Source organism: Pantherophis guttatus, chromosome 8, assembly GCF_059756535.1.
Source record: "Pantherophis guttatus breed Tessera chromosome 8, ASM5975653v1, whole genome shotgun sequence".
NCBI classification, from domain to species: domain Eukaryota; kingdom Metazoa; phylum Chordata; class Lepidosauria; order Squamata; family Colubridae; genus Pantherophis; species Pantherophis guttatus.
Window position 1 is genome coordinate 63,324,555 of NC_142070.1, and position 72,089 is coordinate 63,396,643.

Below are 72,089 nucleotides of genomic sequence, written 5' to 3' on the forward strand. Positions count from 1 at the left end.
GTACATCCATAAAAAAAGGGGCAGGATTTCACCTGTCTGATTGTAGCTGTCTTTTTTTAAACCACTGTCACTGCAAGCACCCTAGGTTTACATGTAGTATTTCCACAGTGTTTGTATACTCTCTGAGAAATGGGAAAACCTATTGTATAGTCAATGGAAGTTTGAAAGTGGAGAATCCCAATATCTTAAATTCCTTCGGAAGTCTTAAGATACCACCCCCCTCCCCCGAAACAAAACCTCAAGATAGACTTGACCTTAATGTGAAAACTAGTTGTGATGTAGAAATATAAATTGAATAAACCCCTGGATTATCTAAGTATTGTCATAATGTAAATTGGGACTTGGAAGGTACTCTGGTTATAGAAAACCTGCAATAATATTTTATTTACCTCAAAAAATAAAACAAACTGAATTATGCAAGAATGTTGAAGTGGAAAATTCAATTTTTTTCCAATATGAAGCTCATTCCAAGTAAGGAGACAGGTTGGCAATTACAATGTGAGGCAGTGGGAAAACAGGATATGCTATAAAGTGCACAGTCTCTATCTACACTCCCATCCTTTGCCTGTCTCTTTCTCTGAATGTTTTTCTTGTTCTGGATACATCACTTCTTTTTAGTCTGCTTATTTCTGATTTCTATTAATCCATAAAATATGATCTAGATATTTTCTTTTTTTTAATAGACCAACATCTCAGTGGTGTCTATATGAAATGAACTATGTCCTTTTGTAGGCAGAAGATCAACAAGCTTCCTATCTTTTCTACCATATTATTTCTAAGTTTTTGATAAATAGAAATCCTATTTAACAAAATAGATCTTTAGATTGTATCCATCATTTCAGAAATATGGGTCAATACACATGCAATGACCTAAAGTACTCAGTTCTGGGAAATGCACGTTTTTCTCCCAATGCTTCCCCCTCTTATGTGAATTCTGACACTATTCATTTATCTTTGTCTCTTCTCAGATTTATGAATCCTTGTTATGTATAACAGATGTCCACAGCTATGCAAGAAAAAATTAGATCTGATGAATTACGGCTGAACAAGCATTCTTTATATGGAATGTTATAAAAAAATAGTGTTCCATAATGTTATGGGATAAGGAATGTGGTCTCTGTGTGAAAATGGGTTGCATTTGTATAAATGCACTTCTTGTGCATGGAATTATGGCAGCACAGTCCATTTTATATGCCTAATGCTAAAGAAGAAAAAAGTGACAGCCTTCAAATGCCTGACAAAAATAAAAAATAAAAACAACTGTGTGATACACACACACACACACACACACACACACACACACACACACACACATATACACACACACACCACGATGGCTCAGCAGTTAAAGACACTGACCTTGTCAGCTGGAGAGGAAACAGTCCAGGTTTGAGACCTGAGCTCTGTGCAACAGGATGAGCTCTCAGTGGAATAGCTTGCCTTCAGAAGTTGTGGGTTCCCCATCACTGGAGGCTTTCAAGAAGAGACTGAACAGCCATTTGTCTGAAGTGGCATAGATTCTCTTGATCAAGCAGGAAGTCGGATTAGATGACCTTCAAGGTTCCCTCCAACACTGTTATTCTATGTTCTACTTGCCTCAGCTTCTGCCCACCTAGCAGTTTGAAATCATGCAAATATAAGTAGATTAATAGGGATCACTTCAGTGGGAAGGTAACAGCAATCTGTGCACCTTTGCCATATAGCCATGCTGGCCACATGACCACAAAAATTGTCTTCAGACAACACTGGCTCCCTCGGCCAAGAAACTGAGATGAGCACCATGCCCTAGAGTCAGACACGATTGACAGGGCAACCTTTACCTTTTTATACCCAGAGACACGCACACACACATAGCATATATATTTATACATGTGTGTGTGCTGCTTTGGTGCAATAGTCAAGGCAGTAGGCAGGACTGGTGCAACAGTAAGGCAGTAGGTTAGAAACTGGGAGACTGTGAGTTCTAGTTCCACTTAAGGATATAGCCAATTGGGTGACCTTGTGCCAGCTACTCTCTATCAGTTCTAGGAAGCAGGCAATGGCAGACCACTTCTGAAGTCTTGCCAAGAAAACTGCAGGCAGTCCGCAGTCACCAAGAGTCAACACTGACTCAAAATCACACATTGTACTTTTTATTGCTTATCTATTTGACTCAATGACAGTTTTATGTCAGCTGATATTTTCACAAAATGTGGATGAAAAGCATCATTGTATCATTTACAAAATATATTCAACTGTATTGAGGAAAACTGTGGACAAAAATAGGTATCACAGAAAATTGGAAACAAGATCAACTGAAATCTGTTGCTAAATAATTTATTATATTGGAAATATATGTATTTACATAAATAATGTATGCCACCTTATTGGGTTTTGTTTTTTCTTTACTGTAAGTGTAAGCACAGGGTGAAAAAAAGTCATTAGTCAATATGACTAAAAAACCAGAACAATGGCCAACAGTATCCAGATTTTCCTTCCTGCCTTGTCTTGTACATATTTTTCTGGTATGCTGTTAGGTTCTTCACAAAATATTTCCATCATCCTATTTCAAATAAGGCAGTACAGTTTGTTCTGTGCTGTGTTAAGAGATGTAGGGTTTGCTCAATTCCCCCATAGACCTGAAAAAAACATTAGGGTTTATTTCTTCAGCAATAAACACAGAAAAATTTGTAGCTGTTCAGAATATAAAATATGCTCTGCAAGAAATTTCAAAAACATAAAATACCAGTAATGTAAAAAGTATACTGATCCTTTAAAGTTGCCCAGGAAATGAAATTAAAACGGGCATATCTTATCAGGTTGTATCTTGATTTTAATTCCAAGACAGCATATTCCTTCAAAGCTGCTCCTATCGCTAGGTAATCAGATGCTAGGAGGTAGTAATGATATCTACTCTAAATTTTATCCTAAACTTTTTTATATTTTGTTGTTGTTGTTGTTGTTGTTTTTAGTGCATAGTCCAGGAACAGCAACACTGACTTGGTGTTGATCTTGTCTAGTTGTCTGTCTTGCATAATTACTTTTTGTGCACATATCAGGACCACTTATAGAGGTAGATAGGATAGAAAAGTTGACTGAGCAGAAGGCAGCCCAAATTATAATTTGAATACGCATCATGTGTCCTTGTGTAGTTTTTGACTAAGTTGCCACAAAACACTGAAGAATAGAGTTGTTTCAATCCAGAAACCCTTTTCTAAGCTATGAAATTTTCTAGGTCACTTAATATAAGAGGGGGGGGGGGAGATTCTTATTCCCAATTGTGGGAATACCTCCCCCCCCCTCATCTAGAGAATGAAATATTTTGGGAAATATTAAAAGAGGCAGAATGTTATATTTCTCCTAAAGGAGGAGAGGAGAAATATGTTCTTAAAAGGCAGAAAGCAGCTCAAGTCTTCCTGCTACAGGAAAACAGCCTCAGAAGCCTGAAGTCTTTAGGAATGGAGATTTGTACCCATTCAGAAAGATTGGGCAACTCTATTCATAAGCAAAGAGCAAACAGAGACTCCAGATAAGCAACACAATTAGGTAAGCCAAAAGTTGACAATATTAATTCAGACAAACACCTAGGATTTGCATTTCTCCTTTTGCCTGTAGAGCCAGCCGTGACTCCATAGGAATCTTGGAAGAGCCATTAGAATATTAAAGGACATGTTCTTGCACAGGATCAGGCATCTCAATCACCAGGCCCCAAAGAATGTATAAAAGCCCACCTATCTCAAGTTCTCAACCCCATTTTGTCAGCCACCCCAAAAACATGCTGCTGTCACTAAATTTCTGGCATCCAAATAAACAGGGGCCTCCTTTCCTGCAGCCAGCCTCCATTTTATTTACAGCGCCTTTCTCATGGCTTGGAACCAGATTGGATTTTTCTTCCAACACTATTCTGGGGCTTAATCCTATTCATGAGCTGGTGAATGCTAGCATAGAAGTACAAAATATGAATCAGGGCACAGAGTTAGAGAATATGCACTATTGTCTGTTTCACGTATGACGCATTTCATATAGATAAATGATACCACATTAATATAAAGTACTTGTTCCATATTAGCAACTGAAATGCTCATAATAAGCCATTTGCAGTTTCCTTCTGAAAGCCCCATAAACTTTTGTGTCCCTTGTTTCAGCTTTTGCTTCTCACTCAGGAGAACAACTAGAAGTAATTGCTTTCTTACTGAAATTAGTTAGGCTCATTCCATGCTGAGCTGTTTATTCCCTTGCAGTTCAATATCAGGGAAATAACCAGCAGTAGTTTTGCAAGAACAAAAATAGCTGATTGGAAATAATGTACTGTACAACATGTACAGGAAATTCATGAGACAGTGGAAAATTAATGTAAGAAATAAGAAGTAGAACTATGTTGCTCTCAAAATTCATCAGATAAACTACTTTTTGAATATAGGCCAAAAAAGCAATCTTTACAATTTCATTATTACCAAATTCAATTAATGCACCTCATCCTGCTGTGAATATAGAAATATAACTATGCCTTCTCTTGCAAAAGACTAAAATCTATCATTTTCAGGGCAGAAGTGGTTTAGCAAATTAATCAGCATGAATGGGACTTTTGGTGAGGACATGGTGAAACAAAGACATCCCTGAAGAAATAGAGATGACATTACAGCTGAAATTGTTCACCAGAAGTGAAATCCAAGCCACTGAAATATCTATGGATAAAGGGCAAATAGTGAGATCATCCACATATACTCCAAACAGTGGCTCCTTGTGAATAGGTGGCTAAAGCTGATGTTTTTGCAATCTGCTTGTTAGTTGAGTATCTGGGAGTCAGGGATTCCTTCAAAGCTCATAGCATAATGAGAGCATAAAGTTTGTCTGATCCTCATTTCTTCCCCCCCCCCTTTTTTTTATTAATATAGATAAAAAGAGCAACATGTTCAAAATCCATATAAACAGTGTGTTGTCTAGTTACAATTCTTTTGAGTAACAATATCAATATCATCATAGTAACAATAATAGCATTTTCCAATAGTAATCTCATAATAACAGTGCTTTTCCCTCATAATAATACATATTAGTTGTTAATACTAATCAAAATTAATTAAAATTAATAAGTTACAGTAAACAACCCTAATAATAAAATTAATCTTTCTCTTGAAATTTTCGAAGTTCTAACTCCTCTTTCTCTCATCCAACCATCGATAAAACAGATCCCATACCTCAAAATATTCAGTGTCTTCCTTTTCTTTAATTTCAAAAGTTAGTTTATTCATTTCTGCACATTCTAAACTTTTTGTTATTATCTTTTCTTCTGTGGGGATTTCCTCGCCCTTCCAAAGTTGTGCGAACACGATTCTGGCCACTGTTAACACATGCATTATTAAGTATGCATTTCTATTACTGTATTTGTCTGGTATAATGCCCAACAGAAATGTTTCTGGTTTTAGAGCTATATGTTCCTTTATCATCTTTTCTAGCCAGGTGTGTATTCTGGTCCAGTATTTTTTTTGTTTTCGGACATGTCCACCACATGTGATAATACAGGATTTGGTTGCACTTCCAACACTTGGCAGACATATTTTTAAACATTCTAGCTAATTGTGCTAGGGGGAAGTGCCATCTATAAAATATTTTGTATAAGTTTTCTTTATATGCAGTGGACGTTGTCAATTTATAATTTCTGTCCCACAACTTTTGCCATTTGTCCAATTCTATGGAATACCCAAAAATTTTAGCCCACACTATCATAGTTTCTTTTACTTGCTCCTCTTCCATTCTAATAGTTAATAAATAATTACAGAGTGGGGGAAAGAGCATTACTGGTTAATATTAAAAAGGGCACAAAGAGAGAGTGGAGAATCTGGGAATAATTTGAAGGGTGGTGAGGCACCTTATCTAAAGTTGCTGATATATTGATAAAGTTCAAAATGTCAAATTCAAACCTATCTAAATTAGGGGGAAAAACTGGATCAGCACCCATCATCTGCCCCATCATCCGCCCCATCATCAGCAACATCAAGCCCTTCAAGTCAAAGTTCAATAGAAAGCTTAATTTAACAGGAAAAAATGAATACAATTCAAAAAGATATGCAAACATTGTTCCAATCGCTACAAGTGGCCATAACCAAGAACCATAATGAAATAAAGACGGAGATAGGTGAGATGAGAACTGAGATGGGAGAGATTAAGGGGAAAATGCAAAGTATGGATGAAAAACAGGGAACTGGGAAAAATGAAGAAAAGATTAAAATAATTGAAGAAAAGTCAGAACAAGTAGGGAAAAAAATGGAGGAAATGAATCAGAGACTAATACAGGCCAATAAAGAACTCGAAGGAACTGTAATCCAGTTGCAAATGTAAAAGGCTGAACACTTCTTGAGGTTTCAGAATATCAAGGAAGGGAAAGAAGAAAACATAGCTGAGTTGATGGTAGATCTATTGGCTCAAATATTACAGATAACAACACATGAGATGAGGGCAGAGATAGACAAAGTGTTCAGAATTCACACTAACTTAAAAAAACTAAAAAGAACAAAAAGAACAAAAGAACAAGGGAGGTACATGTAAGATTCATGAAAAAAACAATAAGAGGAGAAATCCTTAAAAAAATAAAAGAGGAAATCCTGAAAGATAAAGGAAGAGAGATTGTTGTTCTAAAACAAGTACCCAGAAGAGTTAGAGACCTGCGGAAGCAGTATCAATTTCTGACAGGACAGTTGATCAAACACCAAATAAATTTTAGATGGCTGATACCAGAGAGAATTTTGGTTATCTGGAATAATAGAAGACACAAACTGGACTCTCTAGATAGTGCATATGAATTCTATAATTATTACTTTAAGCCACAGGAGCAACAAGCAAGAAGAGAGGAAGTAGAAAATAGAGGACAAGAGGAATTAATGACAGATGAAATTATGGCTAAGCAACAAGAAGGAAGTGAAGTTCAACAAAAGAGACGAGCAGAACGAGAAGGAACAAGAACAAAGGGGCAGAGAGAAACAAGAGGAACTAGAACGACAAAACCCACTTATAAGTGACACAATGAAAGAAGAAACAAACCTACTATCAATTAACATTAATGGATTAAATTCTCCCATGAAAAGGAGAAGACTCTTTACAAAACTGCAAAAAATGGACTTAGACATAATTTGCTTATAAGAAGTACATATCAAAAGACAATATAATAAACTCGTAGAATACCCCAAATTTGGGAAACTTATTTTTCGTTGGCACAACAAAAGAAAAGCGGGGTGGTCTTATACATCAAAGAAACAATACAAGCCAAATCTATATACGCAGACAAAGAAGGGAGAATATTAATGGTGGAAGTAACAATAAACCACAAACAGGTACTCTTGACAGTAATATATGCACCAAACAATAAGCAAGAAGATTTTTCTTCTGGGAAACTCCAGGAGAAAATTGCAGAACTGGACTATGAAAATATTTGTCTAATAGGAGATTTTAATGCAATCACAGATGTAAAGCTAGATCACAGAAGCAGTAAAATAAATAAAAATGCAAGGAAAACCCTACCAAAGTCTTTCTTTAAGCTGGTGGAGGAAATGAACATCCAAGATATATGGACAGAAAGAAATCCGGAGAAAAACCAATATAAATATTACTCAAATAGCCATCAATCCTGGTCAAGGATAGACATGGCATGGATGACATCAGAACTAAGTACTAATGTACAGGAAATAGAAATAGAACCAAATATATGGACAGACCACAACTTAGTCAGGATTAAATGGAAAGGATATAAGAAAAAAGTGAGATGGATGTTGAATCAATCCATATTAAAAGACAAGAAATTCATACAAACAATAGAAAAAGAAATGACATTCTTCTTCAAAGAAAATAGAAAGGAAGAGACCTCATTACAAAATGTATGGGACACAGCGAAGGCATACTTCCAATGACTAGCTATTTCTTATATAGGAAGGAAAACTGAAGAAAAGAAGCAACATCAAAAAAATACTGGAGGGAGAGTACAGCAGATTAGAACTGGAATCGCAGAAAAACCCACAAGAAAAGAAGCTAAAAAATCAAATGGAAATAATAAAACACAAACTGAGCTTACTCGAAAAAGAAGAACTATCACGTAAAATTAAGAGTATAAAACAAAACTTTTTTGAAAATGCTAATAAACCAGGAAGATAGTTGGCATATAACTAAAAAAAGAAAAAGAAAAAAAAACAGATACAAAGCTTGATAGACGAGAAAGGTATACTACAGCATCAAAATGACAGCAAAAAAAAATAATAATCCAGAACTACTATGAAAATCTGTATGACCAAGAGGAACTATCAGAGGATAAAATAAAACGATACCTAGAAGAGGCCAGGTTGCCTAAAGTTCTTGAAGAAATAAGATTTACACTAAATGAAAGGATAACAATGTTTGAATTAACAGAGGCAATTAAGAGACAGAAGAAGAATAAACCTCCAGGACCAGATGGCCTACCGGCAGAATTCTATAAACAACTACCAGATTCCCTGGGACTATTACTCCTGGAAGTTTACAATAAAGTCTTACTAAAAGTTAAAATATCAAAATCCTGGATGGAAGCAAATATCACCCTCATACCAAAAGAAGATGGAGACTTATCACAGATTAAAAACTGATCCTCATTTCTTAATCATTTTGGAATTAATAGTTTATTGCTTTTTAAATATTGAGAATCTCCAGAACAACAGGTTTCATGATATTCACTGGATAAGTTTTTTTTTAATCCTTTTCAGAAGAATTTTTAAGTACAAGTTTAAAAATTCAGAATTAAAACAAAACAAAGTGTTGATTTTAGAAAGTTATAAGTGGATTAAGGGTCCACATGGTTTTAATAACACTTTGAAATTAAATATAAGAATTCTTCCCATGAGAAAACTAACCATGTTTTTGCATTCAGAATTAAAACAATGTGATAAGAGCCTTGATAGTACAGTGGTCTAAGCACCCTGTTATTAACACAGCTGCCTGCAATTACTGCTGGTTCGAATCTCTCCAAGGCTCAAGGTTGACTCAGCCTTCCATCCTTTCTAAGGTAGGTGAAATGAGGACCCAGTTTGTGGGGGCAATAAGCTGACTTTGTATAAATATACAAAAGTATGAAGGCTATTGCTTAATGCATTGTAAGCCGCCCTGAGTCTCCGGAGAAGGGCGGCATATAAATCAAATTAAAAAAAAAAAAGTTGGGATTTTGAAGGTTGGAAACTACAAATCATCGGAAACAAATATTTACAAAATAAATATTTACAAAATAAACTTGTAAATGTTATTAGCAACTTTGTGAGAAGATATTAAATAAATAAATAAATTACGGACCGGGGCACCAGATGATGGGAGATTACCGAGTTGCTTGCTGCAAAGGAACTGGATGCCAATGCCGGGTGGTGGTTGAGTGGGTGGGGCTGAGGGGATGTGGTCCCGCTGACTTTACAACAGACTGCTACTGTTACGTACTCAATTTGTGCCAGGGCTCTGGCCTGAATAAACCCTAATTCTACGGTTCCAGAACATGTTTGCTTCTGTGTTAGCCAGGCCTGGGGATTTGGACAGTTGAGAGTATTTTAATAAACAGTAGGTTAAATATCCTTTAGTTGTTTTTGAGTATGATCAAAGATTTGACTTTATTTCCTATTTTCCAGTCTCATGGGCATCACAGTGTTTTTATTCACTAACAAACAAAACAATCCTTTTTATAAAGTGCAAGAACGAAGAAAAGTTTGGGAACCGAAATTCATTCTCCATGCAAAAAACACTGACATGACAAATAAGATCAATATGCCATACCAGACGTGGGTTTCAGCAGGTTCTGACCAGTTCTGGAGAACCAGTAGCGGAAACCTTGAGTAGTTTGGAGAACCGGTAAATACCACCTCTGACTGACCCCCCTCCCCTCTATTCTCTGCCTCCCAAGTCCCAGCTGATCAGGAGGAAATGGGGATTTTGTACTTCCCCTGGAGTGGGGAGGGAATGGAGTCAGTTTTCATAAACAAGAAATGTTGGGTCAATGATAACTGAAAGTCCTACTGTTTCTTAGGTCCTTTTAAGCTCTTTCTCTGTAGAAAAAGAAAGGATTGTATATTGTTGAGTAATTTTAATATAAATACAATCGTTATAATAGAAATTCCTTTGAAAGGCTTTTCTGGAAGGCCTAAAAGAGCCATTCATATTGTTAAAAAATCCTTTAGCTTAGAAGAAATGAACTGTCTGTATAAAAAATTATGAGCTTAAATAGCCATAACAACAAGTCAGCCAATGGGAACTATTTGGTGACTTAAGAAACAGGATCTGTTATGAGCCATGGGAGACGGCTCAGAGCCTGAGCGTGGCTTAGTTTAACTGGTCTGTATATAAGAGTTAGTTTGTCCTTGGATTATAGATTCTGTGATTCTGTGCTTCTGGATACTGAGTTCTGGTTCTGGTTTCTGCTGCATGGATATTGTATACATGCATCATGCTTTATATTATTGTATATAAAGAAGTTTCTTCTATAAATGAATCCTGCTGAATTATTTACTTGTGTGCTGGTTGGATTTTGCAAACTCTAACATGAACATTGTTCCAACTCCTGGGAATATGGCTATGGTGGTCTCCTAATTAGACTATGAACATTTCATAAGCCATCATTGGTTTAAATTTATACTGGGATAAAATGCAAATGAATGTTTCAGGTTATGGATTCATAAATTTCAGCATGCAATTAACTTTCCTATGAATACAGTAATTTTTGAAAATCTTAGACTATGATTGCTTTAATAACCACAATGGTTGGAATAATAAATACAGTTAATATAAACAATTTACTCAGCAACAGCAAGGATTAACAATGCTTTATGAACTTGTTTTTTGCTATTTCTGTATTATCATACCCATACTTCAAGAGGTGAATATATTGTATATATTCTCTGCCTCTTTAGCAAGATGTTTTACCTGATTGCCATAACAGAAGTAGTTACTATTCTGCAGCTTGACCTAATAATACTTTTGTCTGGATAAAAAAATTTATAGGACAGAATAAAGGATGTAATTCCTTCTTACATCAGACTTGATCCATAAAGATTGGGAGATGATTTTAAGGGTTTGCATGCAGAAGGCTCCTGGTTTCAATTTCTGGCATTTCCAGAGAAGACTTTCAGGCAACTTGTGCCTGAAATTCTGGCATGCTACTATCTCTGTGAGAAATACTTGTCAAATTGATCAATGATCTGAATCAGTGTAAGGCAGCTTCCCATGTTTCTAAATGTATCATTTACTCTTTTCACGTGGCTTGTTCCCTTCCAAAAATACCCAGATGTTTAGAGTAGTTCAGAGGAAAGCAGCCTCCAGCAATTTTAAACAGTAAACTGCCAAACATCTTTGAGTCTTTTGTATGTCTGCCATGCACTCACACTTAACTGATTCTGAAGTCTGAGCTTTTTTCAGAATTGTTTTAAGATCTTTGAGGAATACAGAACAAAACCCAACAAAATAGCTGGGCTACAAATATATAATTTGATAATTTCCTCTGTATTTGAGGGCTTTGGGGGGGGGTGTAAGTGTTTCTTAGTTAAAACTGCTAGGATTTTATAAAATAAAAATTTAAATAATAATGCATCCCTCAAGATGGATTAATTCATCACACTTTAGTGCTTTCTAATGAAAGTAAATTACTACAGCTTGTATAGAAGACATTGCCTTGTCACAACACAAACTCCTCCCTTATGTATTTGTGTGTAATGTTGCAATAAAAGATCTTTCATATTTTGATGTCATCAAGGCTAACTGTTGATGCCTGTGTAATCATGCCAGCTGTGTTTGGCTCAGTGAAATCAAATTTGTCTTAATTTGTATGTATTCAGAAGACCCAGTTTAGTGTGTTTGGGGAGTTGAATGCAGAGACTCAGCTTCTTCCAATAAAATACTTCCCAAATTATTGCAGTGTAAGGAAACATTCATGAGATTAACCATTCCATTTTATTATATTGCTAAATTTATTTCAGGATTGTCAGCTTTAATCTTGGGTATGAAGGTGTCTATTCCAAAACCCCAAACCAAATAATAAGACTGTTGAATTAACAAATAGTTGAGCTTCATAGTAATAACGCTGCCTAATTTTCTTCCTTGCAAGTGGAACTTTAATAAATGCATGTGTATTAATATTTAGAAATATGATGAAGATGTCTTGGAACTATATTGGTTTCTTATTTTTCCTTCAGCATATGAATTACAAAATGTTACTTCATTAAAAATGACAGTTGATCTTGAGAAAGAAGGAATAGATATAGATACAAGAGAGAGGGAGAGAAGGAGGGAGGGAGAGAGAGAGAGATTAATATAAATACAAATCAATATACTTCCTCACAAAGTATATGTTGGCTAAAGAAGAGTGAAAAGCATGAATATGTGAATACAAATAACTCATTTATAATGAGTAATCTAAGAATGTAAATATCTATGTTTGTACATTTTGAAAGCTAAACATATCCAAAAACTTAGGGAGAAAGAACATGCAGCATTCATTTTGTTTGTTACATCTCTTTTTTCTATCACAATTAAATTCCCTAATATGTATATTTTGTAAGCAGCTCTTATTCCTCAAGAAAAACTGTTTCACAGTGTTCATCTAATGATAGTGAAGAAGAATCTGTGAATCTAGAAGCAGATTGCATAGCTACCATGAAGAACAGGGAGGAAAAGATAATACATCTACAGGCATTTTTGGTACAACATTTATCTAAATGAGTGGGTAGACAAGCCCTTCTTCATATTCACTGACTTCACAGCCAACTAATAAGACAGATGGTTCAATTAACATCAATCCTAAAATGAACTGCACTTTGTCAAATAAAGAAGCAAATTCCCCCAAGGTCTATGGAGGTTCTCAATCATCCAGATCATGATTTTCCTAAAGATGTTTTTTTCAAAAGACTGGACTTTGAAAATGTTTTGCTTCTCATTCAAGAAGCTTCTTTAGTTCTCAGAACATTCACATTTATTGGGTTCCAACCTAATTTAACACAACCTTGGGGCCAGTTCTTTGTTGCTAGAAAGGTAAGGATTAGCTGGATTTCAGGAGTGGGTATCCCACAATAGGGGCAGCTACAGAGAAGGCACACTTCCTAGATGACAACATTTAAGGGAAAGGACATCTGAAGTAACCCTACTTTATCTGAGCTAGTGGCCAAATATATACCCTCAAAGGGAGAAAATCTTCCATATAATCTCTCCCCATACCATAGGGTTTTAAAGATGATAACCAGAATTTTAAACATGCTACCACATTTTAGAGAATTATAACTACTAGTTATTAAGGGCAGCCCATGTAGCCCATGTTGCAATAATCAAACCTTGGAAAGTGACCAAGGCATAAGTGACAGTAAACAGAGCTTCATAGTTCAGGAATGGGTACAAGTGGTTCATAAAATGAATTAGTGCAGTGCCTCTCTAGCCACAGCTGCCACCTGTTCCTTGAACTGCATCCGTGAGTCCAGAAGGCCCCCAAATTCTGTGCCAGTTCTGTTCAAAGGAAGTGCTACCCTCTCAAGAATCAAAGATGACACCTCACCAGATCCAGGGGTGGTCAAAAATCCAGTTGCTCTATCTTGCTAACCAGCCTCTTACAGACTCCAGGTACAAAAGCACTAAAATTGTATTGTCTGATCAGCCTGGTGGTATCATAATATACTGGGGATATTGCACCCATGTCATCGAATAACCTCTTCCAGAAATTTCATGTAGATATTAAAACACAATATTGAGACATCAACTCCCTGAAGCACCAATATTGCAGGGTACTAGGGTTTTGTTTTTGTTTTTTTAATTTTGATTTATATGCCACCCTTTTCCAGAGACTCAGGGCGGCTTACAATGCGTTAAGCAATAGCCTTCATACTTTTGTATATTTTATACAAAATCAGCTTATTGCCCCCACAAACCAGGTCCTCATTTTACCTACCTTAGAAAGGATGGAAGGCTGAGTCAACCTTGAGCCTGGTGAGAATTGAACTCGCAGTAATTGCAGGCAGCTGGAAGCTAAATACTACCTTTAACAGTAGCATTAGTCTGCTGTGCCACTCAGGCTCTTTTACTAGTTAATCTTTCCCTCTCCTTCCCCCTGCCACAAGCAACTGCTGAGGAAAGAGGAACAACATTACAAACAGTGCCTCCCACTCCAAACCCAAAGCTGGTCCAGAAGGATATTGTAGTTGATCATACTGAAAGCTGACGAGTGATCCAGAAGGGACAAGATAGATACATCATGCCGTGACCCGCAGACTTCTGCCAAGAAGCTCTACACCAGGCCAATCACCAATCTGGTTCTGCTACTAAGGAAGACCAAACTTGGAGATTGAACCTCAAGCTTTGCATGCTTTGTGTCTACCTCATTGTTTGCATTGTTTGATGCTATGCCTTTGTTTACCTTAGTCAATTAGATAGTTAAGTTTGCATTGCTTTATGCTATGCTTTTGTTTACCTCAGTTAATTAGTTAGTTAATAATGGAATTTTATAATTACAGGGTGGGAGTGTGCTGACTAGAGGGATATTTAGCTTGGATTAAGAACGTATCTCCTTAAGAGATTGATCTCTGGGAAATGTAGTCTTAATATCATGTGGTCACATCTGCATTATTGATTGGCCACTGAGTTATAGCTCTGCTGGGTAAATGTTCCATGCAGACCAGCGGTCATTTTGAATTCTAACAAAGGAACCTAATGACAGCCTCTCAGCATAAGGAAAGATGCACCTCTTTTCACCTAGGTTTAATGGGATCAGATTATGAATTGAGCCTCAGATGAATCTCAGCAGTATTGTAAATTATTGAGAATGCCTAAAGAATAAACTTAATCTGCATGACTTTCCCGTTTTGTGTGGAGTTTATCAGCATGCCTACCATCCCTGTCCTAATGTTCCCTTTATTTGTATTCATTTTATGTATTCAATTCATGCTTATACTAATTAGATATATATTATCTAATACGTACTTGACAAATAAATAAATAAAATAAATAAATAAACTATCATCCCAGCTTATTCAGAAGTCATCTACAAGCATGACCACTGCCATCTTGGTAAGATAGCCCTGCTTGAACTTTGACTGAAAACTGTCCAGTACCGAGACCTTGTGGGTGTTGAGAGTTGCGGGTTCCCTTTTGAAGCTGTGCCCATTTGGGATTGGGTGTGGCATCAACCAAGAGCCCAGGACAGTGATAGTGGAATTGCTATGGTCACTTGGGATATCCTGGTGACATTCAGAGGCTCTTTCTCACAAGTAACTGATGTAAGATTCTATTTGTAAAGTTGGACTCTAGGGGATTCTGGGGACAATTGGGACTGTTGTGCAGTGTCAGCATCCTTACTGCATAGCACCTTCTTTAACTCATCTCCTTGACTTTATTGCTAGTTTGACAATACAATAGAATCTTGACTTCAAAAGGAATCATGATCTTGGCACAATGTTAGAAGGTCACATAATAACTTTCTAAGTATGCTTATGTTTGGTTCTTTGTTTTTATTTTAAATCTTGGATTCCATTGAGAAAAAGAAGGCAAAATGTACACACACAATGTACACACACTGGAACATCACATCATAATGTAATTTAGGCAAAGAAAAAACTTCCTAATAACTTATCAATATGCTGTTCTTATTGGGATATATTAGGCTGAGAAAGAGTGATTAGCACAGTCACCCAGCGGCTGAGAATGGACTTGAATCTCAATTTCTTATTCCTAGTCAAACAGCTTAATCAATCCACTATACTGGCTTTTAAAGGCAATCGTTTTAGACAGAATATTCTGGGCCTTTATTGAGGAGAAAAGGTAGATGTGGTAGATCTACCTCTAATGCTAATTGATTGTTCAACAATGGGTAACAAGCAACTTTTAAGGTAGCAGGAAAATATTTTATTTGCTGCTCTAGTTCATATTTTATAATGCTTTTCCTTCTACATATTAGTAGATTTTTAGGACAAGTGTAATGAACAATTATAACCTATAACCTATAATACAGAATCACAATTGTGCAAATAATTTTAAATCTTCTCTTCGTTTTTTATCTTGAATTGTGATGGACCATTTTTTTTAGATAGGCTAAACGAAGAAGTTAAGATTGTCTATGCTTTAAAATAAATTCAAGTTGTTACTAAGCATGAAAACATACAGTAATGCTGTAGTTCTAAGCCTGCTCCAACTTCATTCTTGCCCACCAAAATGGGTGTTGAGATCTAAATAGGAAATTTAATAACTGGATGGTCCATCAATTTGATTGTGCTATTAAACAGATGATGCAGTTCCCACTGGCAGAAAATTGCTCATAATAAAAATTCTAATCAAGACGTTTCACTCAGCAAAGAACATAAGATAAGCACTCTTATCTTATTCTAGAATCAAATGTAAGTTCTTTTTATGTCATCATGAATACGTAGGAATATTCTTTTTAGTGGAAGTCAGTGTTATTATTGTTTTCAAATAATGGGAGTTAATATAGTATAGTATTTTTGTCCATCCAAAAATTCATGGAAAAGGAGAAGAAATAAATATACAAATAAATATAAATAGAGACACTATTCTGGTTCAGCAACTGCTCAGAATATAGTTGAAACACAGACTTCCATTTATAGATGAGGGGACAAAACATTTTATTTCAGAAAGAAAGAGCATACTTTTTACATGAGTTATTTAGTATTTACATTCAGTGTAACTTTTCTGACGGTGTATGATTAAAGATAGCAATTGGTATACTTTAACATACTAAAAGGACAAGACAAATGAAGATACTCAGAATGTTATGATAAAGCAGTATAAAAAGGTTGGTTTTATGCTGTCTTGTTGATTCAATCAATTTCTTTTCTGTGTAGGTGTTCCCACTCATTCCAGCTGATTCATCAAATCAGTGAAATTCCATGCATAGTTAAAAGGGATCAACCATTTGCAAACATATATGACTACATTACCATATTAAGTCATGAGGACTACTGTTTCTCTATAAGATGGGCATCTATAATAGAAAATTCTACTGCTAATCAGTCAATATATTTCAAAATTTCTTTGGTAGCCACTTTTATTTTGTAAAAGTGTTTAACTAATATAAACACTTTTTAAAATTCATTTAACATAATGAATTTAAAAAGCCAAGGCAAAAATCTGCTGGCAGGGGCTCAGGATGATTTGTCTCCAACTTTTTAATGGAATAACACTAACATTTGGCATAAAACCTCCATGCAAATAATAATATTTTGAACCCTTATAGGTTTGTTTTTTTCAAAAAAAGTTTTTGTTTTTATTTCTGTACTGTACTGTACATGTAAATATGTTTATGAGAAATAAAAATAAAAACTTTTTTGGAAAAAAGGTTTGTTTTTCATTAATGTTCTTGGAATATATTAGTGGAAAGAATAATTATACTATTTCAGAATGCAAGGGGGCAAGTTAAATAGTCTAAAGTTACAATGGTCTTTGTTTTGCACACTGAAAACTTTATTTCATTGGTGAAATTTCTGGTCATGTTTGATCTAAAAACACAACTTTCAAAATATATTCAAGAAACAATTGTTTGTTCTTTTATCATTCTCATTCAATTTGATGCAAAAATATTTCAAAATTTATATCAAAACGAACAAAATGCTGGTCAAAATGTGAGTATATATGATTTTGGATGACTACAAATGTGTGAAGATCTTTCCAGAGGTCTGCAGCTTTGCTTCTAAAATCTTAGTTAAAGGAACTTAGTTATGGAAAGATATGCAGAATGTTCTTTTATGGCACTTTTTCCTATTTTAATAATAATATCAGTTTAAAAAAAGAAATTGAAACCACCAGAGAACAAGGTAAGAAAGCGCAGAGGAAGATTTTTTTAAAAAAATTTTTATTTTGCTTGCACAGGACTCAAGAATAGTCTAAATGATGTCAGGGGAATTCTGCCAGTAATTCTATTGGCACTGCAATGTTCTAACAGCTGTAATGCAAAGATGCCTTTTTTTTGGCTTGGTAATTTTTCTATTATATGCCTATAACGGGAAAATGTGAGCCCAGAAGGAATGTATGGTAGCAGTGGAGCTATATTTCATATATCAGTTTGAACCAACTAATGAACATTGTGGATACCTGCTATGATCACATACTAATCCAAACATTCAAACAAAGAAATATTTTAACATTTGCATTAGATATATATTTAGTTTATGACATATATGTTTATAAATTTAATAACATTTTTCTAATTACAAGAAAGAATTTAGTGAATTTACTAAACAATATTAGAGCTTAATTTAAATGTCACCATAAATTGAGGACAATTATTTTCATTGGGAAAAAGCAAAACCCCTTCTATATTTGCATTTTAATTAAGCAAGTATTTGCAACTATCATAAAAACAGTTTCAGTGAAATTAATAGAAAGTTGCAATATTTGTTATTAATGTTCTCTCCAATTGTTTTATTTTATTCCCAATAAAATCAAACAAACAGAGGAAAATCTTCAAGGACTTTTAGGAATTATCCGTGTTCCTCTATTAAAACTCATTCTATTCAGCAGGATCCTGCAATGTCGATGTATCATTTTCAGGTAACTGGAGATTAGGGAAGAATAGGCAAAACTAGTCTTCTTTGCTGAATACAATATCCGAATACAATTATCTGAATATATACAACCCTGGAGATAAGGATGCTTTTATAAAACAAAAACACCTTAGGATTCCATTAGCAATGTGTGTGTGTGTGTGTGTGTGCGTGCGTGTGTGTGTGTGTATATATATATATATATATTAAGAGCAACATGTATTTTTTAAATGTGAAATCTGATAATTAATTCCCAACATAATTTGATGTTTGTCAGAATAAATCTATAAATAAGCTCATAAACTTCATTGAATTTGTATTCAGCCAAGTATATAGAATTACAACATAAATATATCAAGAACTTTTTCATCAGTGTGTGTTTGTCTTTAATGATTTCTGACTCATTCATTCATTGGATATATTTTTGCTCCGTGAGCATTAATGTAGGTGAGAAGTATTTTGGCTCTCTGCTCTATAACATCAATCAACTTTTCAATGCCTTGACGCCCTCCTTGGCTATCCCAAAAAATTCTGTCCAGGAACAATGACTGAAGCAGTTTTTCCCGCAAATGGTGACTTTTCAGCACAGAAATAGCAGATTCGGGGAATCTGGAATTGAATAAACCCATGAAATTTAATTTAAGCACCGCATTGCTATTTCATTTGTAATAGTGAAATTATGATAAATGAGGCAAGTTTATGGCAGTCTATATAAAGCAGGTAAATCTAATGGAGAATGAGAAGCCAGTAGTAAAATAGTAAAATCGGTGAAAGAGTTCCTGATTTTTAAAAAATAAAGTAAAATGAATATAGGCTCAAGGTTAAGAAGCACTTTGTAGAAAAGTTTACCATCAGAAGGTTAACAAAGACAGCAAAGAGCAGTGACTAAACAGAATACAGAGAGACACCTCAGGGAAAAGATCTGGCAAGGGTAACCATGTCTTCTTATATCTGTGAATTTTCCAGACACTCAATCTCTCTTCAGGCATTAAATGCTACACAGATCTTTGATTTTATATCCTGGTTCCCATATATTTAAAAACTCTTGAAGTTTTCATGAAAGCTGGAATATTAATTATCCTGAATATCTGATATTTGAATAGATATTGGGAATCAAGCAGGTCCATATCACAGTCAGGATTAATGGCATGGTGTACTATCCCTGCTACAGGAACAGTGGTTTCCCCTCCCCCCATTGTAAAGCAATTGTGAAAGAGCCATGGCAGTGCAGTGGTCAGAATGCAGTATTGCAGGCTGACTCTGACATTGCCAGGAGTTCAATCCTGACTCAGCCCTCCATCTTTCTGAGATTAGTAAAATGAGGACCCAGATTGTTAGGAAAAATATGCTGACATTTGTAAACCATTCAGAGAGTGCTGTAAAGCACTATTAAGCAGCATATAAGTCTAAATGCTATTGCTATTGTGTGAAACATATTTTAAATCTGAAATGCCTTTACTAGAAAATGAACTTACTCATTAATGCCTTGTAATATTTTGAAATCCAGATTATCTTCACTTCTGTCAAAGAAACCTTTATTATGTATAAAGACCAAATGCCTTGGGTCATCCTTTCTCTGAATAATGTGTGTCAACGCTATGTTGTCTTGGTCATCACATTGCCGATTTAGCCTTTTCTGTACACAGGAATCCTCTTTGCGTGGTTTGAATCCACAACAGTTCTTATCCAAGCGATGATAGATCTGAAATTGAATAAAGTTTCATTACCATCATGAATCATAGGCTCATATAAATAGTTCCTTTTTAGGTTTATGGGGCACCACAAAAAATGTATATAGACATGGACCATCACAACTGCAGATCTATGAAAAAATATTAAGGTGAAACTCTTAATCATAATGGCCACAGCAGAGGGAGCATAAATCTATATTAATCTCTCCCAGTTTTATTTATCTCTTTTCCCGACACTTCTTTTCCTCATGGACACAGTCTATAATGCTAGCACAACAATATGAATACAGATACCCCTCAACTTAATGACTCCAATTGAGCCCCAAATTTCTGCTGCTAAGAGAGACATTTGTTAAGTGAATTATGCCCCATTTTACAACCTTTCTTGTCACAGTTGTTATGTGAATCCCTGCAGTTTTTTAGTAACATGGTTGTTAAGTGAATCTGGCTTCTCAATTGGCTTTGCTTGTCAAAAGGCCGCATAAGGTAACCCCATGACACGGGATAAATATGAGTCAGTTGCTAAGCATATGAATTTTGATCACATGACCATGGAGATGCTGCAATGGTCGTAAGTGTGAAAAATGGTCATGTCACTTTTTTCAGTGCCGCTGTAACTTCGAACGGTCACTAAATGAACTGTTGTAAATTGAGGACTATCTGTAATCTATATTCAGAATTAATGCTATGACAAGTACCACTTAATCTGTCTCATTATAGCCAAATGAATATGTTGTAGACTCTTTTCACACCTAACCCTTCTCCATTTGGCCAGTTCACAACTTTATATTAGTGGATCCATATCAACACTGCCCAGATAAGAGCCAGTGTGATGTAGTGTGTAGTATTGGATTGGCATCAGGAAGGTTGCCAGTAGATCGAGGACTACCTGTAAAGAGATCAGAGGTGATATTCAGCAGATTCTGACCAGTTCTGGAGAACCGGTAGAGGAAAATTTGAGTAGTTCGGAGAACCGGTAAATACCACCTCTGACTGGCCCTGCCCCCATCTATTCTCTGCCTCCCGAGTTCCCGCTGATCGGGAGGAAATGGAGATTTTGCAGTAACCTTCCCCTGGAGTAGGGTGGGAATGGAGATTTTACAGTATCCTTTCCCTGCCACGCCCACCAAGCCACGCCCACAGAACCGATAGTAAAAAAATTTGAATCCTACCACTGAATGATATGCTCAAAAGCTGAGGTCTGCCCAAATATTATTGGCCTCTTCAGGCCACTGAGAGACATGCCCTATACTCCGGTCACTTCTACACCTTTTGACTTCGTAAAGGATCAGTCAGGCATTACATAAATTACCTTATACTGCATATATCAATTTAGATTTTTTTTTTAAAAAATAGTAGTAGACCAGTTTTTAAACACAAGCACTTTTTCTAAGCTACACAGAAGATCAGTTTAAACTGGGGAAAAGAAGCAGTTTCTTCCAGCTACATGTTTCTGCTTATTTTTCAAATGAATGCAGTATGGATTTTCTATTAGATTTTATGTAGCCATGCTATTTTCCGTACTCCATGGACTACTTCTTAACACCGCAGGCCATAAGGACAGAACTGGACTCGTTGGCATGTGTCTCCACTATTGCCACTTGCCACTATTGCCACAAATCACAAAAGAGACAGTCTATTGATCTGTTCAATTACACTTATAGGTATAAGTTCCACCTGGAACTTATTCCAGTTGGAGATAGCCTAATTAACAAATCACATGACAGAAGGGTATTAGTAAAGCTGAATAGAATAATTTGACCTATTACTTAGACAACTTGAATAATGGCTAAAATGTTCATCCCAGATACCTCCTACAATTTTTGAATAAGAAATAGCTCCATCAAATGTCAGAAGTGCAATTAGAGGTAGATGTGTGGTACCATAAAATAAAGGTTCGTAGGTCAATGGAACTTTAGGCCACAGATTGTTCACCATTTTAACATCTCTTCTAAAACTTAATCTTACATCTCATTACCATTTCTCTTGTAATAACCACAAGTGTTTTGAATTACTGTGAGTTGGTCACATAAATAAAAAAAAATGATTTGCTCCTTTAAAAATGTGTTGCTGAACAATTGACATACTCTCAACAAGTGGTGGGTTGCCCCCAGTTCGGACCGGTTTGCAAGAACCGATAGTAAAACCGGCAGGAGGCTCTGCCCACCAACCCCGACATCATCAGGGAGCTTCTGCACGCGGCCCCGTTGCGAACCGGTAGTAAAGGTAAGTACAACCCACCCCTGCTCCCAACACATCTCTTTGGATATAATTTTCTCACCTGTAAAAGAAAATCAAGAAGTGCCATCTTGGACCATTCATGGTAATGGATATCGGTACATCCCCGTTCTGCTTTGGGTACTTTACCATTTTGCCAGCACTTTTCCTTTAGTTGCTTCCTGTAGTCTCCCCAGGTGAGTCTCAGTGAAGAATGAGTCTCGTTGTCTGTCTGAGTCAAGGAGGGATCCCAAAGAATGACAGGGCGTGGTCCATCATCTCAAGTAAAAACATTTAGAATACCAACGTGAACTGTCAGTGAAATTTAGACTTATAATCCTTGACTATTCTTTAGATATTGTCTCAAATCGATATAGTTAAAAATAGATGTTAGTAAAGGGACATACTACAGATGTGGTAAGATGAAAACCAACTGGAAATGATTTTATTTTCCTTAATTAATATGGTTATATTCCACATCTAAAGAAGCTAGTTCAGTCAAGGAAGAAGCCCAGACTTTAATTGTTTCCCATACCAGCTGGCTTCTACCTACAATTGTGCTCTGCTTAAAAAGAGCTCTGATGCTTGAGAAGATTTATTGAAATTAGAAATAGTTTGGACGATTTGCTCCTGATACAAATCTCGGTAGCTTATTCAAATATTGCAAAACAATATTTATTTATTTATGAGAATGTAACTATGAATGACCAAGCAGGGAATATCAACCTATAAGAAATAAGTTTACATTAGTGTCTTGCATGTTTAGTTTTTAAATGGATAGAATTCTAGCAAAAAGATATGCATAAAATATGTAGCTCTACTACTTTCAAAGAGGAGAACCAACAGTGAGAATGCAAAAAATTAAAACTGTTCAAATCTGCCTAATTAGTGTGCAGAATGATCGTGCATAATTTCAGTCACATTATTTTAAAGATGTTGCTTGAAGTAGCATCGGTGTAAAGCAGCTATGCCTTCTCCTGGTATCAAAATTCTTTTACATTCCTGCACAACTCAAAGCACTCTTTGGATAGCAGATCCAAAGTATTGCAAAGCCCTATCTCTGTATGACATGTTCAGGTCAATATGATGAACATCTGCATCCATCTGCATCCATTGCTGAATATGATAAATAATATTTGCAAGAAATAGCATTTACCTGCAGGCTAGAGAATTGGGACCACACAATAGAAAACTAATAAAAAATGAAGAATTTATTTTTTAATTTTGGGACTTTAGAATTCAAACAGATAAGCATCTGCCACATAAGACCAGAGACTTAACAATTATTAAAAAGACAAAAAACCTGGAAACTGTAGCAGAGAATACAAAATAAAAAGAGCTACAATAGAATTAGAAAGACTGTGGCAATAAGAAAGCAAAAATTGTACCAATAGTAAACAGATTTAACAGAGTTGGAAGGGACCTTACAGGTCATCTAGTCCATCCCCTTTGCCCAAGCAGGAGACCCTACATCTGCCTTTACCTAGGATCAAACTCACAACCTCCTGATTGTGAGGCAAGAGCTCCACCTCTGGCCCACCGGGTCTTGTTTGCAATAGGCACCTTGGATGTAAACTCAAAACACCTGGAACACCACTTGGCATTGACAATTTAATTGACAATTGACAGTTTAAGACAAACACCTTACATCCTGGAACAATTTATTTCACACCACCACACAACATATTGCATTTTTGTATTCAATATATAAACTAGAAATTCAATTACTCTACAGTATATTGTCAATTTTTCTGAGTTCATAGTGTACAAATACATACATTTAAAAAGAGGAAGTATCTCACATTTGGATGGGAATGGGACAACCAAATTTATAAATTGAAATATAGTAAGCCATACTGACAAATTCCCAAACAAAAGAAACTGAGAAGAATAAAAATGGCTGGATTTGCTCATCTCTTATGGCAAGAGGAGATGCAAGTTTTGCTCTATTCTCATATTTCAGAAGCTAAATAAATAGAAACCTCTGGTTTCTGCTTTATTTAGTGATCACATATTCACACACCTTCACCCTTTTCCCTCCTCCAAATCAAACATAAATGGCTTTCTCAGCACATATATCCATTTTTGCTTTACAAAAGCTGATTTATCCAGCCCTTCCTGTTTTCCTATTTTTTTCTCCTTCCACCCATGCATTCTAGATAAAAGGAAAGGGGAGGAAGAATGGATAATTAACGTGTTATTTTTATCCCTTAAAAATGTCATTTGAAAAATGGAGTGAAGGTGAAGTACAGGAAATGAGTGTTATTCATGGGAAACAGACTGCAAATTTAGTCTACCATAACAATGAGTATTTCAAAATCTTCAAAAAGCCTAAAACAGGCTTCCCATTGCTACTATGGACTCCTCCTTCCCCCATCCAACCATATTATTTAACATACTTAGAAAGGACCTAAAAAGAACCAGTTCCAACCCTCTGCTCTAATGCCATTTAGTTTCAAATGAAATTATGTGTATATCTCACATTAAATACCAAATGATTTCTAAATTGCTGTGAATGAACAGCTGGAGGGAACAAAGTGAACTTAGAACTAAAAGAATTAACACATACAAAACTACTGGCTAATTGCCCATCATGCTTCGTGATGTTTTTTCCTTTTGCAGAGCTGGAGTAGGTATGACCTGCGTATGACGCATCTGGCCCACGGGCCGTCAGTTTAACATCCCTGCTCTAGTACAGTCTTCTCATTGGGTAGCACTCACAATTGTCAGCCATGCTATAAGAAAGTCAAGAAATCTGTTGTTTGAGAGTCCCTGGACCTAAGAAGAAAAGGTGTTTTTATTACATTGATGGAAACAGTAAAAGTCTATCTTATCCTAAACATCTTCAACTTTTCAATATATAAAATACATCTTTTTTATCCTACGGAAGCCTGGTCCTAGGTTTTATCTTCTAAATTGCTGAGCAGGAATGGTATCTTACATGACTTTTAAATTCAGAAGTAGCCAACAATGGAGCCAAAAAGACTTTACTCAGGCTTTGAAAAACTGGCGGGGACAGGGAAGGTGATAATGCAAAGTTAGCAGCAAATGCTCTGGAGTGACTAGTTGGGAGATAAATACCACATTGATGAAATACCAGCTATTTTTGCTTTTGAAGGTTTCTGTCTCCATAGCAACTTAGTGCCTTGCCTACACTTTCTAATATTAGAACTGCAAATTTGGTATATTCTGGTACACAGTTATAGTTTGTTGGAGAATGGCTTTCAGAGGACTCCCATCTGTTTTTTATTGAAGTGCCATAAAGATTCCCCAAACTGTCTTTTGCTTTATTGGTTTAATAGTTCATTATATATAGATCTCATTTAAACATGATTAGGAAATTACAAAAGAAAAAAATGAAATTTATGCAAATCCAAAATGTACATCAACAAATAGCAATGTTGGACAAAACAAGTTGCTTTGTTCCCCACAACTTCAACCTTTTGGAAGGATGTCTTAGGGTTTGTTTTGATAAACAATCCATATATATTTTTATATGCAGTTTTTCCTAGTAATGTATTTTGTATGTAGTTTAGGTATGTAGTTTTGTATGCAGTTTAGGTATAAAATATGAGGGGAAAAAAACAAATGTATCTTTTATTCTAACAGAATAACACAGAATTAGAGATTTTGGTAGCAACATAAGTAAAATAAAAATGCAAAATGAATCAAAAGCAATTGCCGAATTCCTGACCCAGATGAATAAGAAATTGTAAATGTGAGATAGGCAGGCCAATTTCTCTGAAATTGAAAGAGAATGTGTTATGATCTTCAAAAAAATATTAACATTCCAGATTATATTATTATAATAATAAAAGACAAATTTCATCGAATGGATTATTTGACTTTTTCTAAAACTGGAAAGAGAGAGTAGGGATTTCTTTGAAGTCAAGTACTATATTCTGATGAAGTCCCTCTCATTTTTGGCAGAGTGAATATAGTCTCAGGTGAGCTCCAGTCAAGCTTATCCCATGGCTCCTTCCATGCTACCAGAAGAAATGAATGAAGTCAGAACAACTGAAGTGGAGAGAAAGCGCCTTTTGCAACAGGGAACCAAGCGGAGCAGGAGGCTGAATATGACCATGGATCAAAGACCTGTCCCTTTGACCCAAAGGGCTGGGACTTTAATCAGATGGCCTTCTTGCCCTTGCCCATTGTAGATGCCCCTCATTCTGGTATGATTCTAAGAGGCATTGGTGTGGGCATGCCAGTGCATTAAACCAAATAAGTGAAAAATTATAGAGAAAACTAATCTATATAAATAAAAATGTAAATGTCCGTTTGTACATAACCGCACATCTCTGAAAGTTCTTCACCGATTGCTTTCAAATTTTGACACAACCTTGCACTCAACTACGGGCGTGTTTATATATACCTATATTATATACATGTCACACCTGTGACAGGTAAAAACATGAAAAACATTGGAAAACATTGAAAGACATTGAAAAACATTGAAAAACAGTGAAAAACATTGAAAAACAGCGCCATCTGCTGAACATAAAACCAACATGGCAGCCTCCCAGCCCTGATTATGGTCAACAGATTTCTGCTCCTTATATTTAAACTCTCCATATTGCTTCCAAGAAGCTGCGCATTTGGAAGGCAGAGACGCCCCAGGGCCATATCCTGCCACCAGGCTCGGCAGGTAGGCAGCCAGCTCCCTGCCGGGAAGCCCTCGAGCCGGCACTTCTAGGGCTGGGTGGGGCCCGCCCGAGCCTGGCTCTGACCTCCCCCTCCCCCGGCCACCCTGCAAACTAGCCTCACCCGCCGCTGCTGCCCATCCCCCTCGCCAGCCGCTCTCAGGGCTCCTTCCAAAGAACACCTGGCAACGAGGCTGCCTGGGTCCGCCAAGTGGGAACCCTCCGTCCCTCGCCTGGCCCGAATTGTGCCTGGCCCAGTGCTACCACGGGCCCCGAGGTCAGAAAGACCAGCCGCTAACCGGCGCTATGTGAATCCGGTCGGTGAGTGGGAGATGGAGGCAACTGGAGCCTCGGGGTTGCCTTTGACAAGCACCACCTTTGATTCCCAGGTGGGCGCTCTGGCATTTCACAGAGCCTACACGAAAATTTCGGCCTCTGGAAGAAAAAGGGCTCTGGGGAGCTTTCGGGGGGGCGGAAACGGGCATGAGGAAGGATAGCCGGCCCTCCTGTGTTTCGCCTGGAAGAGCAGGGGATTTAATCATTCCCCTGCCCTTGGCAGGCGGGGGAGAACTGCACAGCAGGGATCCAGGGGGTGTGCGTGGCTCCTGGCTTTGCCGCTTTCTTCCTTTGGGCAGGAAGCCCCAAACCAGCCTCAAACCCCCGCCACACCCCCTCCCCCCTCCCTCCCCTTCCCTGCTATGCGTCTCCCCGTCGAGCCTCCAGAAAACATCTGTGTAGGGAGGACAGAGGGAGCCCCCAAGTTTCTGCTGTGGTGCAGAGAGCTTGTTGTGACTCCGACCCCTGAGCCCGTTTTATCAGAGGGAGAAGACTCTGAAAGTGAAGGAGAGGAGTTGGCAAGGCCTCCCTCTCCAGGACCCTCCTCTCTGGCAATGCCTCAGGTGTCTTCCAAAGGAGAAGAGATAGGCCAGGAGCCAGGCACTTCCGAGCAGCCGCAGTTAGACAGCGACGGAGATAAGTCTTGGCTGGATCCCCGACAGCGTCGGAAAGACAAGCGCACGCAGCAGAGAAGGAGGCGTGCCAGAGATTAAGCTGAGTCACTGGACCACACCCCACAGGGGATAAAAGGGGGTGTGGTGGCCATTCAGGCTTTGTGACGGACAAAACAGAAAGCTAGCAAGTCATTCTGCATTTCTGGAACTTTGTTATATGCTCTGCTTGGATTGATTTTTTGGACTGGACTTGATTATTCTTTGGCTTTTGTGGACTTTGATGTTTTCGGTCGGAGGAGATAAACCTCCCTTTGTAAGTAAAGACTGTTGGCAAGCAGCCACTGGGTTGCTGCCAATTCTGTTATCAAAGGAAATTCTTGTCTGTTGGTTTATTTTAACTCTTGGTCGACCGCTGGTGAGACAGGGGACAGAACATCCAAGCAAAGGCCTGGCCTGAAAAGCTAAGGGCGATGGCAGGGGATACAGAAGAGGCCGGGCCAGAGACAGAGATAAACAGAGAGAGAGGGAGAGAGAGACATAGAGAAATACAGAGAGACGGGAGGGGGAGAGAGACACATACAGAGATACAGAGAGAGAGAGTGGGAGAGAGAGAGAGACAGAGAGAGATACAGAGAGAGGGGGGAGAGAGACATAGAGATACAGAGAGAGGGGGAGAGAGACACACATAGAGAGATACAGAGGGGGGAGAGAGAGACAGAGAGATACAGAGGGGGGAGAGAGACAGAGAGAGATACAGAGGGGGAGAGAGAGAGAGACAGAGAGAGATACAGAGGGGGAGAGAGAGAGAGACATAGAGAGATACAGATGGGCGAGAGAGAGAGACATAGAGAGATACAAAGAGGTGGCACAGCAGACTAAAGCACTGTTAAGTAACACCAGCTGCCTGCAATTACTGCAAGTTCAAATCTCACCAGGCTCAAGGTTGACTCAGCCTTCCATCCTTTCGAGGTAGGTAAAATAAGGACCCGGTTTGTGGGGGCAATAAGCTGACTTTGTATAAAAAAAAACACCGCTGGGGGGGGGGCGAAAGCCCTACTAAGCTGGTATATACAAAAGTATGAAGGCTATTGCTTAACGCATTGTAAGCTGCCCTGAGTCTCCGGAAAAGGGCAGCATATAAATCGAACCAATAAATAAGAGAAAGGATGCCTGTAAATATTCTCACCTAAGATTAAACCAGAAAAACAAAAACTTCTTTCACAGAGGAAGAACTTTTGCGAAAAATTGCAAGGCGGGTTTTGATATAGCTTTAGAACACCATGGCAATATTGTAAACTAGGCCTGAAGAATGATATTCATCAAACAAAACTCTTGTTTATCATCACTGAACTAAGCAATTACATTAGAGCTGTGGCTACGCAAATGATACTTCACCAACATTAACACAGGTGAGAAGAAAAGGCTTGCACTAACTTATAACAAATAAAAAGGCTTTTCAAATACATTTATCAATACTAGCATTTCTTTGGCCTTTGGACAGGAGAGCAACTGAACAAAATTACTGGATCTAATGAATAGCACAAAATAATATTGGAGACATAATAAAGTTTTTTTTTTCATTATCCCTTACATTAATTAACCTGATGCATCCTTTCAAGGGTGCAGGCTGGAACACCATAAACATGTGTCTTGTTCTTGCTGCTGCTTACACTGCACACAGGGAACACGATAAATGGAATTAGTTCATTTCTTTTATTAAATTTTTATACCGCCCCTCTCCCAAAGGACTCGGGGCGGTGAACAGCCAGGATTAAAAAACATACAATATAAACATTAAAATACTTTAAAACATAATTAAATCTATATTGGCTTCCCCCAATTTAAAACCCCTTACTCATAAAATTAACCAATTAAAAATTTTAAGCCAGCCCAGCTTGCTGAAATAAAAAAGTCTTCAGAGCCCGGCGAAAGGGCCGGAGGTCCGGGATCAGTCGTATCCCTGGGGGTAGCTCATTCCAGAGGGCGGGTGCCCCCACAGAGAAGGCTCTTCCCCTGGGGGTCGCCAACCAACATTGCCTGACCGACGGCACCCTGAGGAGACCCTCTCTGTGGGAGCGTATTGGCCGGTGGGAGGTTATCGGTGGCAGAAGGTGGTCTCGTAAGTAACCGGGCCCTAAGCCATGGAGCGCTTTGAAGATGAGAACCAATACCTTGAAGCGCACCTGGAAGACCACCGGAAGCCAATGCAGCTCGCGCAGGAGAGGTGTTGCGTGGGAGCGCCATGTCACCCCCATAAGTACCCGCACGGCTGCATTCTGCACCAGCTGGAGCCTCCGGGTGCTCCTCAAGGGAAGCCCCATGTAGAGAGCATTGCAGTAGTTCAGTTTCTACTTCTGTCTATGTCACGTTTTCATACTCCATGGTATAAGGCCAATTACGGAGAAAACAAATACAATGAAAATTAGAGTCAGATGGTATATTTTCACTATTTCAAAAGAAGGTTGTTCTGAATATGAGTTCATTAAATAGCAATAGCAATACCACTTAGATTTACACAGACACACACACACACACACACATGTGCATGTATGGATGCATGCATGTAGTTGCCTAAATACATTGCTTCAGAAGACCTGCTCACAGGAAGGGAAGTGATTGCCAATTATAGAAAGGTAAGAAGACTCTATACAAAGGATTTGATAATCTGTAGAGTTCAGAATACTTAGCATATTCTTGGCATTCCCTGATTTAGAGTTATATAATCTGCCACAAACAAAGGATGGGAGCATCTTAAAGGTTAAGTGTGGATATGCCTTATGCCTCATCTAAAATACTGAAACTAGATTTCAGCATTCTTGTCAAACATCTCTATATAAACAACAGAAATATTGCGAGATTTAATGATTTCACAACACTTTGTTTTTAAGAGTTGACTTTTAATTAAATTGGGATGGTCACGCTTATAACCAGAACCCCAACAACCATGTTCTCTGTTCCCATTGTGCTTGCTACAAGTGGTTTATTAAAGCTCGATTTGTTCTGTTGGGCCCAGTAGTGGGTTTCAAACCCTGTCGCTACCGGTTCGCTCGTGGGTGCATGTGTGCTCACGCATGCAACGCTTCTGCGCATGCACAGAAGCTTCTGCACACGCGCAGAGACGTCCGGGTGGGTGGTCGGGGCCTCCCACCGCCGCTACCGGTTCACCCAATCTGGGGTGAACCAGTAGCAACTCACCACTAGTTGGGCCTCTTTTGAAAAGAAAAATCTTTATTTAGCCAATATCACATGTGAGCCTAAGGACACAATTCTCAAGTTTGAAATAATTAATAATAAATAGCTTTGACAGTCAGAACTGCAAAATACTTTCTTCCCTTCTCATCTCCAAGCCTTTATAAATTTTGATCTGTCAACAATAATGAATCTTAGAAAAAAACATTGTCACGACTTATCTTTGTGATAAAGCAGCTATGTCAGAAGACAAAGTAAAATAATTTGGTGATTTAATAGGTTAACTATTCATTTAGTCAGTGACAAACCAAAACATTTTATTAGCAAGTCAGACATGATGAGAAATTCAGACAAGAAACAAGAGATGTAAGTTCAAGTTATCTTAAGGGAGGCTTCCACAAAATGAGTGATATCTGTAAGATGCTTACTGTGTGAAAGAGTAATTTCAAGCAGCACATTTATCTTTTCGTATCCTTTCTATATAGAGATAGGTTAATAGCACATTGAGATGTTAGTTACAAGCTTTATCATGGTTGACTCAGCTTTCCATCCTATTGAGGTCAGTAAAATGAGGACCCAAATTCTTGGGGGCAATATGCCGACTCTGTAAACCATTTAGAGAGGGCTGTAAAACACTATGAAGCGGTGTATAAGTCTAAGTGCTATTGCTATTCATTTGTATTGGCTACTGCTGATTTTAAAGATGCTGCATTTTAATATGGCTTCCATGTTTATTACTTTATATAATGCTAATTGTTTTATTTTGATTTTTGTCATTTTGAATTTGATACTCTGAATAAGAGAGGTTTATAAAGTAAATTAATAAACCACATTTATTCTGATACAGAAAATTTACAACATTTTAAGGAAAAATAAAAGACACAAAAGAGATCCATAGAACATTAGGCAATTATGAATTCATTTATTATAGCAACTAATATTCTCATTCAGTCTGACTTTCTGAATCAATTATCTTAAAGCTATATAAGTAGAACTATCTAGATAAATATAATAGCATAATCATATATAAAAGTATACAAAATTAATTCTATTAATAGATTTCTCTCTAACTTGTCACATCAGTAACCACATTAAGAGTGACAAATTAGAGATAGACTATATAACCCAAAACATATTGGGAGATTTGTCCATGCTTATTATAAGAAATAAAATCTTCCAAGAGTTGCCATTAATTTGTGCTGATATATTTTGCCATTATTTTTCCCAGCTCCTGCCCACCTAGCAGTTGGAAAGTGTGCAAATGCAAGTAGATAAATAAAGACCACTTCGTGGGAAGGTAACAGCGTTCTGTGCACCTTGGTGTATAGTCATGCTGACCACATGACCTCAGAAGGATCTTCTGACAACGCTGGCAGAAACAGGAATGAAGACGGCCTCCAAGAGTCAGACACGACTGGACGCAGGAAACCTTTACCTTTATTTTTCATAGCATAACTACCAATAGCTCAGATTGGAATTTAAGATCCAAAACAGTAAAGAGGGTTTCCCATTTTAATGTTATTTATAGTTAAGAAGCATCGTAACAAGAAGTGTACAAATTTTTATATGTAAATCGCCCAAAGTCACTTTAAGTAAGATGGACGATATAGAAATTTGATAAATATATAAATAATAAATGAAATGACAAAAAGGAAAACTGCTACTTTTCCTCTTGCACATCATCACCTAGCAACCGTTCTCTATCTTTATAGAGAATGAAAAAGGCTGAATTGGCCTTTTTACTTCTTGACAATCACAAATGATTATGCAGTTTAAAAACAACTGCTACAATTTACAGAAGGCCTCAGACCATGATTCTCTATCCTGGACCCTGAAATCCGAACTACCTCATTTTCTTCACCAGCTTTGCACTAGTAAAACCCTTCCCTAAAAATAACAGATGAATAGTGTGACTTCTGTACTTTTAGAGTCTGAATATTTCTTAGAAGCTATTAAGTAGTCACTCAGACTATTGATGTTTTCAGTTCAGAGACCCAAAAAGTGACATTAAAACATAGACTATTTTTAAATCTGCTTATAGCAATGTTTTCCTAGTCAATTTCTCCTAGTTTTCTTTGCCTTTAATAAAACATACACTGATTAGAAATTTTACATAAAATAGCATTGTGACCACATTAGGAAAGAATCGGTACAGAAATGGAGAACTATTTTAGGACTCTTTCATTCAAATGTACTTCAGTCTTCTCTGCCTATAATTATATTATGACTATTGCTTCAGTTGAAGTCATAGTTCAGCAATACAGTGGAATTAAAAAGGGGCATTCATTTTGAGATTTAAAAACTGAATGTGCACAAGTTAGGTCACTTATAAGTTTAGTGCTTATTAGGCAATTCATGTTGTATTATCTTAGTGATACATTAGTTTAAAAGGTGAGATACAAAGTCATAATTACATGATAAAATCTTATTGAAACTATTTTTTCTAGAAGTAAATTCATTGGTGCAGATAGCAAGAATCTATGCAAAAAATGATGGTTCGTAGTATTCAGTCTGGCTATCATAGAAAATTCCAACATTGTACATTCATGGTTGCTTTTTACAATAAAAAATAAAAGTATAAAGGCAGTGAAAAAGAACAAGTGTTTCATTATATTCTTGACTTTGTCAAATCACCTTGGACTGTTTGAAGTAGAATTGCAATGTATTATTACAATTAAACTTAGCACACAAATCACTAGGTAAAGTTATTTGGCAATCTCTGTAAAGAGCACTGATTTATTCTGCACTTTTGCAAAAATCTCACAAGTGATAGAGACTACACAGCTAAAATATTAGATGATATATATGCCCTGGCAGCAATATCTGGCCCATACAGTACTTTTCTATCTAAAGAAATTAAACTCAAACCAAGTTTTGCATCCAGAATCTTAATGTAATCTAATAACTCCATGTTCTCCTGACCAAGTTTACTTTCTTATAATACATGAATTTTTATATTTGATATGGATAAAATAGATCACCCACCCACTCAACATTGTAATCATAGTGTGACATTTGATAAATTAAGAAAATTAATTTAGTTGAATATCTGAAATTTTGGTTATTCAAGCAATTTATATTGTGACTTGACTGGGCAGTAGATACAGGCAATCTGAATCCTTCCAGATGTTTTGGACAGTAACTCCCACAGCCTCTTGCCATATGATATGCTCACTGAGGTTGAATAGAATCAGCCAAAAAAATCTGGAAGGCATCAGATTTACATCAACTTCTGCTGTTGCGTATTTAATAACATTTATTTCTTGATGCTACTGAAGGATAAAAGCTTGCTCTAAGAGAGAATGTTCTATTTTTCCAATGAAGTGAGTAAATTAATTACCTTGTACAAATTCCAATTTTCTGCTTATGGTAGGCAAAGTCCGATTCAGCCTTAGGATCCTATCCAAATGGAAAGCAAACACTTCACTCATTTCAAGTGGTCTCCCGATGATGCCACAGTGACCTTGACTGCATATGTCTTCTTTGGCTGACTTATTATCAAACTGTGTTCTCCCAAATACTAGAAGTACTCCATGTTGGGTAAGCACTTCTTGGATACTATTTATTTTGGAATCTGCCATAAAACGCATACTTAGGATGTCCTCTTTACTCAACCAAGAAGGTGGACTCTCACTGTACATCCTGATATTGCTCTCCTGAACATTAGTTTGAACATTTAGGCCTCTTATAGTCATTTCAGGTCTCCAATGCTTTATATTTTGAATCATTTGTTTTTCTTTCTGCTGTTGTTTCTGCCTAGCTTTCTCTGGAACTGCTCCTCCTTTTCTCTTGTTCATAGATTTACCATAAAATGGCTTACGTTGGATTATGCCATCTAGTGAATTCTCATTCCCATACTGCAAAGGTAATACTTGCTTCTTTCTTTGCTTGGGCCTCACAGTGCCCCGAATCTTGGCAGGTTTCCTTCTCTTGGATCGCAAAGTGATGTATACCACATTAGGCAACATTGATGTGTTATCTGTCCCCATTTTAGATTTTTCAAGGTCAGAAAATGACCAGGTGCTATCCATTGGGATTTCAGAAAAATGAGGTTGAGCAACATCTTGAAGATTCCAAGTGTTTGCTTTTGATAGTCCTTTTCTGTGTTGTGGTACAACACGACCTACTTGACTGACAAGGAAGCCCAAATATATCACAAAAGCAGTGCCCAAAAGCAAATTCCTTCTGGTCCTTGAGCACTTGCCACTCCAAAAAAATCGAGGTGAACACAGAGAACAAAAGAGCCTGTTGATAATTTGGCATGTCTGAACCAGGAAGCTCATTTCTCCAGTGAATCAACATGATGGAAGTAGTTTAAGAATCCACTGGTCGCCAGCTAGGATGATGCTGCATGCCTTCTAAATGACCAGATGTCTCCACCTCTTTTTCCAGCTGTTGTGTGTGCATGTCTCTATGCATATACACATTGAAAATGCCAAACAATTGTAAATGTTCAGTTCTAATGAATCTGACAGCGTACCCTGACAAGCTGTTAAAATCTTTCAGCCACCTCAAAGGGTGTGATTGAGTTCAGTGAATGAATGGAGTTGGCTGTATAAACAGAGTTAACTGAGTCACAGTATGAAAAGTCTGGGAGTCCCTTCTGGACTGCTGAACTGTTAGAAGGAAAAGAATGATAAATATCATTTTACAGTCATCATTACCCACATGGTTATTTTTAAATCATGTATATCTCTTCATTTAAAGACTACAGCTAGTAATTACATTGCTAAAAGGAAGAAAAGGTTGGAACTTTATGTTATAAATGTCAAATTAACACAAAACTATAAAAGTAATCCCGAAACACAATCTGAAATGAATTTATTTTTCAAAATTTCTGTTCATATTAGTTCATATCACTAACAACATTCAGAAAAGGGCATTTTTTTTTAAAAAAAAGATAGTTGGTATATCTTTTTCCCATGCTAGTGGCAAGGAAGATATATAGAAATCACTCAACCTATTGCTTCTAGTTAACATGGAACTATATTTCATTAATCAGTGAAGGACTATGCAGGAAAATTAACTTTATTTAGCTAAAGGAAAACATACTAGTTAGGTAGAAAGATGTACCTTCACGGGTTTACATCCATTTAGGCATTCATTTTTTTATAAAGCAAAAATTCTTCCTTTTTTCAATGGCTAGATTTTTTCAATACAACACTATTACACTGCAAACACAAATATAAACAATTGCATGAGTAAATTATCTACATGTGCATATTCTATTATAAATGCATTCTCCTAAGTCTAAAAATACTATTATACTGATGTGTTCACATAGTATATCTGTTAAAAAAAATTATAATTCTTACAAATGAACATAATTTTCTGATGCTACAAAAACTTAGCATGTGAGACAACAAATCTTTCACTTATAGTAACTGTATTATTAAAATAAAGTTTAGAATAATCTTACCGACACAGTTGGCCCAAACCTTAGCTCAAAAATTTCTAGCAGTAATGAATACTAGCAAAACCTTTAGGAAAGAAGTCCATTTCTTCCAAGGAAAAAATATCCACCAACTGGTCAATACTTTTATTAAAATTGAATAAAATATTACAAAATAATAAACAAGTTTTTGATGTTTTCGACCTGTTTTTTTCCCCCCCTGATGTATGCAGTTCATTTATCAAGGCAGTTCTGTTTGAGGAAGATCATTCCAGATCCATATTCCTTCTGCATGTTCTGATTATCCCAGATGGGTGTTCCTAGTTGACTGCCACAAAGTTATATGAACTTTTCATTTCTTTTAAGCTATTTTAATTTCTGGAATGGGAAAGCCCAGCCTGATGTCTTGCTTCTAAAACAGAACGCTAGATCTATGTAAGTTTTGAGGGCCCCCTAGTGAACAAACCCCAGAACCATCATCTTTACTACCAAAACAAAAACAAAAAACTAATATATTATTACAATTTGTGGCTGCAAAATTAAGCATATTTCTTGAGACACATAAGATTCTTTAATGAGTTTATTGTACAACAATGTCCCAAAATACTTAGTTTTGAAATTGTCAATAGAGGGAAGCAGTAGAGGAGAGGAACAGAACAAGAAAACAATGTTGTGTTTAATTAAATTATAAATAATTGGGGAAAGCAATAGGTAAATGGGAATTTTGAAAGGAGAAGAATGCCAGGGGAAATTTTACCTGACCATAAATGTCTACTCTGCCTAATGTAGCTATTCACAAGGCAGCCACTTACAAAAATGAAAACTGATGAGAGTGTTCAAGATCATCTGCTTGTCCACCACCTAATAAACTGTCTCTTTTCCTTTTTCCTGGACAGGTAGATATTTTTAACAAGATTTAACAAATATCTTTGGACTGTAGCCATGTATCATTCCCTCTCCCCCCAACTTTTTCTTGTAAACAAAATTGATGCTGAAAGCACAAATCCCAGTAAATTCCCATGGAATATCAAGGCATGCCAATGGGCAAACTTTGCGGGATAACGGCATTCCAAGAATAATGGTGAACAGAGACATATAGTAGAGTTTTGATAAGAGTTTCCTATATTGCCTAGAAAATGGAGAAAGTGTATATAACTTCTATATTGAGAGTGTCTGTGGACCATATGCTATAACTTTAGTACCAAAAATCATATTTAGAATTTATTGGTCTCCACTACATATAAATTTAAAAAGTCTGTCTAAGACATCCTTTTGTTAGAGATGTATTAAGGCTAATACTTCTTCAAAGCACGTTTTTACAATTTCCTTACTTACTTTTACTTACTAAATTTTGCAAGAAAGCAATAATTATATAAATATGACTGTACAATAAAAATTAAAATTTTCAGAGGATAATATTCTCTTGAATTACATAGCTATTACATATTTGACATATCTGGACACCCTAAGTGGATTCTCTGTGCCCTTACAACGTATTGTCAAAAGACTAATACTGCAGCATTAGAAAGATAGATGTATGGCTCTGTTCACTGAATAGATTGATGACCTGATTTCACTTGCCACCTATGAGCGGATTGCATATAGATGTAGATTTTGGACAAGAATAATGAAATATGGAATTCATTTATACAAAATATAGTAAGTTGAAAATGAATGATAGTTATACAAAGGTATTCGAAATATATATGTATTTGAATAATATTTACGTTAAGAGGGAGGGAGCGAAGGAGGCACATTTTCCAGACCACTCTATCCCCATCCCCTGCATGCTCCCCTGATCTATACTGACCTCCCATACACCTTCCTCAATCATGTCACCCCCTTCATGCTCCTTCTGACTTGCAAAGCACATCCCATGCACCCACAGGTATCTTCTCAAACTACATTGCCCACCCATACAGCTGCAAGACATCTCTGGCATACACCCACCACCTTTCCCAACCTACATATTATATATAACTGAGCTCATACAACTACTATAATACAGAAAAGATTTGATTTTAAGAAGGGTAGAGAGAAGATGGTCATGCTAGATCCAAACACCTCTATTCAATTTGTATCAAAATAATACATACTACCGGTTCCCAATACTTAAGTGAAACCGAATCACAGACTCATTGTTCTTGTGCAATATATGCCAATGCTAATAGTTAGCATCAGCAGATTGTCAAATTAACCCTACTAGATATGCATGTAATCTTACATTTAATTTTTATACACTCATGGATTAGTGTAGCTGTTTAGAGATCTCAGAAATATACATAGGTTTTTGAAGTAACTGGATTAACAATGAATAGCTAATGAGGCATATTAGTAGTATTACACCAATGTTCTTAGCTTAATATTCTTCCTTGTGTGAAAAATAGTTTTGTTTTTAATTTAGGGCTGCTGCAGTAGACAAAGCGTTATGTAATTCAGAAGCATAAGCTGTTTTCTGGTTCACTCATCTATGGAGAAGAATTTAACTTTTCTGATGTGTGAAGTTAAAATTGGTTACTTGGACTTGGCTTTCAGACTCAAGGATATCGACCTATCTCTCAACCTATGTCTCATGTGTTAGTATGATGGTAAAATAAACCTAACAGAAAAAAGATTATACTGTATATCTGGTCTGCAAAAATTCAGATGTTGGCAGTAAACAAGAGGGTGAAAAAATGAACTTTTTCCTTTCCCGTGTCCAGTTTTGCACCACAAATCTAGTAATCTAGTACAGGCTAGCTAGACTAGAGCATCTCCCAACAATGTTGTTCAGTGACTTACTGGGACATATCCTTATGTCCTGCATATCCTTATGTCCTGCTAACCATGGCTTGAAGACACCTCAATAACTGGTTTAAGAGGACATTTTGTCTCGGTCACAGCTGATCAGAGACGAAACGGTTATCTTCATTTTTGCGCATTGCCCTGCAGATTTTGTTCAGCGCTAAAAAGATGTAGCAAATACAAAGCGGCCAATGTCTTCATTTCAATGGCTGCTGGTCATTTAAAACCCAGAACACAATCCTAGTGTTAGCAAGCGGGCACATTTCACACGACGCATCGGACTAAAATGCGACCAGCTGGACTGTGCCATGATGCGCGTTGCGAACATACAAACTGACAAAAATCTATAAAGTCTTTTAAATGTTTTAATCTTTAAATCTTTAAAAAAAATAGCACAGGATTTCTTCTTTTTCTTCCTGCAGCTGTCTAACAAAGCCACGTAATTATTCTACCTTGGTAGCCTAAATTTAATACTACTCCCTTTCACCAAGCAATAATATATATATATATATATATATTCTACTCTAATCTCGCGGGATCCTAGCTTTAAGAATTGACGCGAGAGTTTGTCTTTGGGTGCGCCGCTGGGAGGGTGGAAGTCTTTTGCGCGCCGGGTCTCCTTCCCGCATATTATTTATGCTTTGGACAAAATCCTTTGCAGGCAACGAGACCCACGCCAAGAACGCGCTTTTTTAAAAGTACGCAGTGTTTGGCCACCTGCCTACTAGAGCTGGGCTGCAAAAATCCAAATGACCGCGAAACGGCAGCAAATAGTTACAGCAAAGCCTGAGCCATTTTCTGCTGCCCCGCCCTGTTGGTCTGGACTTCGGCAGCTGGGCTCTGACTGTGGCGAGGCATCATGTGAGAACTGGGCGGAGCTCCTTGTTTCTTACAGCTGTTGGCCCTTGAAATAATCGAAGCAGGAAGCAAGAGCCGGGAGGCTGTCTTGAAAGTAACATCAGTGTACGAAAGGTAACCTTTGCCTTTCTACTAACTGCAAACAAAGGATTGCATTGACGGGTGGTGGTCTCTGCGGCTTAAATTTTGTAATTTGTCAGCAAACAGAAGGGAAGGGAAGATTAAACAAGTAGAGACAATGCAAAGTCGATCGTGATATTATCCAAATACCAAAGCTTTTGGATAGGCTAGTAACTAGTTGGTCCCGACCTTGTGCTTTCCAAATGTGCTGGAATGGTATATACCAGCACTGTCCACAGAGCAAGCTGGCTAAGTATTCTTCACGTTGTACTCTAGTGAGTTATAAGGTTGAGGAAAGGTGGAATAAATTCATCCTGCATTCAGTCACTAAAGTAGTTTTCACCTACCTGCTTCTTCCCAGACCCTGGATTTATAATCCATCATCTGACACAATTCAGTAGTGAGCTGATTAGATGGCAGGAAAAAGAAGCCCACATACAATTACTATCAAATTCACATTAGATCATCTCATTTTTTAAAAAAAAGTTTTGAATTGCTTGACTTCAGAACTAAACCATCTGCTAGAAATGCTTCTACTAATATCATTGCATGGTAGTGTAAACTGAAAACACACAGCTATTTTCAGATATCATAACATACTGTGCTTTTGAGTCTTGTTTGAAAACCCAACCCTCTTTTCCTGAAAATTTATTTACAGAGCCATGTTGAGAGTAGTTATGAAAACTTACAAGACTACTATTGTGTAAAAATCACAGTGCAGAAATTACATTCATCCCTAAGCCTTGTATCTGCATGTTGCCTGCAATGGCATATGTATTTGCTACACTATTTGAAAGGGCAATCTGTGTGTTTATTTTTTCAGTTTATTCTTGCTGTTTTGCTCAAGAGGCACACAAGCTGGGTTACAAGAAATAAAGCAAAAGCTTTGGCTTCTTCATATTCTCTGAGTTTGGTTGTTTTCCTGTAAATGTTTCATTAGCAGGCTAGGTAACATCTTTTGTGCACTAATGCCAAAATAAAAATCCATAAACAGGTAGTGCTTGATTTATGACCTCAATTGATCCCAAAATTTCTGTTGCTAAGCGAAACATTTGTTAAGTGAATTTTGCCCCCTTTTATGACCTTTCTTGCCGTAGTTGTTAAGTGAATCACTGTAGTTGTTAAATTGCTAATGTGGTTGTTAAGTGAATCTGGCTTCCCCATTGACCTTGCTAGTCAGAAGGTCGCAAAAGGTGACCATAAGACATCGGGACAAATATGAGTCTATTGCCAAGCATCTGAATTTTGATCATGTGACCATGGTGATACTGCAACAGTTGTAAGTGTGAAAAACAGTCATAAGTCACTTTTTTCAATGCCATTGTAACTTCGAAACTGAATCTCAAAAAAGCACTTCAATTTACTGTTACAGCTAAATAAGACTGAAATGACCTGGCTGATAATCAGGATGTATTTCAGCATACTGTAGGTATATAATGTGTTCCTGCTTATTGCCCATTGGTAGTCAGTCTGCCACATTTAGCGTCAATTGAAGCTTTCAGATGATGTTTAAGTGATTTATTTATTTATTTATTTATTAGTCCAATTTATATGCCGCCCTTCTCCGTAGACTCAGGGCTGCTTACAATGCATTATAGCAATAGCCTGCATACTTTTTATGTATATACCTGCTTATTAGGGCTTCCCCCCCCCCCAAGCGGTGTTGTTCTATACAAAGCTGGCTTATTGCCCCCACAATCCGGGTCCTCAATTTACCTACCTCGAAAGGATGGAAGGCTGAGTCAACCTTGAGCCTGGTGAGTTTTGAACTCGCACTAATTACAGGCAGCTGGCAGCTAAGTGCTAGCACTTAACGGCACTTAGTCCGCTGCACCACCGAGTGATCACATTAAATTTCAATATATTAGTCAGATTAGGACGTTATCTTCAGTCAAGCCAATCTAGAAATCGTCAAAACTGCAATACTAGATATAAGCCTTGTTGCCGCATCCTGGGGAATCTACAGACAGCTGAGGGTCAAGGAGTGTCTGACACTAGATCTATACTTTCAGAAAAGTGCAGCTGTCTCCCAGAATGAGATGAACATCAATTCCAGAATTTGGTTTCCTATTTAACAGTACCATCACTGTTAACACATAACTGAAGATTTCACATTACTGAAATTTCCAGCCACAGGCAAAGCTTACATATAAACAACTGAACATGGATGAGCATTATTTTGTAATGATAAAACAATGTGTGAACTTCAGTGTGAAGCCACAAAATGAAAAAAAATCATGGCCCTGGTCCCATTTTCCCCTCTCTAACATGACATAGCCTAGGCTTCAAGATTAGTTTTGTATTGCTTTTGTAAGTGTTTTTATTGGTGATGATCCATTTTTTACAGATTATCTTTATTAATTTTACCTTATCTATCTCAACAAAGAATTTTGGCTGGTGGGTCCAGAAGAGAACATTGTGGCCCCTCAAGGTGAAGTCTGCCGCCATCCTCTTGGCCTTCCAAAAGGGCCTGAATATCTGGCTCTACCAATTGGTTTGAGTTCCCAATGGGGGTATCTCACTTTGGCAGTGGTAAATAGATTAGAAGATTGCACCTCTGCACCACTTACGCATTAGTCCCTTTTATCTAATTCTTGGTGAGTTTTAATGTTTTATTCTTAATGTTGAATGTTTTTAGTGTTCTTATTGCTTTATATTATGCTTTTAAATTGCTGTAAGCCATCCAAAGTTGCTTGACAGTGAGATGGGTGCCGTATAAATTTAATAAATAAATAAAATCTTTGTTGTGAATTACTGCTTTAATTTTACCTAAAAGCTAATTGTAACAAATCAGAATAAAGGGGACTATCATATTATAATACTACCATGAGGGCTTTGTAAATATTGTGATGTGTCATTTATTCCATGGTTTTCTCCTTCTAGTGCTGCCTGAAGAAAGGGAATCCAGAGAAGTCAAGTCAGGCACTAAAAGCAGAATGGAGACCTGGGAAGGGATCCCCTACTCTGTCAGCAGTAATACAACAGATCTGACGATTGGCTTTATTTCTTCAGCAGTTGCTGTTGTCTTATTTGGATCAAACTTTGTACCGGTGAAGAAGTTTGACACTGGGGATGGTAAAATGTTCATCTTAAAACAAAATTGCTGTTATCATGATGTGTGCAAGTAGTTGGAAGTTCACTTAAAGAGTCCCTTTAAGCAATTATAGCTAATATCTACCTTTCACTAGATAGGATAGATAAAAGATACTTCTAGGTGGGCTGAAGCATTTCACTAACAGTTCCAAAGTTACTATGAAATACTGTAAAAATCGTATTTTAACATAACATAAAGGAAACTTTATGAAATCTATCTTTGTAAGTGTACAGCTCTTATTGTTTTTGTTTAATTTAAATAAAATTAAATCAGCTCTGGTTTTGTCATGTCCACTAATTTGCCCTAATCTAATAATTTTTTTTAGGGAAGAAATTGAAACAATGATAATTGCCATTTCAACCAAATGAGTAGTTGATATTTCTTGCATATTGTTGCCTAGTGCATAGGAACTAGATAAATGGTCTAGAACACGGATGTCAAACTTGATCACATCACGGGCCTGATTGTGACGTATTGCAACGTTTTTTGCCTTTTTTGCCTTTGCCTTTTTTGCCCCAACTCTCTCTTTGGAGAGTCAGGGTGGGAATGGCTTGCGCGTGACATATCCAGCTCGCAGGCCACCAGTTTGACATGTCTGGTCTAGAAGCTATTTTGTTCCCCTGGGTAAAGGAACAAAGTATCTTCTATTTCAATTCAGGTCTATTTCAAGCTTTTGTGAAAAGGGTATTTATTGAATATTGGTTTTTCCATAATACTAGACAAAGTTGTATGTTATATTAATCACATTATTTTTAAACACATGCTTAGATCAGACACTTTTATTTAGAATGAAAAATTGTTATGGGTTCTTCATCTAGAAACGTGCTCCTAGCTTGACCCCCTAGACTCAGTTTTCTCTTTCCTCAGCACCTGCTATTTATCCTCAAGGGTATGTTGCTTATTATAGACTTTTTGGAGATAAAGGATATGCTGATGATGTTCAGAAGTATCTAGGCAGGGACCATATTTTGGATCTTCAGAATACAAGAAGCCAACTAACAAATTTTGAGTATTTAATATATAGCTTGATCAGATGACCTCTTGCTTCAATGGTTTTATTTCTTCACCTTACATTACTTTTTCTATATTACTCATTGCTGCAGTTTCATTTGTAAACATTTCATGATGTTGCAGACGTTTAATCAGTAATAACTATATTGGTAGTTTATAATTTTTGTTCTCTTCTTTTATTCTAGGAATGTTCTTCCAGTGGATTCTTTGTGCTGCTATCTGGATTGTTTCTTTAATTGTTAACCTGATTCAGAACAGCCCTAGGTTTTGGCCTCTCGCTATGGTTGGGGGCTTTTTATGGGCTACAGGTAATATTGAAATTATCCTTCTCCATCAAATTTATTGGAGAAAGATCTATCATAATTTGCATGATTTATAGGAGTGCAGTAAAATATAAAAAATGTAAGCTTGACAACATATTGAGTTGTAATCTGAGTTATGACAAGCTTTGTGATTATCTGTGAGACAATGAATCAACTGTTGTGTCATTCATGACAGCCATATTTTTCCTCACTGAAAATTTGTGATTGCAATAGCAGCACTGCAATTAGACTCCTAAGGCACTTATTTTAAAGTACAAGTAAAGATTTGCTCTTTATCTGGGCATTTGCAGGGTAACAAGTGTTCTGAAATCTAAATGATATTTAGATTTTAGTTAATATTTTATAGTCTTGTTTTATGGGGATTTATTTTGTTTTTAATGATGTTATGTACTTGTCTTTATTAGAAATTGTTCTTAATTGTTTAGCATGCCATTCTGAGCTTCTTCAGAGAGAATAAAGCAGTAATAACATTAATATAGTAAGTTATAAAAATATTTTCATTAATTTTCCATATTAGAAAATAACAGGTTATATTTTAAAAGTATTTGTATCAAACAAAATACTTAGATATGATAATATAATGGGGTCAGCCTAAAAGCTCTCAGGGGAGACATTTGATGTGTCCTGCCCACCAGGAACCTTTTCATCATGGTTTTTTTTTTTTTTTTGCTTTAATTTATATGCTGCCCTTCTCCGGAGACTCAGGGCGGCTTACAATGTGTTAAGCAATAGCCTTCATACTTTTGTATATTTATACAAAGTCAGCTTATTGCCCCCACAATCTGGGTCCTCATTTTACCTATCTTTGAAAGGATGGAAGGCTGAGTCAACTTTGAGCCTGGTGAGATTTGAACTTGCAGTAATTGCAAGCAGCAGATGTTAATAACAGTGCTTTGTCCACTGTAATACAGGCATCATGTGGTGAGGGTCCTCTGGATATATTAAAGTATCTGTGGAGAACTACTTTATATAATTTTCTTTATTGTTCACTATCCTCCCGTACTATCCTCCCTTACATGTAGGATTGTATAATGTATAATGTTTGTGAATTATGCTTCGTTTCATTGTAGTCAGTACAGTTCATAGCTGATGAGCATAGTAAGAAATAAAGCTACCATAATCTGCAAAATCCTACATATCCCTTCTGCATTTGAATATGAGTTACGCATGCCCAATATTCATACAATTACCCATCAAACCATAATATGCATTAAAAGTGGTAATGGTAATTATTGTAGGTCATTATAATTATGCAAATATATAGATGTTACTACTACTGTCTAATCAATGGGTTTCATTCTTGTGTGCAGGTAATGTAACGGTTGTTCCTATTGTTAAAACCATTGGGTTAGGCCTTGGTCTTTTAATCTGGGCTTCTTTTAACTTGCTAACTGGCTGGGCAAGTTCAAGGTAAACATGCTGCATACTTAACATTTATTCTTGGAGCCAACCATATATTTGTATCATTTAATCAAAGATCAAAAATAAACTTCTTGGAGAAAAAATTTCTTCTTTACATCAGGGGTCCCCAACCCCCAGCCTGTGGAGTGTTTTTTTAGAAGTTGCTGAATGATATGTTCAACATCAGAAAGCATTTACTTGTATATCTGCATGTAGCAGGAATAATCAAGCTGCAGTTACGGTATACAGTATAGAATTCAATAACATTTAAGAAGTCAATGTTGCAATCTCTGATCTAAATTTTTTTAACATTTTAAAGCTCTTCTGCAATACAAACATATAATTGCTTCTAACAGACTGGCATTTATTAAGGAGCGCTTAATGTGTATTAGCATTTCTACATGCTCTTATTTATGGTGAACTTATACAATTTAATGGTGGGTGATTGAGAGGAGAAGATATAATCTGCCAAAAGAGGACTAAAATTTATTTGAGCCATCATAGGAGCAAATAAATATGGAATAATTACATTCAAATATAACCAGTATGCTAATATTTAAAAATCTGATCTGAATATAAATCCTCTTGCACAATTCATTACAAGCAGAGGAGTATGTACAGTAGTGGCCAAAATTGTGGAAACCTTTTGGGAAAAGTGTATTTTCTAAAACTAGCTAGTAACACCACTTTTTTTTGGAGTAGTATCATAAAAATATACATCAATGGAAAGATAATTTAATCAAGAATGTAATGCAATAACTTCAATGAAGATTTGTTATTAGAATATCAGTTACAATATAAAGAAGAAAAGTGAAACACATAGAAAAAATGAGATACAGAAAAATTATCACCATAGACAAAATGAGATACACAAAAATTATTGCGTCAGTTAATACTTAGTTGGGTAACCTTTAGCATGAATTACGGCCTTACAACATCGTCCCATGGAGTGAACCAAGTCTTTCAGTTCTGCAGCTGTTATAATGTAAAATCAAGTTTGAATGATTGCTTCTATTAACTGGGTTTTATTGCTCAGTCGCTTCTGACTAACAAGTTTCTTTAGTCAGCTCCATAGATTTTCAATTGGGTTAAGGTCTGGGCTACTCCCGGGCCATTCCAGCAGTGGAATATGATTATCTTGAAACTCCCCCCAAAAGTGGTGTTATTAGCCATCAAACCTCAAAAATACACTTTTCCCAAAAGGTTTCCACAATTTTGGCCACTACTTTAGTCATATAAAAATATGTATTGACAAAAATATGTGTATATATTCATGTAAGAGTTATTATTACTGATTATCTGTAACTCTGTCCTTTTTTTCTTATTCTTTCCCTGTGCTAATTTCATTTCTACAGCTGAAAAGTCATTGTGAAACTTGGAGAAAATAATACATGCTTTTAATCTACCTTTCATAGATTTGGTTGGTTTGGAATTGACCCAGAAGAAGTCAGAAAACCGGTTCTGAATTACATCGGAGCAGCACTTTCAGTACTTAGGTTTTTGAAAACATTATCATTCTCTTAATGGTTATATACTTTGATTTTAAAATATCTGTAGGTAATCATTCAAAATCAGGTGAATCAAAGTGTCTCTATTTTATTCTTGTGACCTAAACTACAATCTAAACATGTTTTACTAGAAAGGATTTCACTAGATTCCTGTATATGTTCCAAGAAAATAAATATTGGATTGTTCTAAAATTACTAATGTTCAAAAAATGTGTAAATATGCTGTTGTTTAGTTAGTAAAGAACAATATATCACAGCAAGTAAAGAGAAAAACACCAGTTACCTCAAGCTTATACTGTACTGCCTAACTATATGGATGACCATTGATGTTCTCTCTTTGCAGCTGCATCATATTTCTCTTCATAAAAAGTGAAGTTCAAAACCCTTCACCATCTTCAGAAAGCACTCCATTATTAAGAGAACAGGTATGTTTCTTTTTGCTATTGTTATAGTTTTCAAGGTGGTGGCGAAAAACTATCAACTACTTTTTTCCCTAAAAAAAAGTTTGTTTCAGCAGCAGGATTAGTGATAAAGATAAGTAGACTTCAACTCCCAGGATTCCTCAGTCCGAAAAGATTTAAAATGATGTAAAAGTACTATCACATGACACTGGGTGTCACCCCAGTAAATGTGTGCCTTTGTTGTGCAACAAACATCAATATGGGGTTTATTCCAACCACTTGCTGTCCAAAACTTTGTGATAAACCTTGTAAGGTGCAAAGCTTCTTTCCCTTGTAGGAATCTGTTGCAGACTGCTGGTTTTCACTATTGTAGATCTACTCAAACAGGACTTTTTAAAAGTTAGATTACGTATTTATCAAAGGCTGAATAAGGGGGGGAGGTGGGAATGTGCCTAACAGCTGGCATAATCTTTGAAAGCATCTATTTGTTCTGTTGGATACTTGACAAATGACTACCTTTTCCTCTAAATTCTGTTAAATAAGCTTCAAGAATATAGTATTTTTTTCCATAACTTAAAAAAAAAAAGATGTGGAAAGCAGACAGCATTGAAAAGTTTCATAAATTAGTATTATATTAATTAATTATATTAAAATAAATATTAGCATTAGTATCACAACTTTTTTATCCAAAATTCATATTCTTTTCCTCTTTCTTGTTTTATACCTACACCAATTATATGAAATAATCAATGCTGAAAAATAGTAAGTGGCCCAATATCATCCAAGGATTGGACTAGCCAGTTCTGTGTTCTCAACATCTTTTGGCTGCAAGGATAACAATCTAGCACCTGCCTTATAGTAGGCTTCATTTGATTCCCAGGCATAATAGAAACTCTAACACCATTTGTACAAGAGATCTGGCAGTAAGTACTACAGGAATGGAAAGGATTCCAGGAATGGAAAGGATTGATAATGCATATTAACTGTATTTATATCATATAATTACAGTTGGGCTGAACAACAGTGGCTCTGGATATCGGTGAACAGCATTAGAAAAGGAACAAGAGCCACCGAATGGTTGTGTTTAAGGATACACAATAGTAATAGCACTTAGACTTATATACCATTTCATAATGATTTACAGACTTCTCTCTAAGCAGTTTATAGAGTCAGAATATTTCCCCCAATAATCTGGGTCCTCATTTTACCAACCTTAAAAGATTGGAAACCTGAGTCAACCTTGAGCTGGTCAGAACTGAACTGGCAGTGAGCAGAGTTAGCCTGCAATACTGCATTTTAACCACTGCGCCATCACAGCTCTTACCTTATATTTGTATAATGTCAGAGAATATGTGTTAATAGATTTTACTTCCAACTATTTTGGGAACAAGTGGGGCAGTTCTCTTTTCCATTAATGTATAATCAACTTCTTTTTTCACAAAAAGCATGTTAACCGTTTAATTCAATTCATGTCTCCTCACATTTCATTTAGAAAGATGTGCATTGATTTGCAACTTGAAATGAAAAGTTACAAAATAATGTATAATTTGCCTAATTATAAGTGGTGATATAAATTCAAGAAGAAGGAGAATGTGCTGATCTGGATTTTCAAAACAAAATAGTTTTCATTGCACCCCAATTCACTTAGGCAGAGTTCTGTCTATCAAGTGTAGATTAAGTCCAAGTTTAAATGCATTCAAATGCGTTTGGAAATCTTAAAAAAATTAAATGTTTTGATTTTCATCAACAGTCTATCAACACTTCTGAATACAGAGTCGAAAACAGGAGTGATGTATCTTGGGTGGACAACCTTTCTCCATTAGGAAAAAGAATGGTGTAAGTCCAGGGCATCTTCCTCTCCCATTTTATTCCCTCTCTTGCGTTCTGTGATACCTGTTAGACAAAAGAGTTGGTAAGCTAAACATTTGGTTGCAGTCAAGAACTTTTGCTGTTTCCTCATAAATAATAATTTCTGAAAATCAGTAGCTGTTCTCCAGCAGTGTTGTTTTCATGTTCAATTAATATTGTGACTAAGTCAATGTAAAATGTTTCTGTGTTCTGTGTTTCTTTTCCTGCCAGAGGCTGCTTTCTGGCTATGATAGCTGGGATATTCTATGGCTCTAGTTTTGTACCTGTGTTTTACATCAAGGACCACGGCAGAAGAAATGGGACACTGTATACAGGAGCCAGTCAATTTGGTAAAAACAGATGATTTCTTCTGATAGTCATATATCTAGAAGAGAACTGTGGCCGTTTATGGTATATGAAAGGGAGGGAAATTGTTTCCATGTTTCCTTTTACATTCCTCATGCTACTTGTCTCAGAGGTAGATTTCAGATATCTTTTAGTGGAGTTTTTTGTCCTAAAATCAATTGCTTGCTTCTAAATCAATTGACTTGATCCTAAATTTATTGTGTTACATTTAAAACTCTTTTTATTAATAGATTTAAATATATGGCCATTTGGAGGATTTGCCCCCAAAATATCACATTAGTAAAAATTTATTGATATATTCAGATTATGAAAATATATTGATTTAAAAATACTATGCTATTATACTAATTCTGATTACATTAAAACAGAATGAGAGATTGCCCTTGCTATTTACTGAGGTTCTCTTCAAGCCAAGCAACTCCAACAGACTGTGGAAACTGAGACCATGAAAAAATGTACTTTATAAGTAAAAAAAAGCCATCTACAAATTGTACACATTACATCAAAAATCATCCCAAATTGTGGGAAAATGAAACTTTTTATTGTAGATTCTGCATTAAGTATATATTTTATAACCCTGGATACAAGAAAGTACGGCTAGTGAAAGTAAGGATACTGAAGGCCACATGTATAGTGTTCCCTTTACTCTATGTGTGTTTGTTGTGTTGCTTGTTTTATGGATTTAAGGGGCAGACTAACATGGTAAGGAAGAGAGGCTCCAAAATCTTAAGACTTGCCCTCTCCTTAGCACTCTGGGCAATCTCTATTTCAGATCTCAATGGATTGCTGCCCATTCCATTGTATTTTCTATCCTCTAAAACCTTGTCAGTCTAGAAGGAGGAGAGAAAGATCCACCACCCTATGCAAAATAGACAGTAGACTTTTTCTTCTATAGTGAAGAAACTACTGTTTCTCTGAAGCAGTAGTGTTTGCAAGTACTACTCATCCTCAGCAAAAGAAATGAACACTCTTTGCAGCAATTTTAAGATATAATTTTAAGAATAAAATAGCTTCAGTGTATGAATGAATTGTCTTAAAATATTGTTCAATATTTTTAAAAACTTTTTAAAAATTTAAAGAAAAAGTTAAAAAGGGGGACTGTTGGGGGGTACATATTTTTTTATAATGTTTCTATTGTTTAATGGTCTTTAGCATCTATAACTACCAGGGGTCACTCACTGAAGGCCATAATATTTGCTGCTGAGCTTTTTTGCTTCACAGTTTTCTGAAAAGGTTATAATAATAGGAATAGGACATTATTTTTACTCAGACAGCACTGGTACTATTAAGTCTTAGAGCCCAGGGTACTCCCAACTTTTATGGGTCTTCTATTTACACAGCTTATTTTTGATAGAGATATGAAAATATTTATTAATTAAAACAAAAATCTCCCAGTTAATAAACAGTGAATGATTGCAACATGTGATCTTGCCTAACTAATCAAATCAATAACATTGATGAACTTCCTGAACATATGTCTTAAATATATATTTATATATTGTATATCTTTTGATATTTATTTCAGATTTAGATTATGTATTTGCCCACTTCAGTGGCATCTTCCTTACGAGTTCTGTCTACTTTCTGCTCTATTGTGCAGCAATGAAAAATAACCCTAAGGTTTATCCTGCAGCCATAATACCAGGTATAATTTTCAAGCAAAAGCAAAGACCTTATTCAGATTTATAATCTACTTTGGAATACATATCTTGTCAGTAAGTACCTTTTAATGATGTCTGCTATATTGGGCATGATTTTAGTGCCTTTTGAGATCAAATACCAAGATTCTTAATTGAATATTAATTTAATGTAGTGTGCTTGTTAAGCGTTCATAAAGAAAAGACATAAAGTAAGTAGAAAAATAAATCCCTTTAGCTCAGTCTGCTGAAACTAGAGCTTCAGAAATATTGATTCTTTGCATGTCATACATTAGAAACATTAGAAAAAACAAGCAAAATTTGTATTTCACTTGATTAGAAGACTAATACAAGTCTATTTTAAGGATCAGAACTAAATCATGCATATAATACATGAAAGCCACAATTCTGTACTATATTTTATATATAGTCTTAAGATTCAACATTAACTGCTTCTTTATCTTTGGAATTGCCCACCAGCCTTATGTAGCTTTTTTAGCTTAAATTCTGTATATATAAATAACAAATTCTTTCTCCAGATAGCATTGATCTGATAGAGGATATTTGAGTGCACAGAGAAAGCTCAGGATTTGCAGAAATATCTTCTCCCCTCCTACAAATAATAAGGAAAAAAAATCAAGGAAGGAAATCCCAAAGATATTGGAAGAGCCATGACTCCGTGTGTCTTTGAAGGAGCATGGCATGATGACAAAATATTCAGGAGCTCTCCAGGATGTAATACTATAGTAATCTTTTTTCTTATCTCTTGTCAGGATTTATTTCTGGCACATTATGGGCAATAGCCAATTGCTGCTGGTTTATAGCAAACCACTATCTCAGCGCTGTTGTGAGCTTCCCAATAATCACTGCTGTAAGTATCAGAGAAATTCTTGGTTAATAAATGGGAGAGGAGCACCTGCTGAAGCATATCTTTTATGGAAGTTTCATGCTGTTTTCAAGGACTCTTCCTATGCAATGCATTGTATGCTATGTTATTCCTTGGGAGAATATTACTTGATCTCAAATTTTAAATTGACTTTCATCTGGCTCTGTTTATACAAAACAGTTGCCTCCAATCTATGAATTAATCAAGAAAGCTCCAAATAGGGGGAGCAGAACAGATCCTTCCTATTTTTTTCATGTTTCTCCTATCTGACATTGCTAGAGCAGACATAAGTGTGGGAATGTCCTGTTGTGGTTTAAGTCTAGGGTAGGAGCAGCACAGTGCCTCAGCATTTAAGACATTAGGCTTGTTGGCTAGAAAGCCAGTAACCCAGGTTTGAGACCTCAGTGCCATGCAATGGGATGAGTACCATGCGATGGGGTGAGCTACCATCCTTCCCCAGCTCCTGCCAACCTGGCAGTTCAAAAGCATGTAAATGCAAGTAGATAAATAGGTACCACTATAGTGGGAAGTACAGGGCTCCATGACATCATGCAGGCCACATGACCAAAGAAATGTTTTTGAACAGCGCTGACTCAATGGAAATAGAGATGAGCACCGCCCCCTATAGTTGGCAAGGACTAGCAGAGTAAAATCTACGAGGATTCCTTTACCTTTTTTTTAACTCTAGGATCGGATCAAGGAAGCCTGGAAGGGAGGGTTAACAAGCTTAGGATGTCAAAAACTAAGAAAGTGCTACCCACAAAGTCTGTCAAAGCTGAAGGTGTCGGATTTCATCCTGTAGCATTTCTGTCTGTAGAGTACTGCTGTAGTGCTCCTTCAATTATGGATATTCAATTGTTACTCTGGGTAACAATTATGAACAGGACTTTTTATTTTTTTCTCCCACCTCTTCTCCAAGAATATGACATCGTGGAAGGAACAAATAAGAAAGTCCATCACTCCCCACATATATGCAAGTAATTTGCTGTAAACCACCCAGAATCCCTAGGGAGTTGGGCGGCATAGAAATGCGACTAATAAATAAATAAATAATAAATAAATAATTTTAAAACTTGGTGGTAGTACCCATTCTACCAATACATAAAATAACAGTGGCAGTAAAAGTAGTCAGGAAAAGAGATACTTAATGTTGAAGAATGGATTTTAATATTGACTAAAGCAGAGATGGCGAAATTAACTGCTTTGATTAGAGACAATGAAATAAACAGCTTTATAAGCGACTGGAAGGCATTTGTGGATTTTCCGCATGTTCACCTGTTCTTTATCATCACTTTAGTATAACTGTTTGCTTTGCAGAAATTTCTAATGTAGTCTTAGTGCAGCTGCTGAAATATATAGATTAAACAACAAAACCAGCTAATAGCATTATCAGTTATAAACCATTAAATTTTTAGTTACTATAATGCTAACTTTGAAGAAAGCTGTTATTCAGGATTCAAAAAGGGAGGAAACTGCAGCTCCATCTTCTCTCTCTCCCTTTCATGTTGCTCATCTCATTTTCTTTTTTTCCCTGTGCATTTCTCTTTTCTCTCCATTCTGTTTAGTGATTGGTCCCCCCCCCCCCATTCTTAGTTGAGATACAATGTCGGCATAGCCCTAACTAACATAATACGGCTAGTTTAAAATACAAGATATACTCAGAGGCCAATAATAAAATTTTAGATAATCATAATCCAAAATCATTTTTACAAAAAATGGTATTTTCTTGCGCTTTCTTCGTCTTATTTTCTTTGTAAATATCTACAACCATTTACCAAATGATTGCATTTTAGTGGAAGCAAGACTGAAGCAAATATTTTTTCATAGATAAAAATATAACAAAAGCAGGAGTAAATGTTACATTCATAGATACTGTTAATTGAACTTGTTTTCTAGGGTCCTGGTTTTATAGCTGCCGTGTGGGGAGTGCTGGTATTTAAAGAAATAAAGGTATGAAGAATAAATGAAAGCAATTTTGTCCCACACACAGTATCTTCATCTTTTCCTATGACATTTAGTGTGTTTTAATAAATGGGGGCAACAAATTAGATAATTGGGTTGCATGTCTGTTTCTTCCATTTGGTCTAGAATGTGAGTACAGGTAATCCTCGACTTACAACCACAATTGAGCCCAAAATGTATGTTGATAAGTGAGACATTTGTTATTTTGAACATGATAGATGGGGAAAATTATGTTCATGTCTGAAAAATAATTAGATTAAGAGGCTTACGTTTAATCTAATTTCAATGTAAATTAAATTCATTAAAATTTAATTTATGTCATATTTCTACCCATTACTTGTAGAAGTGCAGCTTCAGAAAGTTAAATGTGGCCCTAAAATGTGCATGCCATTTTTAAAAAGTAGGCAATAATAATCTTTCCACTAATAATCTTATAAAATATATTCTAGTGCATGTACATCTGTACCAGAAACATGTTAATTGTCAAACGTGCTAATACTGCTTTTGATTTCTACAAAATAATGTTATTTCTCTTCTTGTTCTCCCTTTTCCATCCCATAATGCCTATGCAGGGACTGAAAAACTATCTGCTGCTCTTAATAGCATTCTGCATCATTTTGGCTGGATCCCTTTCTACAGCTTTTTCTAAAGTATGAAGAAACATGTTTTGCTCCAGCAGATGGCACCACTAGTTAATACATGTAAGACTTTCAAGATTGCTTCTGATCTTTGGAGGTATCGCTTATGTCTTTGTTCTCGCTATAAGAACAAAAACTTCATTAGGAATATTTTTTAATGAAGAATTTTCATTGTGGTCTGTCTTCATTGTTTAAAATAAGAAATCCATTTTTAATAAAGAAGCTTAAACTGGGACAGTTAACGATATAAAACATTTTTCAGAAGTTTTGATGCTGTAATATTTTTTTATCTTGTGGGAAAAATTTAAAAAATGAAAAGAAATAAAATATATTTACCATCTATTTGTCCTGCATTTTCTTTTCCCATTCCTTAGTTTCTTTCAGTACACAGATTTACATTAAAAATTTGGAGAATCCCCCCAAATTTTTCATTACTGGACTGGTCCTGAATTATTTGACAATTTTGTTTTCCTACAGGCTGACAGTAGATCTACAAACATCTAGCAGTGTGTGTTACGTTGAGACTCAAAATCAAGTGGGCTTCCTGAAGTTAAGCAGGCCTATGCAATATCATCTGGAAACTCTTGTTTATAGTATTACGGAATTTATAAGAGATGTAGAATATATGGATTAAATAAATAACAACTTAGGCCATGTATAGTTGTGCAGAGAACTTACCATGGCCCTTTGACTGAAATATTTGATTGAAGTATAAGGGGATTGTGGTTAGTTCTACAAGTACAGATCCAAAGAAAAAGAATGCAGGAGCAAGTTGCATAGAAATAATGGGAACAGATCAGTAATGTGATTTATAATAAAGCAGCTCTGTGGTCTCACGGGAGACTCTGCACCCCCATTTTGGTAAAATAGGACCAAAACTCTAGATTTCCTCACTCTGATGTAAACAGATCTGGATGCAGGAAACAACAGATCAAAAGAGCTCAGGCTAACAGGAAAAAAAATCTTAATAGAGCAATGTGATAATGAAACTAACTACCTAAAGGGCCGATAAACTTTTGAAATAGCATGTAGAAAGTATAGAGAAAATATGTTCCCAGACAAATGAGAACAGAGTTTTAAAAATTTGAATAGACTAACTTGTCTTAGCAAAAAAGACATAGCTTATACATATAAATAAATACAAATTATAAACTTTAGTACAATTTAAGATGCCTAACCACATGTGTAGAGAAAACAATTTCAAACACTTATAATTTAAAAAATGAGTTACTCATTACAAAATGTTCCACATTTCTCTTTTTTGCATTTTCTTTGGATCTTTTTTGTGAAGTGTATAGCTGCTGCAGTTGCTGTTTCTTTCCTTGTTCTTGATTACGGTTCATGTAATAGTAACACTGAAAAAATATAAAGCAAGTCTTAAGTCAGTGATTTCAAACATTTGGCCCTCCATATCATTTTCTCTAGTCTGCAACATTATCAGAGCTGAGGGTGCTGTCTAGCAAGACTAGGGCGCTGAGCACCTTATATATGCTTAGCATGGGCTGCAGGAGATGTTCCATGAAGAAGAGCAGCCTAGTAGTCTGTTCAGTTCAACCCAAAATGTTCAATCCAACCTAAAGTAACCTAACAATGCCAACTGCATTGGCCACACCATGCAGTTGGCATCCCAGAACATCTTAGCTTGACTAGTGCCACCAGGATACCATTCTCTCTCTCTCCCTCCTCCCCCTCTCTCCCGCTCTCTCTCTCTCCTTCTCTCTCCCCCTCCCCCTCTCTCCCTCTCCCTCTCTCCTCCTCTCTCTCTCTCTCTCTCCTTCTCTCTCTCTCTCTCTCACACACACACTCACACACAAGTTACCAGGGAGGTGGAGTTGGTCAGCGGGCTGGGACTGCCTAGCAGAACCCTGCTATTGATTATTCAAAGATAGTCCATTTCTGGACTGTAAACTTACTGAGTTCTTCAGCTCTTTGTTAAAACTATTAGGTAGGATAGAACCATTACAGCAAAATGTCTCTTTTATGTAATAATTAATGTGAAAATAGAGTGAGAATTTTTTACCTCATAAATCCTCATTTTCTCTTTTATAAGAGTCTTTTATATACTTTTTTAATTAAAAAATATGGTGGGGTGATTGGGGTATTGGTTGACATTGTCTCCCTTTTTACTAATCCAATTCTAATTCAACTTGACTTTACATTTCCCCTTGTTAAAGTCTGACCTGGATGTTTGGCAAAGTAAAAACTATTGATCTCTGATTTAGACAACAACATTGGACAATTTGTTGACAGAGCTGAAGGAAGAGGGCAACACACATAATAAATAAAATTATACTCCTTGCATATTATTTATCCCATTTCCAATTCTAGCCCATCTGCTGTCTTTAATTATATTTCAGGCAACTTCTAGGTAACAAAAATACCATCTGCCATGTCTGTTACCCCACTGAGTCTATGTATTAGTGAATAAAGATCTGGCAGTAATTACTTTTGGCTCAAGCAGGAGCCATATCTCAATGTAATCTATTTTCTAGAACCTTTCTATTTTATTGATTAAGTTTTATTTATGTAGCTTGTGACCAATTCAGTTATTTCTGGATTAGACATAACTTTTAGTAAATTCAGCTCTAGTTATCACAAACATGACTTTATAAATTGGAACTTTCTAACCCTAGAGATCAACAGGGAAGATGCTGCCAACTTAATTCTGTTAATATTATTTAAAAGGGAAGCAAGTGGGATAGTGTATATGGTCTCCAAACTCCTTTGTTTGTGGTCCCAGAGCCCTTAGATAGAATACTCTTGAAATTATTGACAAATATTATGAGAAAACTAACAGATACATAAGTTGTAAAAAAAAAAAAAAAACTTTAAAAGTATAAGCAAATAAAGACACATCCCCAAATCCAAGATCCTCTTGAATATTATTGCCATACTACAGAACTATTTTGACTTGGCTATGACCCACTCTCAGACTCTTCCCCCTCCCCCTCCATATTTCTTTTCTTTGCCAATTCAGCTTCAATTGGTGTCCAGTTGTAGGTCTTTTTGGACTAAAAACACTGACAATTGATCATGCTATCTTATATCTAAACTACTGCAACACAGTCAATACAAGGCTGAAGATACTTGGAAATTCTAATGGAAATTCTATCATTTATTTATTGCTTATGTGGATTGTATTAAGAAATGGCAGGAACTTTAATTTACAATTTATTGATTTTGGAACATTAATTTATAAGCCTAATTAAAGAATGAGTTGGATGTAAAAATACTTATTAAATAATTGAGAATATTCCAAAAATTAATTTGTATGGTAATAACTGAATATTTATACTATGTTCAGCCATTGCTGTTCCATTCCAAAAATAATGTAATTGGCAGAAATAATCATATCTGGATAATAAAGAAAAAATAACTATATCCCTGTTTCTCAAAGGCCTAAACCACTTTATGACTTAGGTTAGAAATAAATCAGGCTCCAGGACAAAAACAGATAAACATTAAAACTCATAAATAGACTCCAGTTCACAGTGAGCTGTCAATTAGAGCATGCTTCATTAAACTACTGATAGCTTGCTAGTAGTATCATAGGGTGATTTTGTCTCATAATGACACTCTTAGTAAGCAAAATATGAAATCTCTTGGTACTTTCAGTATGATTGCATTTGGACATGAAAACAAACTAAGTTTACCTACTACAGAACATCTTTTCAGAACTGGTCCAGAGAAAACGTCACTCCTGGGATTAATGGTTCAGATTGGAAGATTGTTATGTTACGAGTAAATGCCTAACTGTGTATACACCATTGCATAGACTGACCCATTGATCCCTCCTCCCTCACTTAGCCCTTCCCATAACCCCTCCTTAAGCTTGACTCCACCTCTGCTGTGCGCAGAAGTCCAGGACCAGTTCCAAATGAATACCTGAATAGAAAGAAATGGAGTAAATAAATACATTGAACTCAAAGCCTATCGTGTCTGTGATTATTGGGCAAGATCCTTGGAAAACTTACTTATCAAAATGGCAGCAGAGGACGGTTATGCCCAATAAACAGAACCAAAATCGGAAATGGAAGGAAGGATGAACACAAGGTCCACCACCAGGCTGATGGCAGAGATGGAGGAACTGGACCAAACAAACGGAAGCATGAGGCCAAAAGAAAGTGCAGCCAGGCACGCCAGAGACAGATCACCCGAGAGAGATGAACTAAAGGACATCATACAGAAAATGATAGAAGCCTCCATAAGCAAGGATGAACTCATCGCGAAGCTCCGGGACCTTCTAGATGACCAGGGAGCAGCGATGAGCCCCCAGGAGCAAGACCTCGAGGCTGCCAGACCGGTAAGACAGAGATACCCCCTGGCAGAGGCCCAAGACCCAAACGGTTCCAGTTTCACACCATGCTCCGGGCGGCCATCTTGGGATAGCCACCAACCAATAGGGAGCCAGGATTCAAATCCAATGGCAGGAAATGAAAGAAACCCCAGAACAAATGGGGGAACAGCCAAAGGCACCCCAGAAGGGACACACCAAGGCATCTGGAGCTCACCTCCCGAGCTCGAAGTCAGAAAGACACCTGAGGCCCCAGCAGCCGTGATAGGCCCTGCACGCAACCCCTTCACGCCAGCCATGCACCCCAGAGACACCGCCACGAACCGAGGGGGCTACGGGGGGGCCATCGATGATAGCACATACCCCCAGATACTCCACACGATGACCAACCCCCACGAAGACAACTGCAGGGCACCAACCATGCTTGAATCATGCAGATGGCAGGACTCGAACCCAGCACCCGCAGCACCAAGCATAAGAGGCCCGAGGGGAAGAGGCCACACCTGCTACTCAACCCCCATGCGGCCTCCGCCCGGCCTACTCACGTGCCCAGGGACCAGCAATCAAGGATCGGGACCCACCGCAGCCACCACGCCTCAGAACCCCAGAAGTCCTCGACTTACGACCGCCTCGCCTCCCCGACTCTCTCCAGCCCCCTGCATGGATCCGGACGCCCAGCGATGGATGCCTGCCTCCAGAGATGAAGCCGGACACCCCAGGAGTGAGGTGGGACCCCCAACTGGAGGCCTAGGCCGAGGCCTAAGAGCAGCAACAGCCAGCTACTCCCCCATCGGCTACAGTAGCGAAATGGGCCTCGCACGTGCTCAGTCGGCTCCAGCAAGAAGAGAAGGAGAGAACATAAATCCAAGTCTGTACAGAGCTGCAAACTGCATACCCAAGCCATATTGTGAGTTCCCTCACCTGAGACACCATGGGCAGCAACAGACTGTGAGTAATTCATCGCACAACTCAGGGAATTTACCAGCTAACTTTCCCACTCTTAAATTAGACAGATCAAACCTCATGCAGTGGAATCACCAACTCCAGGTTTTATTTTTAAAAGAGGATCTATTGTTTTTAGTTGATGACCCCTCCCACAAAACCTTGGACTTTAGAAACAGATTGCTTGCATCACAGGGCTTACTATTTAATTATAGCAAGTATCCCACCAGGTGTATACCCCAGCCTAAGCCATTATCTGACTGTGCCTGAGATACAGAAGAGAATATTTAATCTGTTCTATAGTAAAAGCACTGCCACCACAGCAAGGATATCCAGGGAATTCCACTCTGCCAGGCATAAAGCAGGGACTCCCATGGGTGAACATATACTGAACCTGAATGCCACAAGGACTGAACTGATACAAAGGGGGGAGGATATATCCGAAGAGAGCATAAAGAGCATAGTCATCAACTCCCTGGACTCCAGCTGGGACAATTTTATAATGCAGCTGGATAGCATAGGCTTAGGCCACCTCACACTCGAGTCACTGACAAATAGCATAATAGCAGAAGATAGCTTAAGGAGGGACCGTTCCATCAGCCGCAGGGACAGCAGGCCAACTAAGAAAGTTGAGTTCCAAACCAGGAACCTAGACTACCCAGAATGCTTCACTTGTGGCTCAAAGAATCACTACAAACGGGATTGCCCAAGAAACTCAAGGGGAAGGAACCACACCTATCAAAGGGAAAGGGAAGGCGGGAAGCCGGGGCTCCCCGTTAGATCCCCATCAGACAACAGATACAGGCGCAGAGACTCCCCCGACCCAAGGAACAGAAGGGGAAGTAGGGACAGCTCTAGGGAGAGCCGACCAGGGTCCATGTATGGGATCGGGGAGAACACACACACACACTCACAAACCAGAGAAGGAGAAGCATGGCTCATCGACTCGGGAGCCACCAACCACACAACTCATGACATAAAGATACTGACCTCATTCACAGAGGAAAACTACCACATTAAGGTGGCCAATCAAAACAGGGTCCTAGTGACAGGGAGAGGAAACACGTTCATAAGCGGAATAGGCAAAGTAGAGGGAGTATTACTCATACCTGAAATACCCCACAACATTTTAGCACCGCTTAAACTGAGCAAGGACATGGGCATAGAGACCACCTTCAAAGAGGAAGAAGCCTACCTGACCAGAGACAGGGAAAGCATCGGCAAAATAGTCATTAATGGAGGGCTAACATACCTCCACCCTAAAAAGAATAACCAGACCCAAGTTATTGCCCAACTAGAAAACACTGAGAATAGAGTCAACACACATGTTGAGGCAGAGGGGGGCAGGGAAGACGACCCCACCGAAGGCAACACGACACACAGAGGGAAATTGCTAATAGGCAAACCCATTCACGATGACTGCGCCTATTTGCTACACAGAAAATTGGGCCATGCCAGCTTCCCAGTCATCCAAAAAATGACAGAATGTACCAGTGATTTGAAAATAAAAAACTGCAAAAACTACTTAGAGTGTTCTATATGTAAATCATCTAAGTTAAAAACCAAACCCAGACCTAGAAAAGCCACCCGTACTACCAATTCTATCTTCCACCTGGTACATATGGACATTGTAGGCCCCATGAAGCCCTCTATAAAATACAAAAGGAGATATTTTCTGACAATAGTAGACGACTACAGCCGCTATGGCTTTGTGTATACCATTAATCATAAAGATGAGGTATTCCCAAAATTTAAAGAGTTTTATAAGAGAGTGGAAACGCAACACAACACAAAGATAAGGCAAATAATGACAGATAGGGGGTCTGAGTTCTTATCGAGGGAATTCTCGAACTGGTCAAAGATGCACGGGATAATACACTACAAAACTTCTCCCTTTTCCGCGTTCCAAAATGGAGTCGTAGAGAAGAGGAATGGAGTCCTACAAACAATGATGAGATGCGCCCTAGAGGATGCGGGGTTAGGACAGCCATTCTGGGCGGAAGCCCTCAACTACTCAAATTATACCCTGAACAGACTCTGGTCTAGCGTAATAGGGAAAACACCTTATGAGGTGATGTACGACCGAAAACCAAAGATTGCGCACCTGCACATATTTGGAGTCACGGCGGATGTGCACATCCCCAGGCAACTGAGGCAAAAAGGAGACAAGGTCTCCAGGAGATTAAGGTTCATGGGGTATGAACCAGGCACAAAAGGCTATAGATTCATTGACAGGGACAACAGGTTCATCGTATCCAGAACAGCGGTGTTCCATGAGAACGCCAACTGGTCTAAGATACACCTCAACGAGACACTCATCAGACAGGAAGACACAAACGAATCAAGGGACGAAAGCAAACCCATCACATTAGAAGCAAATACACAAGACAGACAAAGACCAAGACACCATGAGGTAGCCACCAAGGGGTGGAAGGAAGACCACCCCATCATCAAGGTAGACACGGTCACAGAGAAGGAGGCCAAATACATGCATGACACCGACACAAGACCCATGAGACCTATCAGACCCAACAGAAACAAAATGCCCAAGAGGTTTAAAGATTATGTCATGTCCATTCACCCAAATAGAACAACACCCAACTCATACGAAGAAATCATTAGTCTGCCGCAGGTAGCGAGAGATAAGTGGGAGCAAGCTATGGAAAGGGAGATGGCTAGCCTGCGCGACCCCTCTAAGGTCCCCTCTAAGGTCCCAGCCGATAAGACACTCATAGGCACGAAGTGGGTTTTCAAAATCAAGGAACTCGAAGACAACAAGGCCCTCTACAAGGCTAGACTCATAGCTCAGGGGTTCACCCAAAGGTATCCAGACGACTACACGGATACCTACTCACCCACAGTTAGGGCAGAAAGTGTCAAAAGCGCCCTAGTAGTTGCATCTATCTTAGGCCTAGAAGTCTACCAATTTGACGTTCAAACCGCATACCTCCATGCGAAGTTAGACAAAGAAATATATGTCAGGGCACCCCCAGGGAAAGGCGCGAAAGAGGGAGTCACTTGGCTACTAAAGAAAAGTTTGTACGGTTTAAGACAGTCCGGGAAAAGATGGTATGAATGCCTAGCCAAAACACTCAGGGACATGGGTTTTACCGCCACATCAGCAGACCTCTGCCTCTTCGCCAAGAGGGAGGGCACATCGATCGAATACGCACTCGTTTACGTAGACCCTGTACATGGGGCAGCACAAGCAAAATTGCGATAAATTCGCCAGAGAACTGGGGAAACAATTCACACTCAAGACCCTAGGGAAAGTCAATAAGTATCTAGGAGTACAAATTGAGAAAACAGAGAACGGGTTCAAGGTTTCTCAAAAGGAGAAAATATTAGAACTTATACATAGATGCAACATGAGGGACGCTAAGCCATGCGAAACCCCCATGCAAACAGACTTCTTGAAACATATGCACGAAGAGGGGGAGTCATTTAAGGACAACACCTTGTATAGATCTGTCATTGGATCCCTCCTGTATATCGCCAATTGGACAAGGCCCGATATCAGCTTAGCTGTTAATTTATTATCCAGACATGTCAGTGAACCCAAGGCATACCACTGGGAAGGGGTGAAGCGAGTAATCAGGTACCTGAAACATAGCATAGACGCGTACCTATGCCTGGAACCATCCAAATCCAAAGAACCGGCGCTGACCTGCTATGCGGACGCTGACTGGGCAGGTGATACCAAGAGCAGGAAAAGCACATCAGGTTACGTGTTCCTCATCAATAACTGCCCGGTACACTGGTATACTGGCAAACAGAACCTGGTTGCCACATCCACAGCAGAAGCAGAGTACATCTGCCTATCAAAGGCAGCTAACAATTTAGTGTGGTTCGATGACCTGCTCTCTGAAATATGGACCGAACCGGCTTATCCTATAACTATCCACGAGGACAATAAAGCAGCCATAGACATCTCCAACACAGAAGCAGTGGGTCAGAGATCCAGACATATCGACATCAAGCATAAGCATGTCAGGCAGTTATCAAATGTAGGTTTTATTAGGGCCGTACATTGTGAAACCTCTGAGCAAGTCACGGACATTCTAACGAAACCATTACCAAACAAGCAACACACATATCTCACATCAAAACTAGGGGTGACCATGCCGGGCACAGAATCAACCCCGAATGTTAGGCATTTAGAGGGGGATTTGTTACGAGTAAATGCCTAACTGTGTATACACCATTGCATAGACTGACCCACTGATCCCTCCTCCCTCACTTAGCCCTTTCCATAACCCCTCCTTAAGCTTGACTCCACCTCCTCCATATATAAGGCTGTGCGCAGAAGTCCAGGACCAGTTCCAAATGAATACCTGAATAGAAAGAAATGGAGTAAATAAATACATTGAACTCAAAGCCTATTGTGTCTGTGATTATTGGGCAAGATCCTTGGAAAACTTACTTATCATGTTATGTACCTAAAAGTAATCTTCTCTTTTAACAGTTCTGCCCAAGTCTCTTAAAACCAGACTGGCAGACTTCTAATTTGCTATCTCGTTAGCTGGCACAGAAAAGCTCACCCTGGACTGAATCACTGCCTTCTGAACTTCTGGTCCTGATTTATTGCTCAGGAGCTCTAGTATTTTGTAAACTGTAGCACTGCAGCAGTCATGCCAAGGGACAGTGATTGTTGCTGCTTCATAAAATGTTATAGTTAGAAAGAAGAATGAGAAGGTTCAGATTCAGTAACTGATCTGTCCTCAAATGAAAATAGACATTGCAGTCTGACCATCAGGTGCCCAGATCACTGCAACCTAAGCGGTTAAATCACTATTTGCTCCCAATTGGAGGATCTTGGGAGGGTCAAAAGATCATACAAAGTAGAAAGAGATATTTATACTAGCATTGTAGCTAATGTAGCTGATTAACAGTACAGGTAGTTCTTGATCACAATCATTTGTTTAGTGACCGTTCCAAGTTACAATGGCATTGAAAAATCTGACTTATGACCGCTTTTCACAGTTACGACCTTTGCAGGATCCCCATGATCATGTGATCAAAATTCAGATGCTTGGCAATGGGTTCATATTTATCACCACTGCTGTGTCCCAGGGTCATGTGATCATCTTTTGCAAGTCCCAAGGTCATGTGACCATCTCACAAGCAAAGTCAATGGGGAAGCCATATTCACTTAACCAGGTTACTAACTTGTCAACTGCAGTGATTCACTTAACAACTGTGGTAAGAAAGGTCATAAAATGGGCAAAACTCACTTAACAAATGTCTCACTTAACAACAGAACTTTTGGACTCAATTGTAACCATAAATTGCGGACTACCTGTATTCCTGCACTATCAAATCATCATTGTTCAATAAATTTTATGGCAACACAGATGCATTCATCTTTATGCCATTGTCAGATTTACTTGATTTTTAAATACAGAGGCACATTTTCTTTGAATGTACAATTTAACTGTAACTGCCTGGTATAAATCTGTGCCAGCTTTTTCAGAAAGAAGTTTATTGACACCAAGAGATATTATTTACTGGTAGGAAGCCATCATTACAATTCTATTGATTCACCCATCTTTAGTACTTCTAAAGTAATTTTTTTAAAGATATGATGATACAGCAGTTCTTTTTATGAATTAATATGTAATGGATTGCTTTCAAAATTCATAAATGTTTGAAGATAAAATATATTTCATATGCATTGTTTTTTGTATAATAAAGAACAATCTTTTATGCATTCATCTCTTGAGCACTACTTCCTATATGAGTATGATTTTTTTTTAAATACACATCATCATCTTAAAGGTTTTGGAAATGTAAGGCCTGCCTTTCCCCAAATTGCAATATTTAAGATGTGTTGGGGTTGCAATGGCCGAAATTCCAGTTAGAATGGTCAAAAGCCATAAATAATTCTAGTAATATGTATACAAGATAGGTTTGTCAGGCTGAACAAGGCTATTTCAGATTATAGGAACTATTCAACAACTCCAAGGAAAATGTTTTAATGATACTGTTTTAAAGATGTTTTAAAGATTTATATGAAGAAATTAGCATCTTAGACATAACTGTATCTGAGTTAATTAACAGAACAAAGGAATAGAGGAGAATATTTACACTACACAGAAGTGTTTCCAGATACAACTTATATTGGACAGTTTATCTGCCTCATTTATGGACTATTTTGGGAAGAATGGCTTTCAGAAAATGTATCTTCCATTTCTAAATTTTTGCAGGATGCAAGTTATGGTATTTAAAATAAAACTGCCTTTTGCTATTGACTGCATTTTTTAAAAAATTCGATTTATATCCCGCCCTTCTCCGGAGACTCAGGGCAGCTTACAATGCGTTAAGCAATAACCTTCATACTTTTGTATATTTATACAAAGTCAGTTTATTGCCCCCACAAACTGGGTCCTGAATTTACTTACCTTAGAAAGGATGGAAGGCTGAGTCAACCTTGAGCCTGGTGAGATTTGAACTTACAGTAATTGCAGACAGCTGGTGTTAATCACAATGCTATCAGTCTGCTGAGCCACCAGGCCCTGCAACAATTGTTGTTGTTGTTGTTGTTGTTGTTGTTGTTGTTGTTATAATAACAACAACTGAGATTGTTAGAACTGAGATTTCTCCTTTCAGATTTATTTTTCTAATTTTTGTATTTTGCCCAGTTTAGAATTCACACATCTGCTTATGTATTGCAGTTTCACCAATGAAAGTGCAGACATTCGGCAGAAGTTGTAAAAAACTGCTTTCAAAAGGCTCTGATGATCCCAGCTGAGTTGCCTGATTGTCAGAGGATTTTTAAAAAACCCTCTGCCGATCAGGCAACTCAGCTTGGATCGTCAGAGTCAGTGGTGGGATTCAGCCGGTTCGCATCACTTCGGGAGAACCGGTTATTAACTTTCTGAGCAGTTTGGTGGACTGGTTGTTGGAAGAAATCATTAAGGCAGAAAACCGGTTGTTAAATTATTTGAATCCCACCACTGGTCAGAACCATTTAAAAGAAAAAAAGCCTCTGATAATTGCGCGGCTCAGCTGGGCATGGGGGGGCAGGGATTTTTGCTACTGGTTCTCCCGCCTCCATCGCTACCGGATTGGGCGATCTGGTCCGAACCGGGAGCATTTCACCCCTGCCACCTATTATGTACCTGTGCAATTTGTCTTTCTTCCCTAAATGTAAAATCTTACTTTTCTCACCATTGAATTTCATTTTGTTAGATAGGACCCAGTGTTCAAGTCTGTCAAGATCCTTTTGGATCTTGAGCCTATCTTCTGAAGTGTTGGCTATTCCTGGCAGCTTGGTGTTGTCTGCAAATGTTATGAGTTCCCCTTCTGTCTTCATCAAATTATTGATGAAGATATTGAAAAGTATTGGGCCTAAGACAGAGCCTTGGGAAACCCCACTGCATACTTCCCTCCATGTAAATATAGTTCCATTAAGGATTACATGTTGAGAGTGGTTTGTCAGCCAGTTACAAATCCATCTGGTAGTGATGCTGTCTAACCAGCATTTTTCTATCTTATCAAATAGTAGGTTGTGGTCTACTTTTTCAAATGACTTACTGAAGTCCAAGTAAGTTATATCCATAGCATTTCACTGGTCCACTAATTTGTCACTAATGCAATAAGATTTGTCTGGCATGATCTGTTTTTGATATGATGTCACAATTAAATTATATGGCTAAAACAAAAGCTAATGAGGTTTTGCAGCTTTGCTGAACATCCTGAGACAGAGATAGAGAACATGATGGCCAAGATCAATCCATTGCCACCTGCAAAGCTTTCTGTACATCTGATTTTATTTATGATTATTTTAATTAAAACCCCAAATGAATGGAAAGCTGACATTAGGTAAGCAAAGTACTAGTCTCTAATATTGTTTTATTTACAAAAATGGCACCGTAAGCCCCATAAGCAATTTATGAAATAAAAAATCATTAGTGGGTATTGTGCAGTACTATGTTTGAAATATTCTCATCTTCTGAGAAAAAAGGTAAATGCATACATTATAATTGCTTATTTAATTAGCTTTTTTCAAAACAAAGATAGTATATATTTGTTTCTATTTTGGACCGATCGCAATCCTCTGATTGCCATGGATCATGCTGGCCGAATTGATGCTATTGGAAGTCCAAAATATATGGAAGGCAGCACTTTGCCTACTACAGAAGTATCAGATTTGAACTATATGTTTGTACCTCTCAAACCTGAAGAAAGCTGAACATTTGGGTTTTTTTCAGATTAAATTTCTTTAATGTTTAGTGCAAATTCATGGTAATCAGGGATATTTGTGGAAGACAGGTATCAAAGGACCTCCTCTTTTTTATATGCATCATAATTTATAAATTCATGCTATTGATCATCTTTTGTTTTGTTTTTTTCACCAATGAGTTAAATACTTGCCAGCTAATAGCTGTCAAAGAATCAGGTCTTGGATAACGTAACTACCGGTATTTAAAAAGGAACACATGAAAATTCAAATATCAGATATAACCTGATTCTTGTATTAGAACCTTTCATGTTTTATATCATTAAGGAGGAATTTAAAAATTATATTCAAATTCATCAAAACTTTGTGAGATTTGTGTGGGTTCTTTGAATATTTGTTTCCAAACAAGGTAGAAAGCAGCGTACTGTTGCATATCAGTGGTTGTTATGCCTGTTTGCTTCCTATCACTAAATAATGGCTTTAGGAAAGAGTGGACTCCTGTAATTCTCCACAATGTGATAGAGTACATTTAGTAGCTTTGTTCAATTTCTCAAAGTAAATATAACTTTTTCAGCTGTGCAATCTGTCAAGAGTAGCCATATAATCACAGGAAAATGTGAAGGTCTTTAAGGAATTCCAGAAGGTGCCACATTGGTTCTCCTGCCTCTTTTACCCATGTACTGCACAGTCCTCTACATATAGTTTATAAGAATCAAAGTGAGACTGCACATTATTCTGGCTCACTTAAAGTAAATGAATTAAAATCATGAATAGAATAGACTATTTGTCGGCATTTGTGCAGTAAATGTAGTAGTAATTTGCCAAATTCAAACAATTAAAAAGTTTAAAATGGTCATATAAATTATCAAATTTCCATCTAGGTTTTAAACAGTCCAACAAAAGCTGCTTGTAGAGAAAGAGTAGTTTTTAAAAATGGCATAGATTTTGTATTTAATTAGGTTAAAAACTCTTAGTTAACTAAGTATGGTGAAAATCACAAAGAATAATAGAAATACTGAGATATGCAATCCATAGTTTGTAGGCCGTTTAGAAAAATCTCCAAATTCTGTTTGTCTGGACTCAGGATCAATTTTCTCCTAAACTGGAAGCTATCATTAGAAAATGTTTTAGAAATAAACAAAAATTCAGGCATCAGAATTACTAGTCCAAAACTACCATTATTCACAATTGGCAGTACTGGGAGAACAGCTTCTAATCAGGTTATGATCAAATCTTAGTTGTTATAGGGATGTAGTGATTTATGACTGCAATATTTTGCTCTCAATTCAACAATTTCCCTTCAGAAGTATTTATCTATACAATAGATCTTTTAGTATATGTTCTTGGACATTTCTGCAAATTAAAGTGGTTGAAATTTAAAGCCAAAGTAATTGGGTTTGTTTTATCTCTCGCTGTATCAGGAAATTTAAGCCCATATCATTTAAGCCCATATCATCATGAAATAGCAGCTGCATAAAATTGGTTGTGTATCTCCTCTGTACATCAGCATGATGCATTGTATCCTAAATTTGCTTCAGCAAAGAATGTAATGGAAGGACTAATTTGCTAACACAAATGCTTTGCTGTATTAAAGATAATTTTATGCCTACAGTTACATACCTACCTACGTACAGATCTGTTCATGCCAAATTAATATTTTAACATATTTCATATCATCCTGCAAAGCAGCAGTAACTGGAAAGATACACAAAAGTGAAGAATGTTTTGTCCAATATCTGAAAATAAGTATCTCTAGGAGTTTTTGACAAAGTGGTAGTTCCCCATTTCCCAATTGTCACTAATTTCATGGCAGGAACACAGAAAAGGTCTTCTGAGGAGAATCTCAAGGTTATACATATGAAAGCAATATATGATTGTATTGTGAACACAGACATATGTATATGTGTCTATATACACCCATACACACCTTTTTCTTCTTTTCAACTGCTTTCTTTATCCAGTGCTAGATTTTGTGCCACCAGATTGTATGTGCCATGGCCTAGAGGTCGAATGCAAAGATGTCCACGTGCACATTGTTCCTTTGCTTTCTCCAAATATATAACTATGATGTAAGAAAATTATGGATGGATATTTGATCTCTGTTCAGTAAGATGTAACTTGATATCAGTGGACAGGCTAACAATTTGGGGGAGGATCTTCTGAATGCTTTAGCTGCAAAAGCACTCACAGTCTCTAGCACAGAGACTAACCCATCTCTTTAATCAGTTTCTAGCCAATATCCTGAAATGTTAATTTTAAACTGATATAAATGAAACATATAGAATGACGCCATCATTCTATATAAGATTTCCTTCCATTCTATATAAGATATCATTCCATCATAAGATTTTACTAAGTAGATGAAGTACATTGCCTTAGTAATAATTAAGTAAATAGTAATAACTACAATAATAAATATTCATAATTTTTTCTTTCCATAAACATTTTTTCAAACAGATTTTGCTTTGGCACCAATACGTCAGTGTAAAAGAGTTTTACAGGAATTTTTTTCCTATTTGCTATTTAGCTATTAAGATTGACTTTTAACAGGTGGAGGAGAGATGAGCAGACTCCTGAGTCAGCTAATTGGGTATTCAGATTCACATTTTAAATTTTTCACATTTGATCTTTTCTTACCTAGAGATAGAGCCAAGAGTACAAAATATTTTTGTCAAACTGAATGCCCACTTTTGAACCTCATAGACATGCATGATCCTACCCTCTGCAAAAACCTATATGGTCACTAAGTGAGAAATGTAAGAGATATTGATATTACTTTGTTCCAATCTAGTGATTTTTATAGTGGCCTTAATTGTGTGCCATTAAATTGGTGTTAGCTCTTAATGATCACACAGAAAGATCTTCTCCAAGACAATCTGGACAAGCCTTGTCCTACAGATATTCCAATGATACATCCATTATTGCAGTAATTAAGTCTACCCACCATGCTACTGGGTAACTTCTTTTTCTCTTTTGTTTTACCTTTTTCAGAATTACAGACATCTCAAGGAAGCTAATGTGTCTGAAGTAGGATAATTTGGGCCAAGTCATTTATGCCTTGAGTTACAACTCTGCGTTGATTTCTCCGATGATTTGTTTTCTTGACTGTGTTAGCATTTGCCATATTGCTGTCTTCTCCAACACCAAAGTTCAAAAGTGTCAATACTTTTCTATCCTGCTTCTTGAAAGTACATTGCTTGTTTCCATAGGCTGTCATAGAGAACACCATTGTCTGCACAATTCAGAGATTAATATTTT

The 72,089-nt window shown here is 37.2% G+C and overlaps 2 protein-coding genes across 6 annotated transcripts; one reads left to right on the forward strand and one right to left on the reverse strand.

Moving 5' to 3' along the window:
- Positions 1–665: 665 nt before the first annotated feature.
- On the reverse strand, positions 666–36,923 carry GASK1B (golgi associated kinase 1B). Of its 4 annotated transcripts, XM_087874874.1 has the most exons (6): positions 36,604–36,921; positions 36,258–36,355; positions 34,525–35,800; positions 22,467–22,681; positions 19,970–20,196; positions 16,553–19,103 (listed from the first exon to the last, which is right to left on the reverse strand). In XM_087874874.1, the coding sequence occupies exons 3-6, from the start codon at positions 35,465–35,467 to the stop codon at positions 18,896–18,898; spliced, it is 1,593 nt and encodes a 530-aa protein (XP_087731000.1). In that variant the 5' UTR covers positions 35,468–35,800; positions 36,258–36,355; positions 36,604–36,921; the 3' UTR covers positions 16,553–18,895. The 4 variants fall into 4 exon arrangements, with proteins under 4 accessions (XP_087731001.1, XP_087731000.1, XP_034288751.1 ...); XM_087874875.1 differs by lacking the exons at positions 16,553–19,103; positions 36,258–36,355 and adding an exon at positions 666–1,612; XM_034432860.3 differs by lacking the exon at positions 36,258–36,355 and having other exon boundaries at positions 36,604–36,923.
- A 2,987-nt stretch (positions 36,924–39,910) lies between these two features.
- On the forward strand, positions 39,911–55,753 carry TMEM144 (transmembrane protein 144). 2 transcript variants are annotated; one of them, XM_034432859.3, is made up of 13 exons: positions 39,911–40,332; positions 42,725–42,935; positions 43,222–43,413; positions 44,629–44,751; positions 46,077–46,176; positions 47,583–47,663; positions 48,019–48,100; positions 49,827–49,912; positions 50,156–50,274; positions 51,816–51,935; positions 52,701–52,798; positions 54,710–54,763; positions 55,348–55,753. In XM_034432859.3, the coding sequence occupies exons 3-13, from the start codon at positions 43,275–43,277 to the stop codon at positions 55,429–55,431; spliced, it is 1,086 nt and encodes a 361-aa protein (XP_034288750.2). In that variant the 5' UTR covers positions 39,911–40,332; positions 42,725–42,935; positions 43,222–43,274; the 3' UTR covers positions 55,432–55,753. The 2 variants fall into 2 exon arrangements, 1 of the variants encoding a protein (XP_034288750.2); XR_015729161.1 differs by having other exon boundaries at positions 39,929–40,332; positions 51,816–52,005.
- The last annotated feature ends 16,336 nt before the right edge of the window (positions 55,754–72,089 follow it).

Excerpts from the sequence above, each read along its gene's own strand:
- GASK1B (XM_034432860.3), bottom strand. The coding sequence starts at position 35,467 with ATGAGCTTCCTGGTTCAGACATGCCAAATTATCAACAGGCTCTTTTGT. Across the intron at positions 22,682-34,524 it reads AAAATTGGAATTTGTACAAG|ATGATGGACCACGCCCTGTC; the intron begins GTAATTAATTTA and ends TTTTTACTTGAG. Across the intron at positions 19,104-19,969 it reads ATATTACAAGGCATTAATGA|ATTCCCCGAATCTGCTATTT; the intron begins GTAAGTTCATTT and ends ATTCAATTCCAG.
- TMEM144 (XM_034432859.3), top strand. The coding sequence starts at position 43,275 with ATGGAGACCTGGGAAGGGATCCCCTACTCTGTCAGCAGTAATACAACA. Across the intron at positions 44,752-46,076 it reads GGGCTTTTTATGGGCTACAG|GTAATGTAACGGTTGTTCCT; the intron begins GTAATATTGAAA and ends TCTTGTGTGCAG. Across the intron at positions 50,275-51,815 it reads TACAGGAGCCAGTCAATTTG|ATTTAGATTATGTATTTGCC; the intron begins GTAAAAACAGAT and ends TATTTATTTCAG.